General features: G+C 42.1%; 6 protein-coding genes across 20 annotated transcripts in view; 4 read left to right on the top strand and 2 right to left on the bottom strand.

The window, feature by feature from the left end:
* otofa (otoferlin a) overlaps positions 1-522 on the bottom strand; it is a 62,792-nt gene extending 62,270 nt beyond the window's left edge. For all 11 annotated transcript variants that reach the window (XR_013133360.1, XR_013133359.1, XM_077017961.1 and 8 more), the window contains exon 1: positions 209-522. Coding sequence is in view for 9 of the 11 variants with exons in the window: in XM_077017961.1 (XP_076874076.1) it covers positions 209-287 (79 nt within the window). In the remaining 2 variants the exon portion in view is untranslated. The remainder of the gene's footprint in view (positions 1-208) is intronic.
* Positions 523-730: 208 nt separating this feature from the next.
* Positions 731-3,509, top strand: cimip2c (ciliary microtubule inner protein 2C). Its single transcript, XM_077016253.1, has 4 exons — positions 731-1,009; positions 1,143-1,416; positions 1,690-1,799; positions 2,719-3,509. Exons 1-4 carry the CDS (start codon positions 927-929, stop codon positions 2,840-2,842), a joined length of 591 nt encoding a protein of 196 aa, XP_076872368.1. The 5' UTR covers positions 731-926; the 3' UTR covers positions 2,843-3,509.
* A 1,858-nt stretch (positions 3,510-5,367) lies between these two features.
* Positions 5,368-33,016, top strand: fndc1 (fibronectin type III domain containing 1). Of its 3 annotated transcripts, XM_077017967.1 has the most exons (23): positions 5,368-5,845; positions 10,561-10,755; positions 10,985-11,071; positions 12,489-12,557; positions 15,849-16,058; positions 16,394-16,492; positions 16,649-16,769; positions 16,874-17,061; positions 17,505-17,612; positions 17,984-18,172; positions 18,384-20,306; positions 20,406-20,501; positions 20,609-20,724; positions 20,884-20,995; positions 21,108-21,464; positions 23,474-23,599; positions 27,053-27,289; positions 28,195-28,303; positions 31,148-31,227; positions 31,341-31,370; positions 31,600-31,761; positions 32,006-32,128; positions 32,223-33,016. In XM_077017967.1, the coding sequence occupies exons 1-23, from the start codon at positions 5,773-5,775 to the stop codon at positions 32,336-32,338; spliced, it is 4,926 nt and encodes a 1,641-aa protein (XP_076874082.1). In that variant the 5' UTR covers positions 5,368-5,772; the 3' UTR covers positions 32,339-33,016. The 3 variants fall into 3 exon arrangements, with proteins under 3 accessions (XP_076874082.1, XP_076874083.1, XP_076874084.1); XM_077017968.1 differs by lacking the exon at positions 10,985-11,071; XM_077017969.1 differs by having other exon boundaries at positions 5,693-5,845; positions 18,384-20,501.
* Positions 33,017-56,968: 23,952 nt separating this feature from the next.
* Positions 56,969-60,334, bottom strand: sod2 (superoxide dismutase 2, mitochondrial). Of its 2 annotated transcripts, none has more exons than XM_077017974.1 (5): positions 60,197-60,334; positions 58,491-58,693; positions 58,167-58,283; positions 57,803-57,982; positions 56,969-57,494 (listed from the first exon to the last, which is right to left on the bottom strand). In XM_077017974.1, the coding sequence occupies exons 2-5, from the start codon at positions 58,576-58,578 to the stop codon at positions 57,349-57,351; spliced, it is 531 nt and encodes a 176-aa protein (XP_076874089.1). In that variant the 5' UTR covers positions 58,579-58,693; positions 60,197-60,334; the 3' UTR covers positions 56,969-57,348. The 2 variants fall into 2 exon arrangements, with proteins under 2 accessions (XP_076874089.1, XP_076874088.1); XM_077017973.1 differs by lacking the exon at positions 60,197-60,334 and adding an exon at positions 59,571-59,788.
* A 15-nt stretch (positions 60,335-60,349) lies between these two features.
* On the top strand, positions 60,350-66,820 carry wtap (WT1 associated protein). 2 transcript variants are annotated; one of them, XM_077017970.1, is made up of 8 exons: positions 60,350-60,564; positions 61,441-61,478; positions 61,567-61,622; positions 61,704-61,762; positions 61,862-61,989; positions 62,786-62,964; positions 65,270-65,424; positions 65,543-66,820. In XM_077017970.1, the coding sequence occupies exons 2-8, from the start codon at positions 61,449-61,451 to the stop codon at positions 66,229-66,231; spliced, it is 1,296 nt and encodes a 431-aa protein (XP_076874085.1). In that variant the 5' UTR covers positions 60,350-60,564; positions 61,441-61,448; the 3' UTR covers positions 66,232-66,820. The 2 variants fall into 2 exon arrangements, with proteins under 2 accessions (XP_076874085.1, XP_076874086.1); XM_077017971.1 differs by lacking the exon at positions 60,350-60,564 and adding an exon at positions 60,613-61,009.
* Positions 66,821-67,195: 375 nt separating this feature from the next.
* Positions 67,196-70,529, top strand: part of acat2 (acetyl-CoA acetyltransferase 2) — a 4,884-nt gene continuing 1,550 nt past the window's right edge. The window contains exons 1-8 of the mRNA XM_077017972.1: positions 67,196-67,354; positions 68,127-68,261; positions 68,535-68,716; positions 68,874-68,991; positions 69,284-69,427; positions 69,579-69,701; positions 69,848-70,002; positions 70,152-70,262. Of these exons, the coding sequence (XP_076874087.1) occupies positions 67,306-67,354; positions 68,127-68,261; positions 68,535-68,716; positions 68,874-68,991; positions 69,284-69,427; positions 69,579-69,701; positions 69,848-70,002; positions 70,152-70,262 (1,017 nt within the window). The 5' untranslated portion in view covers positions 67,196-67,305. The remainder of the gene's footprint in view (positions 67,355-68,126; positions 68,262-68,534; positions 68,717-68,873; positions 68,992-69,283; positions 69,428-69,578; positions 69,702-69,847; positions 70,003-70,151; positions 70,263-70,529) is intronic.

Here is a 70,529-nt window from a genome sequence, read left to right on the forward strand (position 1 = left end):
GTCATTATTCGATAGAGGCACGCGCTGAAGAGAGAAAGGGGATTCCCCAACTTCAGTGGGTCCCCGAGAGACGCACCAAACCTCCGCAAACACAAACAGGCTATAGGCTGGGCTCATCGTAAACACTACACACATGTCAACATAAGATAATTAACATTTTAATACATACACACCAACAGATGAAAAATCATTTAAAGAGTAGCAGTACCTCGAAATGACACTTTGGCGATTCGGTCTCCTTTCCCGCGAAGCTCCGTGACCGTTTTTAGATACACTACTAAAGCCATGACAAATAAATGAAATAAAGAAAAGTCTGTGCATAAATGTATCCTAAAGCGCACAAAGCTGGCTGCTGCTAAAACATCTGTTTTATTTTATTTTCTTTGTGTCGGGGGAAAAATCCTTCCATTTTGCAGACAACACCCGATGTACCCTTTGACTTTAAAAACAGACATAAATAATTAAAGTGCTTTCGTTTTCTGTGGTTTACGCCGTGCAGGGGTAGTGCATCTGTGCTCCGTCCTCCAGTTCTTACTTCTGCTGTGCGCTGCGCTGTCGTGCAGTGGCGTAAGACGGTGAGACACATGACCAACAGGGGGCAGTATTTCAAACCTGGTACAAGCAGATGTCAGTACCAATGCCGTATTAGAAATAGATTTTAATGCATTTTCCACATCCACAACGTGCAAACACATCCTGATCGACCGCGGACACAGATGCATGTATTTGCTGCACATGCTATTCAAGAACATGCACAAAAACTATATACTGTAATGAAGTGAATTGGCGCCAATATTGTCAATGAGTGCGTAACAATACAGCGCTCACTGGATCAGGTGGAAACTGAGAGGTTGCCAAGCAACTCTGTGTTGTCCCTCTAAGTGCGGCGCTGGGTCCGATCGAGCTTCTGTGGTCCGATCTGAGGAATGTCGGATATGACTTTCAGAGGAAACGGCACACTTATCACGCACAACAACGCGACCTACCTCCCGTCGCCCCTGATGCCTGGGTAAAAGTGAAGAATTAATTACATAACATAAAATGGCATGTTACTACTTATGGTGGACCAACAACCACTAGTTACTGTTTTGCATATAGTTTACAACTATGTGTCTGTTGGTAAAACATGCTGAATTATTTAGGTACTGTGGGCATGTGCCAAACGCCAAGTTCCTGTACGGGGAAACGTTTGGGAATTCGACCATCAAGTACTTCCAGGAGGTCCGGCGTGCAGCCATGGCCTCCAGCGCTAGTGCGTACACTACAGGCGGCATGTTCCCTTCGATCCACACCAGCCCTGGTGCGTTGGTCGCTGCGCGGCGCTCCCAGTGCAGAGACCGTGCGCTCAGCGCCCCCTACTGGCCGCGTTACAATGTAGACTTCAAACGCCAACGTGAGATCGCGCAATTTGCTGAGGTGAGGAGTGTGGTATCTGCTGAGCCACTTACATAATAAAGACGCTCTGTGCGCTTATGTCTTCCACAGAACGACAGTCTATGCCACTGAAGAAACGAGCATCTCTCAGTTAACATAGTTTTAAGTAAGAAAGTGTAACATGGAAGATCAAATACGAGAGAGAGAGAGAGAGAGAGAGAGAGAGAGAGAGAGATTGTGTGTTTGTAAGAGACCCCATGAGACACAGTGAAACGTGCACATATCAGGTCGTGCTCATTGGCTCATGTTCTTCAGTTGGCACAGAAACACAGAGGGAGCTACAAAGACCGGACGGGCACCCTGCAGCCAGTGCCTTTCTTCAGCCTGCCGCAGAAGGACCCCAAGCAGCACACCCAGTGGCCCGTGTAAGAGCCAGAGCTCATCTAAGCAGGCCATGACACCGCATAGGAACGATGCTACCGTATCCTGGGTTGGCTGGCAGCTTTCACACTGCACAGCAGGGTTGTCCTTTCGTGCTAACTGCGGTTCATACTGCATTAACCCACACAGTATAGATTTCTCGCACTTTAATCCTGCTTTCACTTTCCAGTACTGACTGGTAGTTTAAGAAGTTTGGCATCTAGAACAATACTAGTTTGTTACTGGTGTTTTACTGCTTTTGTTCTATCAAACTGTACATAACGCTCCAATTCTAGCTACTGAATATTGTAAAACTATATAAATTCAAAACAGATCATACAGTTATTAAAATGTTTCTTAGATATTAGCTGCAACAAACACCATGCAGCTGAGGCTTTAAAATTGGGTGTAGGAAAAATAAATAAATAGAAGAAAGGAACATGTAATGCCACAAAAGCAACAGAGCTATCTTGGTGTCAGCTGGAAAGAACGAAGAATGTCTGGAATGTTGAACAATTAGCATAGCATTTGTCATAACAGGACAAGGACTACACACCCCCCCCCCCCCCCCCCCACCCACCCACCCCCAGATTTAATTGGCTCTCAGAGGTTTCTTGGAGCAGTTTGAGACTGCTGGGTGATCATTTGTGATGCAGTCTTATCTGCTGACACAGTGCTTTGGTTTATTTGTGGCAAAATGCTCTTCTGTCTCTGGAAACATTGATAGATCTGCATACAATACCACCAGTTTTCACTGGCAAAGAAATGATCCAAATAGAAACCATAGGGATTATAAAGTAATAAGAAGTAGAGTCTATTGTTCAGTAGTTTTGCTTCCAACTATTGTTACTTGCATTAAACCACAAAGAAAAACACTAATGTATATTTTAATTGTGCCTCTCTACCTGGTTGATATGACTTCAGTTGCCTACCCCACATGAAGAGCGTGAGGTCCGAGGGTGTCCGCCGCTACCAGACCCTGCCATCAGGAATCAGAACTACACTGAATGACCGCATCATGCGGAATATTTTCTTCGAGCGCAGGTGACCAGCATTGCCAACAGGGGGCGATGTTCACAAAGCTCTGAATATATAGCTGAGAAAAAGAATTGCATGAGTTACTGGTGTGGTGGTATATCTGAACATCATGAAACATTCATGAGATTTTGTTTATTCTCCAAGCAGAATTCTAAAAGACACTTTGCTATCTTTTGAGTAAAATAAAATAACTTTCAGTAAGAGACGGAGAGAAGGAGAGAAAGGGAAAGATTGTGAACATGTGAGGAGTGCAAATAAAGAAGCGATCACGTCAGTCACGCCAGGAGATGGATGAAGTGCACAAACACAAAACCTGTGACATATTCCAAATGAAGGAAACAATAACCAGCAGTCAACTGGTACAAATACAAGCCATATATAAACAGACAACAACCCTCAGGTGTTGGGTTGCATAATGAGCTCCGCCCACCCGAGGAACGAACACAACTCAACAAGACAACATGTAGTCCTGCTACTAGATCAGCTTAAACTAGTCTGACCGTTGTCCTCTGACCTCTAGCATTTCGGACCATTCTCTGCAAACCCTAGAGAGTTGTGCTTGAAAATCCCAGTAGATCAGCAGTTTCTGAAATATTCAGACCAGCCCGTCTGGCACCAACAACCATGTCACGTTCAAAGTCACTTAAATCACCTTTCATCTCCATTCTGATGCTCGGTTTGAACTACAGCAGATCGTCTTGACAATGTATATATGTCTACATGTGTTGAGTTGCTGCCATGTGATTGGCTGATTTGTGTTAATGAGCAGTTGGACAGGTGTACCTAATAAAGTGGCCTGTGAGTGTAAATGTATGAATCACCTAGAGTTATATATTTAGCTTTTCTTAAAAATAAATCAGAAAAACTACATGCTTGTAGTCACATATAAATGTTATCTTCTATCACAAATACATATATGAATGACATAAATCTTCTATAAATGTGATCTTGTATATAATGTATACTTAAAACCCAATAAGCATCAAGAACAAAAGATGGTGTCATTATCTGACATCACAGAGTCGTCACGAACCAGATGTCTGAACTGAGTTCAACAAGAAACATATGGTGAAACCAAGGATTCTTATCAAATCCTGCTCATCCCATTCCAATGGAGTGAGCACTGGAGACCACGCTCATCCAGTGGGCATCTAACCAGAATTATGCAACACAGTAGTGTCACTAGTATCTACTCTTATTAGTTGCTGAATTGCTCTTTCCCTTTATCAGTGGCCAGTTTCTGACCTTAGGACTACTGTTAGTTGGATGTTTTTCAGTGAGCATTTCTTTTTCCTTCAAGCTTAAGGTCTCTACTAGAGGCCTGGGAGCTTGAGGGCTCTGTGCGGTATCTTAGCTGTTCTCAGGACTGCACTCTTCAGGACATTTTGCGCCTGTTGTTATGTGCTGAATTGTCTCAAAGGCATATTTGAACAGCCTTCATCTGGGGTCCTGCCTAGTGTCCCACCCTCTAGTCATCTTGTGTTCAACCGATTCCAAGTTTCAAAACCAAAATGATGGGGGAAAAGGTGCCACAAATTTAGCTATAAATAATATCTTCATTACTATAATTTAACATTATTATTATCTTCATTAGGCTATTATCTCCTTGAAAAAAACATCAACTCATAAAGCTAAGTAATACTAAAGAAAACTAAAGAATGGTCACTCGACAACTGAGAAAGACTTCAGCCCTTTAACTACAAATGTCATCATCGCTATCTGCCACTTTTCGACATTTTCCCTGGTTAGTTTTCCCCTCGCGTAAAGTGTAAAGTGGGTTGATACGAACCGATAAGACGAAACGTAATTCAATTTTTTTTTATTAGCCAATTCTTGGTATTTTGGAACCGTAACCGGGTTTCGATACACAAACCTTCTTGTAGGTGTCCCCAGCGTATATTTATCAATCTGACTTCCCATACAATTTCATATACAGTATATAGTCCATATATGTCTCATAACATTTTATTTTCGTAAAATCTTTGTCAAATTGTGTAGGTCTGCATGTATAAACATACAAGTTGTACATAGGTGACATAGTTCTATAGGTAAAATTGTGAAGATAAAATTATATTTGATTTGATATTACAATTTGAATAACACTCTTGAATAACACATAAATGTAGGCTACACAAAGGTAATAAGAATTATCTTTCTAATTTGATTTTGAACAATCAAAATATCACAATATGGTTCTAAACCATATTGTGCACATCAGTCTCAGCAGATATCACTGTCCTTCAGGGCTGAAATAACAACATCACTTACAGAGTCTAAAAACTGTCGCTTTGACGTAGGAATAAAGCAAGCTTTCTAGAAATTTAGACAGACGAGGGAAAATCTTATAGATCAAGGATTCACAATAGAGAACATACAGTGCGCAAGTATGCTCTATATGAATCGTTGAAGCTGTCGCAAAAAAAATGCCGCAAAACGACTATGGATTACTCAAGGCTCCCCGGCGGGCGGGAGTGGGTGTTCACACAAGATCATTTCTAACACCTACAAGGTCAGTGGGATGGCAAGTCTACTTCAGTCGCCTGAAGTGTTCGTGTTTAAATAGAAAGAAAATAAGCTACGCCCTAGGGGACAGCAAGAACAGTCTCCCAGAACTAGCACCGTTCGTTTTAGACTTAAACATTTTGTGTTTGTTTAAATGCTTTTTTCCGTTTTACTTTTATTTAACTTTCTTAGATGATTCATTATGTAATAACAAAATGAAGGACGTGATGGAAGAGAAGCTAATTAGGGCACGTTGAAGAAAGCCAACGCGATTTCTGCGCGCACTTGAGAAAGGCAAGTTTAAAGTCCCGCGCATCCCCGAAAGAGGGAGACATAAGGTAGGCAGCCCAAGCCGTGAGTGAGGGTGTCCGACCTCGAGCATCCCAGCTCTCTGTCCCCTCTGTGGAGCGGCGCAGTAGCGCTCGAGCACTATTCGCTATGTCTCCTACGGCAGCACGAGCTCTCCTCGCGCTTCTGGTCACGCTCAGCGCCCAGAACCCACTATTAACAGGTAGGCATGCCTGCAGGATGTTTATTCTGTTTATAAGTGTTGGTTTTGAACATATGCATTGTCGTTGTAGATTTTAATTGACATTACAGTCAATTTGGCGTTAATTTGGCGCGTGTCGCTAATTGTTTTGGTAGCTGATGAACAGTTTCGAAAAGTATTTCCACTTGAGTAATTAACAGGATGTCTAACTTTATGAGGGGCGAATTTTGGAAATATGCTTTTGTTAAGCCTCCTAGCTGTAAATGGATTGCCAACATATATTATTCTGAGGGTAAAAGACAAACTATTTGTCGGGTTCATCTTATTGGATGATTGAATGTAAAATGCAAATAAATAAATAAATTTCATTCACACACTAGTTGTAAGTAAACATTTACAAGGAAGTGATCAATTATATATTTACATTAAACATTACTTTTCAGATATTACTGAATATGACTTTAAGCAATGGAAGAAAACTCAGTGACTTCACCATTATTACTACAATCCCTTTAAGATGAGAAATATTAGGTCATAAATCATTTGGCTGAAATCAGACACACACATGACAGTCAACGTGACAGGGGTCTGATCTAATCTGTCTGAAGAACCAAATCCTCAATGGCCCAGCTCATGACCCGAGTGGGGTGTGAAGGAGAGGCGGAGAGTAGGAAAGTTAGGAGGAGAGTTATGTCTGTGGATTCCACATTGGACTAACAAGTAAAATGAAGAGTGTTTGGAGGGATTGTTTGTTTGTTTGTTTGTTTGTTTGTCTGTTTGTTGCCTGGTCACAGTTGTCATGCTAAAGTATTGTGCATGCACTATTAAATATGCAACAAAATAAATATTTCTGTAACCACCCCACCACAGTGACATGATGCCCTTCATATGTTCTCTCAAATGCATTATTCAGACTTAAGGGCAGTAAGGTTCATAATAAACTTAATAAAGTGAGCTACAGTTTATGGACATTACCAACTTAAAGATTAGAATTGAATACCACTCACACACTTTCAATGCAACTCAAGAACACTCTAATGGGAAGCACTCTTGAAGAGAGAGCTGTATACCAAAACAACAAAATATAACGGAGTGACCTCACTAAATGCACAGCTAACACAGTTCAGCCCCAGTACAGCACATTTTCCACAATCCAGAGAATGGATTCATGTGGATTGGCTACATAGGTGTCTGTTCAGTGACTGTGGTGGAGTTCAGGAGTCAGTGCTTTGATCAGCACGTGTCTTAACACATTCGACCCATCCATACCCGTGGAGTTACCAGGGAGGATACGGGTCGTGCTGCAGATGTCCTGGACAGTTTGTCAAATCAGTTTTTTTGTCTATGATCTTCTTCCTTCCTCCCCCCCCCCCCCCCCCCTTTCACTTTCCCGCTCTCTCTCCTTCTCTCTCTTGTCCGCTCCACAGTGGAGATGGTGCAGAGGAATCTTGGAAGTGGCTATATCCCACTAAGCACAGTTAGCTGCCACGTTACAATAAAGTTCTTTCTTTCTCTCTCTGTCTCTCACTCTCTCTCCATCTGCCTCAGTCACTCTCTCTCTTCCTTTTTCTCTCTTTTTCTTGTTGCTCTTTTACTGTCCCCTCCATTTCTCATTCGTCCTTTCTCTGTTTTGGAATGGTCCTGTTCATGAGGTCATTCGGGGCAGCCTGGGACTGCCGTCAGCAGCTGTGGGCTGCAGTCTTTTCCTCCCAGCTGGTTGTATGTCCTCACCGATCTGCCTCTACTTCGTGTTATTCTTCCATCTGCTCCTTCATCCCATCATCATTTTCATCACCCATCCAGTCCTGTATACAAGCTAAACATCTGATGTTGCTGGTGTTGTTATGACCATGGTTTCTGCATTAGGAAGGGCGACAAAATGCTCTACAACAGCTTGACAAGGATTACATCCATCTACAAGGATGGAGTTTAATCCCATGCCCCACTGCAGGGCTCAACGGCCTTGCAACAGCGACGGCCTCGAAGCAAAGATCTTGGGGCCTGACCTACGTCAGCCAAATCATTATAGATATCTGACAGAAGAAAGATGCATTGGAAAGAATGGCTCAAAGGTTTTTCCACAACTTAGCGATCATAGCATGTCAACGGTTGTTCTGGTGGTTGGACCCGTTCCCTGTGTCATCAGGTGCATGTTCTGCCAAATCAACACTAGAGGACCCTGGGGGAGGAGGTTGGGTGGGGTGTGTGTGTGTGTGTGTGTGAGTGTGTATGTGGGGGGGGGGGGGGGGGAGACAGGGGATGAGAGAGAGTGATGTTTGTGTATGGGTGGGTGAAAAGAAAAAAGAAAAGTCATGCCATAACCAGCTACTGGAATTTAGAACCTTTGCTTCTATTTGCAGAGTGGAATTTCTAGAAAGTTCGTGACTGGCACAACTGCAATTTAAAGTTCAAAGAAGATGCCCATTTCAGAGCCTTAATCTTTTGCAAAGAAAATGTGTCAAGAATAATGGGGAAGAGAACATCTAAGCTGCAGTCATATGCTCTCACTTGACTTTTGACTTAGCACCTTGTCAAGTAAATGTGATAATGTGGTTCCAGGGCGCAGTAGTTGCCTTCAGGTTAACACACACACACACACACACACACACACACGTGTTTTTAATATATATATATATATGTATATATATATATATATATATATATATATATATATATATATATACACACCATCCTATAAGTGCACTGTACAGATTACAGTTACAGATTGTAGCAATGCACGTTGTGTGACCAGTAATTAACTAGTCTTGATGTATAAAGCATGGGGTTTTCAGCACTTTGTGTTGTGTCTTGTAGAATACAGTGATTGCTACAGCAACAGCAATTAGGTAATTGAGGATGCCTGTCTTCTGTGTGTGAGGGTGGAGTACAGCGTTGTAGTTGTGTGTAATTGCGCCTTGTCGACACTCCTGTGTGGGGCTGGCAGCTGCTTCGCCTGCGGCACTTTCCAGGAGCCCTGAATTAAAAAAACAAACAAAAAAAACCATAGATATTCCTGACACGATGAAGGCAGACACGTGTGTGAGCACACATTCACATGCACGTGTACACATATGTGCTCATATTCATACCTGTGATTAAAATAAATAATCTACACCCTGAAACTATTACCTGTTAGAGTGAATGTGTATACATTGACCATTCCTCATGACCTAAGAAATCCTTGTCATCTTCCTCTCATCCCACCAAGAAATCAGATTTTGTGGACGTGTTATGTGGGCCAATTTATAAGTCATAGTCCACTTTAATATAATGATGTAATCTAGGTTGGACACGGAGAAATAGGCTAACAGAATTATCCAGGCTTCTGAACAGTAGGTGAAGGTATGAGGGTGTGTAGTTTTAAACTGGAACCAACTTGCCCAACTTCATAGCCCATCTGTACCAAGCAGACCTTAAGTCTACCGATCAACACCATGCTGACCAAATCGTATGTAAATGTTTATAAATGCAATCAGGGCATTGCTTAAAAAAAAGCACCTGAATATCACATAATACTACAACACATATAAACAATCATACAGGAATTACAGCAGAAAATTACAGGGCTCATTTAGCAAGCTTCATGTGGGCTTACATGCAAAATATGGATGGGGGGTGGTTTGGGGGTGACAAAGGGCATACATGACCCAGACTGAAGTGGCACCATAAATACAAGTTGTGCTTGCTTTATAGCAGCATTTTCTAAGTTTTCTTAAATTAGATGATGATAAACGACACCACAAAACACCATGTTTGGTTACTGGACCGACTTTGCATAAAAAATGTAACAATGGAAACATATTCGATGTGGTATGGCGTATGGAAAATCACTCCACTCACCTCAGACAGACAATGTCTTCCAGGCTGCTTTTACTTTGGCCACAACAACAAAACACCAGGGCTTTCAAAGAGAGAAGATTTTAATGGGATTTAAAGTATTTTCCAACGAGACGTGTCCAGAACCACAACACAACACAACATAAACAGCGACCAACCAGGACGGCATCTCCACACGTGGGATTTTTCCGTTTGTCTTTTTTCCCTTTTTAGGTCTGAGCAGGTGGCTTTGATAATCCACTGGCCATCACCTGGCTCAGTAGCACAGCACTGCACCTCCATAGAAACGTACCCGGTTGCTCATTCACAGCCTAAACAGCTGCACAGAGGAGTTAGGCTTTCACTTTGACTTCATGCCTTTATATCACTGCACCATTTAATCCCAGTGATCAAGTTTACTCAGCTGGTTTTAGGAAGTGTATTGAATTGATGGATTATAAATGAGTTCATCAAGCTGTGCAGTGTAGAAATTATTTTAGCTAGGTAGTCATTATCACAAGTTGTACAAATTGGAGACTATTAAAAGGGAATAAAATTTGTTATAGAAATTGCCTGAGTAAACTCGGTAACTGAATAAAAAATGTAGATAACATGGGGTTTCGATTGCTGGGATTGAAAGCACTGCATTCTGTCTACCCACATTACTGTGTGAAAATGTGTGCACCATATGTGATAGAAAAGCTATTGTTTAGATAAAAACAATTAGCCAAATGACAAATGTATCTGTATCTGCCTATTGGCCGTGGTGCCTTGTGTACATTTCGCATGCTTTCACTGACACTGATGTGGAATATAAAGCCGGAGGTACTACTGTGGCCTGCTGGCAGTGTCCTGTGAGCGAGCCGTTGCTTTGACGGGCGGTTTCATTTGGCTGCCGTTCCCTTCCACTTCCCCCTCAGCCTTCAAGCCGCTGCATCCGCGCAACGTGAAGCTAACGTCGGTGGAAAAGGGTTTGAAGGTGACCTGGGAGCCTCCCAGCGAGCTGGACGGCCGGCCGGTGGAGCGCTACAACATCGGCTACGGCAAGTCCATGCGGTCCCTGCGATTCATCACGGTGGACAAGGACCGGCGCTCCGAGGTACTAGAGGACGTAGGTAAGGGGGAGACGTGTCACCCGCGTCCACCAGCAGGGCGGCGCACCCTGCACACCGGCGCTCATGGGGTGGGACTGCAAACAGCAAATGCTGTATTACTGCAGGCCGGTAGCATGCAGTAGTTAACTGTCTAATGTGCATGGCATGTGTGTGTGTGTGTGTGTGTGTGTGTGTGTGTGTGTGTGTGTGTGTGTGTGTGTGTGTGTGTATGTGTGTGTGTGCGTGTTAGAGCCTGGAGTCCTGCACTTTCTCAAAATGAGTGCTGAGAATGAGGAGGGAATGAGTAAACCAGTCTACAGGGCAGAAACTCCAGGAGGTACGCTTTTCGGGCTGTGTGTGTGTGTGTGTGTGTGTGTGTGTGCGTGTGTGTGTCTGAGTTTGATTGTGCGAGTGTGTGTGTTTGATTGTGCGTGTGTGTGTGTGTATATGTGTGTCTGTGAGTTTGATTGTGTGTGTGTGCGCGTGTGTGTGTGTGTGTGTGTGTGTGAGTTTGATTATGTGTGTGTGTGTGAGTTTGATTGTGCGAGTGTGTGTGTTTGATTGTGCGTGTGTGTGTGTGTATATGTGTGTCTGTGAGTTTGATTGTGTGTGTGTGTGCGCGTGTGTGTGTGTGTGCGCGCGCGCGTGTGTGTGTGTGTTCATGAGTTCGTGTGTGTGTGTGTGTGTGTGTAGGCATGTATGCATTTGTGCACATGTGAGAGAACTTTCTGATTTTACTTTTCATATGATTTGGGTGGTTTTGGCATGTTTAAGCATCTGCAACAACAACCCCACTAAAATAAACATTCCTGGTCAATGTACAGCATATACAACAGCCACGCACACCCGAGCGTCTTAGCAACACAGTAATATTTCAGTATCACTGTCTTTTTAACATTGTTTACATCATTATAAAACAATAACAAACTATTACCGGACAGCTGTATGCTTCATTGCAGTCCACAGTCATATACACAAATTAACATATAGACAACTATAGACACAGTTGGTAAGGCACAATATAGGCAATGTTACGAAACGGAGAGGTTATGGTGACCGGAAGGAGATGCCTCCCCCTTAATTTGTTTTATTAACATGACTTATGCTTTGTTAAATAAGAGATTACTAGTAATCAGAAGATGAACACAAACTAAGTTGAATATTATTTCTGAGCTTATACGTGGAATTTATTACCAACTTTATAGCCTCTCCTGCTTATTCTTAATCTTGCCATACAAAACAAGGCTAACAGGACGACACGCACATCAGCGCAGCGCTGGATTTAATCCATGCTGTCTGTTTTTATAATTACTCCTTTTCCATCCGCCGTTCGGCGGCCCCGAGATTCCCACTCCGTTACGAAGAGCCCGAGACCAGACACGGTTTCGGGGTCCAGGCCGGGGCCCTCTGCAGGAACGCAGGGCTTGCACCGCGGCAGGCTGCCGCTGGCCCAGTTCGGCCCGCATAAATCTCTGCGCCGTTTCCTCTCCGGTCCCTGACAAACAAGATCTGCGCTCAGCGGCCCCTTTGCAGCACGCTCGTGTTACACCAGTCACAGTAAATGAGCCCAGACGCATTCGCTGAGCACGGACTATAAATTTGTCCGACTGGAGGTTCACAAGCTTGACTTCATGGGAGGAAAATGAATGGCGGGGGAGGGGAGGGGGTGCTATGTGTATTCTCACAGTGTTGTCCTACAGAACACTGTGAGAAGGTATCACGCGTGACACAAACGGTCCTGTCTCTTCCTACAGGAGGCGAGTTGGTAAAACTGGACGGCTTTGCTGTTGAAGGCCGAACCTCTTTCAATGGCTCCACACCAGGTAGTCCCCTACACATATATTACTTTGTGGCGTTATTTGTGTCACCTTAACCAAGCACAAGGATTTTTAAAGGCAGGGTTTAGTGTGCTCTGTGTCGTGAAGCAATCTTGACCGCAATGCATAATGGCCCGAAAATGTCGGCAGCTTCGCCCCAGTCGACGTACGCACCTGTAGCAGTGCCAGGAAGGGTGAAGACAAGCGTATTCTAGTGCTACGTCAACGCTCTGGCAACATCCCAGGCTCTTAAATAGCATAGGACACAGATAATGCTGGAGCTTTCATCTCAGCAGTAGCGCTGTACATTCAGCGGTGTGAAGCCCTCCCTACCTGGTGCGTCACTCAGGACGGGGCAGCAAATGCTTCAAGGCAGAGAGTTCCTGCCTAAGCACGGGTGTTGTGCTGGGATTCGAGACAGGAGGGACGCCAGGTCACCTGATGTCTGGGAAAGACTGGCGGTTATACGTCTGTAAAATCAAAGGTTTTACTTTTTCAGCAGGCTTGTCTGAGAGCAGCCTGTGAGAGTGTCGCCTCTTCAAGGACAAAGGGAGGGAAAACCCCACTCTCCTATACTCTCAGGATTAAACGAGGTGAAACAGTGCCAGGATGGATAGTTGAAGCGGTTCTTTGGGTGTTCCTGCAGAGTTTCAGCTTTTATCAGTCTCCAAAATACCTTGGTAATTACACGGAGATGGCAGTAGGTAACTGAACTGTTTAGTCTGGTCCTTAGGCACTCACACACTGCACATTATTGCTCCATTATTGTGATGGTAAGTATACCACAGTGGATACAGCTGTCATTTTGTCCACGATATCCCATTATGTCAGTGTGCAGGTATTTGAAGATAAAGAGAGACAGACTGATGGATCTGCATCAGATCCAAATCCGTAGCATGCATGAAGCTGGCGTTACCTCAATGCTGGAATCACATTCTTGCTGAGCGTTAGCACTCACAGGAAATGCATGCTAATGTGGGAACGTTCACAGTGAGGTCACTGTATTGGCAAAATGTATTTCATTATTTCATTATAGTGCAGTTAATTATTTCATATTCATAGTCAACACTACATTGCTGCTTCTGCATTATTTTTCCTTTTCTCCAAAGAAAAAGGTACTAGATAAATTTGTGTGAGCTGTGCACTCTCCAGAAATCCACTAGGCCTGACTTAAGGGTTTGGGATGGTGTCACATTTTCTTATGTGTCAGTGAGTGCAATTTTCTTTTTTTTTTCTTTTTTTTTAATGTTTTAGGGTTGATGCCAGAGTGGAAGTCAGTACTTGATACTGAATCAAGAATATGCCAGAATCAACCTAGAAAACTCTAGAAAACAATAAATGTACATTTGAAAAGTGCTCTAAAAGACTGTGTACATTTGGCCTTTATTCACTGTCAGCTTATAAAACTGAAATAAATCAAATAAAATCAAAAACAAACTCGTTATTGCAAACCAATAACAAAGCATTTCTGAACCTTCGTTCTGAGCGAATGTAAGAACTGCTAATGCGCTTTCACAGTTTCGGCCAGGTGTGGAGGCTCGTTGGGAGCCAAGCAGTGTAAAAGCCAGCTGAGTGCACACGGAGATCCTCCAGCCTCTGGATCCGTCTGCTGCGTCCAGAACCTGCCAGGAAGGAAGACGGAGTGCAGGGAGACAGACCATAAAGCCCCAGGACAGACAGAAGGGAGCGAAAAAGGCAGAAAGAAACAGATGGAGAGAGGAAGACAGTGAGACAGAGAGGGAGAAAGAGAGGGAGAAATTCATCGTCTGCTACTAAGGCCAGTGATATGTGAGCCTGAGCTAGGCTCTCCTGAAGGGGAGGCCCGGTTACAGGGTCTGTGTGCAGAAAGGGAAGGGAGTTGCTGTTTCTGTCATTTCGGTTTGATTCAAGGCCTCTGCGATCTGATTCGCTGGTGTGGTCCTCACTCCTTTGATGACGTCGCTGTACCTTGAACAGCTGTGCCAGAGCACGCGCTTTAAAAACTGCCTCATAGAATGTGAGAGAGAGTGGAAAAAAAGAGAAAGCCCAGAACTCTGGCTAGGAAGAAGGGATGATTCCTGTGCTCTCTCTTTTTCTCTCGCTCTCTCTCACACACACACACACACACACACGTTCTTTTTCCTTCCTCTTCTCTCACTCCATCTTCTTCTCCAAGAACTCGTTCACCCTGGTCACATTTAACAGTGACGCATAAATGCATGTTTAACTTGACTGTGTACTTTATCGACTCAGCTTTTGACATAGCAGATCCTTGGAACTTTTCAGCCCTTTCCCACAAGGCCCAGCTCCCTTCCCAGAGAGACAAAGCCTTGTGGAGGACATCATAGTCGTAACAAGAAATCACTAACAAGGCAGACAAACCTTTCCCAGATTTGCCCTGTACGAGAGGTGTCCAAGAGCAGTCCTGAGCCAACAGCCCTGTGTGGTTGATCGTCCTCCATTAAGACCCTTTGATTTCAGTCATCGCCCGTTTGTCTTGATACCACGCACCCTTCTTTTACAGCCCAAGTGATTAGCATGGTGCTCCAGGAAGCCCTGGTTAACTAGCAGTTAAGGGCATTATTTTTGATCTTCTACAATTAAAGTAAGGTGACTCGTCCAGCGAGGATGTCTGACTGTGCTCTATCATCTGAGAGTGATTACTGTGGGAGAAAGGGAGAGGGAGAGAGAGAGAGAGAGAGGGAGAATGGTTTTCATTACACTGTCAGTAATATTAGGCTGCGCAGCACAGAACTCAATGCAGAGATGGGGAATGAAATGAGTGCAAGACAGTTGAAGAGAGACGGAAGCAGCGTCTGATCTATTAGCCAAGTGCACTCAGATAGGGAATTGTACTTAAGCAGTGGGAGGAAGTGGGAGACCAGATGACTGTGTGGTCCTGAATGGATATAGGCTCAGACAAAATGATCTCCACAGGGAGATCTCCAGTTACTAAATCTTTAACACATGCTACACGTCTTCCTTCTCTCTCAATCAGTCTGTCCTCAGAAATTCATATCTGAAGTCTAACATCACATGGAGGGAGGGGGTTTGGCCTTGTTAGGATGAGTGATCTACATATTAAGCCAGAGAATAACATTGTATGGTAAAGCTATATTAAAAATTAAAGTCTTGAACGAGGCTAGAAAGTCTCACTGTGGTCTAATAATAAATATCATTACTTGTAATCCAGTATCATTATAAATTATACAGCATTGCCATAGTTAGTTTTCACCCTGTGATAGCTGGAGCCCATTTCATGAATAAGACAACAGAAATATATATTTTAATGAGATATTTTGCTGTCTTTTTCATTAGGGAGGAAGTTGTCAGAAATCCCTGCTGGGACAAACCCTCGCGCTTCAGTGCAGAGAGCACCGCTGTTGCAGCAGAGAGCTCCACAGTCTTCATCAGGCCCTGAGGCTCCGCGCACAGGTGGATACCTCCCCATCCGCCCCCACACCAAACCCAGGATGGACCTCAGTCAGCCCCAGGCTGACCAGCGCAACGCACACAAGCCCAAGCTCGGTGAGGTCATCAGCCTTAGAAGGACACTGACACAAGACCTGAATGTACAACTGAACACCTGATATTTAAGTGCTGCTAGCATGAAGCAGCAGGTGTTGTTCACGTAAGGTTATCATCCTGTCTGATTTGTGTATTGCTTCTTATGGTTAAAATAAGTCTCTTATAGCCTTAAGTGCTGCATATTGTGTTGAGATGTGTGTGTTGTGTGTGTGTGTGTGTGTGTGTGTGTGTGTGTGTGTGTGTGTGTGTGTATGTATGTGTGTGTGTTCAGTATGTGAATAGCATGGTATATGTAATGATACGTGGACGTATCTGGTATCCTCTTCTGTTTGTAGCATCTGAGTCCGTCTATGTGGTATCACTGCAGGCACAGAAAGCCCTACAGGGGAGTGGACCAGTCAACAAGGTCCCTTTGACCAAAGTCCCTCCTCCAGGTATGGATACCCAAACACTGTTTATTTCTCCTTCTCAACTTATTAAAAATGTCATTGACTTATGATAATCATCACTGCTCGGCCATTCAAAGTGGGCCTACAAGAAGGAGTGTTTTGGGGAAAGTTAAAGGTTAAAGTGTGAACCCTGTTTATCAGAACCCGAGGTGGTTGAAGAGGTGGAGGACGTCACAGTGAGAGTTCTGTCCCCCAAATCTGTGCTCATCACATGGGTGGATCCACTGGTCGAGAAGCAGAAGAGCATTCCCGAAGGCTCCAGGTGAAAAACTGCATCAGAGTTTGAGCAAGCTCTTTTTTAAAAGCACATTTCATGTCTTTTTATGACTTGGCGAAAGCAATTAAAAGCAATTAATTCCCGTGCAGGTCTTACACAGTTAGATACAGAGAGAAGGGCGAGTCTGCTCGATGGGAGTATGAGGAGACCAGTCAGAGGAGACTCATGATCGAGACCCTCACTGCAGATGGAATGTACGAGTTTGCAGTTCGAATCTCCCAAGGGCACCACCAGGGAAAATGGAGCGTGTCTGTATTCCAGAGGACGCCTGAATCCGGTATCTTTGAATTTGGGATTTAAATCAGTTTAGATGCTTTCTGCTGCAGTTGTGACGTTGAAACATTGTTTCAATGTTGTTTCTTATAGATATTACACACCATGATAGTGCAAAACAAAGAGGTTCGATAATGTGATTTGTAATTTGACAGACGTTAAAGAGTGAAAATGTATGAATGAGGAAAGCACACAAACACCCTCCCACATGCACACAAACTTAAGAAACCCTTGTTCAGAATTGTCTCATTCATGCAAGCTGTCATTCACTGAGGTGACATATATGTTTTTATGTGCTTTGCTTCCATCTGAAAATCCTCTGGTAGGAGAAGCACTAACGTTGTAGAGCCCGGGCCCTCTAGGTCTGCTTCAAACCTCCTTCTGTTTGGCAGTGCATGTTGTCTCTTGTCAGTCCTGACCTTCTCTGTGGTTTCTATAACTCTGGAGCTCCCTCTGGTCCTCCTGAGAACTTCCAGGTGAAATCACTTAGAGGGAAAGGCACTGCCGTAACAGCAACATGGGATCCACCTGAAGAGCCCAATGGTAAAATTAGAGGTGAGACTTTTTATGCGTTACTGTATATTATGCATTTTTTTTCCTTTAATGTTTAGTGGCAGTGTGTAATATAGTGTACAGACCATAGCCAACTGTATTCTGAAGAGACTGGTCCTGGAATTGCACCTTTGGAGAGAATGAGTCTCTACTGCACTGTCATATGATCACAAATCAAACATATTTTCTGCTTTTGCATGCTACACACCTTGTATCAAAGTGCTACTGCCAAGTACTTTGCATTGTGCTTTTCAGTGTGTGTTATATTGTGCTTGGCATTCTCCTATGTAGTCTATGTCTGAATCTGGAATTTTTACTGCAAATAGTCCTGTCCAAACTAAACTGACCAAGCATACTGTGCATTTTCCTTCCAGAATATATCCTGTCCTATGCTCCAGCCATGAAACCTTTTGGAGCAAAATCAGTCACATACCGAGGTACTGTCACCACAGCAACCATAGACGGACTGACACCAGGGGATCGCTACATCTTTAAAATCCGTGCGGTCAACAGGAAAGGGCAGGGACCTCAATCTAAAGCCTTCAGTGTTGCAATGCCTGAGAGTAAGTAAATAATGTCTCAAATGTCTTAAGTTTATTAAAACAGTTGTTTTCGTTCAAATTCTTCTTTGGTTTAAGGAATGAAACCACTTTTCATTCAATTCAATACTTTCAATGAATACTCTTACTGTGATTATGGTGTTAAACCCAAAGAAAGTAATTAATAAAAAAAAATGAATAAAGGTTAAAACCAGCATGCTTTCTTTGTCGCCAGCCAGCACTACAAATTCAAGGCCTTCCACATACTCCAGGACACCCTCCAGAACATCAGTGTATGATGATTCAGAACACAAGGATGGAGAGGAGATGGAAGAACCTGTTCCCCAAACCACTATTGCTTCACCCATGTCCAAGAAAACTCGACCCCTGTCTCAGACACGGTCTTATCACAGTATCTTCTCTGCTGTGAGGGGATCTGTTAGAAACTCAGGATCCAACTCGGGGACATCATCAAGATTAACACATGGTGAAAGCATAAATACAGAAAGAGACGAGGAAGAAGTAGCAACAGACACTCCTGTAAAAAATGAGAAAAAAACAAACGAAGCTGGTGAGGATACACAACCAAGTACCAGCAATGTTCCATCAACATCTGGGGAAGCAGGACAAAAATCTCCTGGAGCTAAGGAATCAGGCTCCATTCTCAAAAGTTCATTGCTAAAGACAGAAATTTCTCCTCCAAAGACTTCTTCATCCCTTCCTAGACCATCAGAGAGCCACCGCAATAGCCAGTCTATGTCTCCACGCACATCTTCTGTTGGTAATGTCAGTAGGAATAGACGGCCGAACACCCGCATCGTTGGGCCACAGTTAAGGACTCAAAACGTGATGCCTTCAAGCTCACCCAACAGCCAGGAATCTGCAGCTACAAGAAAAGACTACACAGCCAGCTCTGATTCTGAAGAAAAGGTTTTGTACAATAAGATTGGTGTTACACAATCAAAATCACCCACCCCATCTCAGGAAACTAGAACTGAAATAAACAAAGAATCATCGTCACCCATTTCTGCTACTGACTCATCTTCCTCCTCCTCTTCCTCAATATCCTCTTTGTCACCATCATCATCTGAAACAAGTAGAGTTTCTTCCCCAACAAGCCGTGGCAGTGGTTCAGGTATAAGCAGAAGGGTAGGAATTTCAATAAGGGGTCAAAGACAGCATCTAGCACAGAGGAAACCTACTTCATCCTTAACTGCTTCCTCAAAATCCACAACTCCAACAAGATCCAGGACTTCTGACAATAGTGTTAGTTCCTCTAAAAATATTCAGGATACAAAAGCTGACAAAATTAATTATCATCATCAGATTAAGCAGACAGAGACTGAAAATAATTCATCCCCACCTTCCTTTTATCTGCCTACTACTACTCTTTCTCCCTCAACCAAAGAAAACACAGAGGAAACAGAGAATGATACTTATGAAGACAAAGAGATTACATCTCAAGTTCCTTCTCGAACAAATTCCTCTCTTACAGGACGGACTACTTCTCTGGCAAACAGAAATTCCAGGATAGTGTTGGGCAACCGAAGGCAAGATGGCAGAATCCCGTGGAGCAGGACTGCTTCTTCTGTAGGTGCAGGGAGGCCGATCCTGAGAGGAAATCCAACTCGTTCTGCTGTTTCAGGACCTCAGGACATTAGTGATAAAAATAAAGCTTCCCTCCCAGGTTACCTCTCAAAACTAAGGGTGGAACCTACACCTGCCAAACCCACTGTGATCAGTAAACAAAGAGTTTCAAACAATGGACTGACAAACTCAAATAATCCCAGTACAAATATAGATTCAAAGACCAGCAATGATCATGAAGACGATTATGTCTATGAGGACAACAAAGAGACCTATGACATTATCAATAAAAATGTTGTCCCAACTGCATCTCCTAAAACTACTGCTTCTACTGTTCCTCGAAGCCCTGTTTTGAGATCAAATGGAAGGTTCCGTTCTCCCGTCCTAGCAAGTAGATTAAATGGGTCACGGTTCCCTGTTAAGTTACAGTCTGTACAACATGCACAGTCTAGCTCCCCTGCTAAACAGGACACCTCCATTTCAACTTCTTCATCCTCGTCTACTCCCCAGACCTTGCAACAGCCAACAGATACTTCAAATCGAGGATCAGATGTTAGCAGTAATGCTAATGGTAGGTCAACTGTGTCACACTCACCCCTTAGGCAATCCCTCACCGATGATATTTTAAATGGTGATACGATAACTGATTCCAAGATCTCCTCAACTGTAGCCCGAAATCCTGTGAAGGGATCAAGGCTAAGCAAGTCCGACTCTATTTTAAGAGGGAAAACCCCAGTCGGTGGTTACAAACCCAGTAATGGGCAAGGTAAACTATATTCTCGAAAAATTAGGCAAAAATCTTTTCTAATATTCTTCAGTTTGTGGTATATATGATAATACAAAGACATACCATTTTCCCCTCTACACGTATAGGAAAAAATGGACGACCTAATCTTACAGCTACAAATGGAAAAATTTTATCTACGTCAGGTGAAAAAGCGAAAGCAAATCGAGTCAAATATATCACAGCCCCCGATGGAACCAAATGGGTGTGTTCACTTAAATGAGTGCTACGTTAACCTTGTTCTGTGCAAAAACCTTAGCAAAAACATGCAGTTAAGGGAAATCTATATTATGTATGTGTTAGATATATACTGTATTTTGGTTAATGTTTCTCATGTATTTACAGTGAATGTACCCTCCCTTAGGTTGTAGATCTGGATAAAGGGGTCTTAATGAATGAAGATGGGAAGGTTTTGCAGGATTCTAGGGGCCGGCCCAGGAAGGTAGTTCTTGGAGAAGATGGACAAACAATTTTTGGTGTGTCTCCAGTGTTCATAGTTTTTTGACCACAACTTAAAATGAAAAGTTGAACATTGAACTGAACATTTGCCATATTTACTGGCATTTGACCCATTATCTCATCCAACAGATGAGCAGGGCACTCCACTGGTGAACCAGGAAGGTGTGGCTCTGTTTGGTCATGGAAGGGACAGCCGACCTGTGGTTAATCCCAAAGACAAGTACCTAACTGTGGGAGGGAAGCCAGTGGTGGGCCTGGATCGCCCTAAACCCAGTACTACAACTACCACCACAGCAACCACGACTACAACAACCATAACAACTACTACGACAACCACTCCTGAACCCACCACAACAGATAGGACAACTCTGGAGCCAACCTCCTCAATTTACTTTCCAACTTGTCCCCCTGGGACATTTGCAAGGCTGGATAAGAATGGCTTTCCTACGATGGATAGTGATGGAATTCTGGACTGCTACCCATATGGTGAGTTTTTCAAAAGCACAATTGTCCCACACTAGCCATGTCGTTTTAACATATGTCCAAAACAGCTAAATGCTATGCATACAAAGCAATGCTTTTTCAACACATTAACCCTTATGTACATCCCTCGGATGGTTTGAAAGCCATGACCTCACACTGTAGCCTACTTAATCAGTCGATCCCATTCCTCTCTTGCATTCCTCGAGCTTAAACAAAATGCTATAACAAAAGCAAAAAATCGTAAATTATCATGTTATTTTTTTTGTTGTTGTGAGTAAAATGGTTTTTCTGTTGTACACTATTGTAGCAGTTGTTAAATGTTAGAAGAAATTGTGTTAAATATAAATGCAGATCCACTAAGAACATGAGGTATGTACAAAGTGTTGGCAACACACTCATGCCTTTAGGGCTTAAAATTGTCTTGTAATCTCATGGGTTAAGAGTAAAAATGTGTTAGCTAACTATTAATGCTACAATCCTTCACTTGATTTATCACTGGTATCCACAAATTCTGAACCTCTCATTTAGGAAATCTCTAAAACCAGTTGTCATCTGAGCGTTTGTAATTTTGGAAATCTCCAAAACCAAATATGAATTTGCATAAGGATATTACATGTTTCCATCATTCTTGACTAACAGTGCTTGACTGGCTGTGGTCAGGAAGGCCTCTGATTAGCCTAGTTCCCTGTAGTCATACTAGAGGAGATGTGCCCAAAATGTTCCACATGGTGGGTAATTCAAGAAGTGATCCAAAAGAAGTCAAGCAAGAAACCAAACACGAAACAAAACCACAAAATCCATGCAGAATGGAAATATTTAACTAAATATTGACATGCTGTCATAAGTATATCTTGTCTGGTTAAAAAAAAAAGCTACTGGCATGTATGCATGTGAACACCTGATGTCCCTACAATTTAATGCTTTTTACATACATAGCTGCTTGGACACCATGGAATGTGTCACAGAGCATGGGATCTGATTTAATACTATAGGTCATTGCTCACTGAACCGATGGTTTATGTTACACCCCCAACAGCACATTTCTATTGCTACAGGTTTAACTTTTCTATATTTCACTCATCCTCATTTACAATTTGTATTCTCCTTTAAGCAGCACTGAAGCAATTTGACAACTGCAAGAGTTAACAGCTGAAGCAAGAGTTGACAGCTGCTGTGTACGAAACACAGTGCTTCACAGTGCTGCTCAACTAAAACATTATGCTGCAAACGCAATATGAGGCAATTCTGATGCACGTTGTGCACCAAAGCTTGAGCGGCTGCATTGTGGGTAATGGTGAAAGGTGCGCTGTGCATTCAAACAACCTGCTCCAGTCTCTCCTGCTTCACCTACAGAGGTTGGCTCAGGGATGAGACTGGAATCCATGGTTACAGTCACTATGGTGCCCGCTGATGCTTTCGCAATAGAGGAAGGTATTGGCTGAGTCTGGCTTTGACTGGCTGATAAGGCTTTGTTGAGTGATTGTTCATTGTTCGTCTTTCATTTCTCTTGTGCATTTGTGTCTTTGTGTTTGTAGACGGTACTCTGTAGCTATTATCTCTTCATTGTTTTACTGATGCAGTTTAACGTTTTTTTTTTCTTAAGCAAATTCTCGCTTGGTGCTGCATGACGAAATTAATTCGAATGTCTAAATAGTTGAGTGCTGGGTATGAGTCAGGGAATGAGAGCTTGTTGTTTATAGCAATTGGATCTCGTTGTCTAATTCACCGTGTAGTTGTTCGTTTGAACCTAATAAGTTTGATCACAGTCTGATCACATAATTTTGCTGCTTGTGTGATGGCCTCCACAGACAAATTGATGGTACAGTTCTTCTGAAAGGTTTATGTAAAATTTTCGGCTTTAAAAAGGATTTACATAATCCAAACATCCTAAAGAGTTTTAAAGTAATTAGAATGGGTCATACACATGCAAAAAGACTATAGCTTAGACTACAGGAGAAATACATAGAGCTGAAGCTTTTTACTGATTTTTAGAATATGTCTTTGCCTTACAGATAACTTTTTTACGGAGACTACACTACCCCCCACTACCACCCAGATGCCCACCACTCCTGACACCCCCCTCCTCAACAACGGTCCTTCCTCTGAACTTGATGCGTCTGGAAAGAAGCGCTTTACAGGTAATGTATCTCTGGGGGCAGCTATTGAAAACATTGGCTTTTTTTCCTCAGCACTGATTCAAAAACAGTTTGGGCTGATGTTACTTCACAGTATCACTTTAAATGGAAAAGCGAATGCTCTGCTTCTCACCAGTATGGCTTCCAGAAGGATGAAATTTCTCATATGTTTGGGTCTTGGGTTGTGTTTCATCTTGTTCCATTAGACGAGACCACTTGAGAAAGCTATTGACTTTATAGCCTCTAAAGGCTCACGTTTTTTTTTTTTTTTTTTATGTGGGCAGCTTCTGTAGGAAATATCTCTGAATGCCTGAGTGAAACTATTTAAACTCAACATTACAAAATAATCAGAAGGTTTGTGGGATATGGCTTCCTGCCCAATGGAGCAAGACAGGAAGAGAGAGATATGTTTTGCTCCAGGTAAAACAGAAAATGTAAAAGTGGGTTCCAATCAGCTTCGATGGCCAAAGCTTTGAGTTCAGTCCCTTCCTGCCTTGTTCTTGGGTGAAAAGAAGAAGGATCTTAATCTCACTCTACAGTTTATCTTGGCTCATCATAAAGGCATATAAAAATGGATTTTACCAAGGAGCACATACTAATTACTACTTGGAAAATGTTAGATATTCACATTACAAGTTGATAACGAGTGTTTCTGTGTCCCATCATAATAATACAGAGTATATCAGACATCCATTTCCCAAATAACGGCTACAGATGTTGTTTTCAAGGCTTTCCTAGACAGGATCTCTGGAAATAAATGCATACTTCAAAGAGCAACCGGATAACTTGTCAAAATGTTTGTTTATTTGGGTTCAGCCTTTTTCAAATCACTTTCACTTTTGCATATATGGATATGTCAGTGGTTCCCTGCCCTCCTCCTGAACCTCAGCATTCCTGCACAGTTAACTTCGAATCCAAGCCAAACACACCCAGTTCTGCTAATTGTCTCCTGGAATATGGACGGTCTGTGTTAAATTAGGGTAAAAACAATAATTGTTGGAGGACTGGTGGCCCTTATGTAGCTCCTGGGTTTGCTCCAAGGATGCAATATGATAAAAAATGAAGAATGAAAAATTATTTGATCAAAAATTCCAGTTCACAGTATGATATAAACACGTCCTCATAAACATGTTATGATGTATTATTCCATTACGGTGCCTTTATTCATCTCCAAACGCATTTTGCTCTCTGTGTCGCGTTGTTTGATTTGGTGTTTTGTATATAGTGCAGATGTTGATAGTATTTCACAGATGGTGGTGCAGGGCTGGGAATTGGGAAGGTGGTCTGAGGTGACTGTAAACATTATTCTACCCGTTATTTGCTCTCCATCACAGCCTGACTGATATACTTTTCCATTATCATAAAGGCACCACATCTGATCTGCTCATGTAACACTGCCCCGCCCAGGCCTCTGATCTATGGCCAGCTCAAGGCGTGTAACAGGAAGTGGAGCCAACACGCACCTACTGCTCAGATGTTTTGACCAACTCCGGTTTAATGCTGCTATATGTAAAACTTGTCAGAAAAACAGGAGCCACGCTGATTTTCAGATTCTGTTCCTGATCATCAATCAGTGCTCTTGAGAGCTCACGTTGTCTTGCACATCCTCTAATGTGCTTTTCTTGGCCAAAAACCTGACATCAACTGCTCTGGCTGGAAAAACACACAAAAAACACCTAAGAATGAGATTAATGTAGCAAGCCAGCTCGTCATTGTTATATGAAGGAGTCCCTTGATGGCCCTCAGGAGTGCTCCGATGCTCTGGTGCCAAAGGGAAGGGAGATCTGCTAGGCCTGAAAAGCAACAGATGTTAGCACCACAGAGACACTGGAGCGAGCAGCACCACAGAGACACTGGAGCGAGCAGCACCACAGAGACACTGGAGCGAGCAGCACCACAGAGACACTGGAGCGAGCAGCACCACAGAGACACTGGAGCGAGCAGCACCACAGAGACACTGGAGCGAGCAGCACCACAGAGACACTGGAGCGAGCAGCACCACAGCAGTTCCAGAGCTAAAATGAACTCTGCAAAAGTTTTATTAATTGCAGTTAACACTGTTGTACACCATCCTTCAATATACAAACAGTAAATATACTTGTCTGAGCAAGTATACTGAGGTAGCTGTTTTGACCTCTGATCTCCAGTGGTACGGTACTGTGATTAAAGTCAACAGAACCACCTCCAATAGTACCCGTAACAAGCAGCAGCAACAGTAGTGTTCATGTACATTCACCCATAGGTCAATAAATCCCAAACCACCAGAGTCAGGGCTGAGCTGCAGTACATGTTCCCACATCTGAAATGCATTACTGTAAAAAATACACACACACACACACACACACACACACACACACACACACACACACACACACACACACACATATATATATATATATATATATATATATATATATATATATATATATATATATATATATATATATATATATAAGAAAAAGCTGATATCAGCGCCTGAGCATTTGAGAGTTTAATAGCCTGAATACTCCAGTACTTCCCAGACTTCCAATACATCCGCAGTTTTTCACCTTGCCACTGTTTTTTCTCTACTCTGATGATTACATTTGGTTGTAATAACCGCAGCAATGTGATCTATGCCTGCACTGTGCTCTAATCATTTGATTATTATTGAATGAAAATATACCTTTCACTCACCTTTCCACTGAAAACTGAAAATACTGTAAGTTAGTAGCTCATAACTCAATATTTGTGAGAGAGAGAAAGAGAAAGAGAGAGAGAGAGAGACAGACTGAGACTGAGAGAGAGACAGAGAAAGAGAGAGGGTGAGAGAGAGAGAGAGAGAGAGAGAGAGAGAGAGAGAGAGAGAGAGAGAGAGAGAGAGAGAGAGTGAGGGTGGGAGTCAGAGTGCTGCACATATTTGTTGATTGTGTAAGCCAGGGGAATGACAGCATCTCAAGGGGCATTTGATTTGCTCCAGGTGTGTGTTGTGGACCAATTTCTGGACATTTTCCTGGTTGTCAGACTAAAAAAATAGAACTTCAGCGAGCCAGCAGACAGAGCTAAAGTCCAACAAACCGCCATGGGACTGGCAGTGAATAAGGCTAAGGTTAGATAATCTACCAGATAAACAAAATACTTTCATATAAATCAAAAAGCAAAAAAAAAAAAACATTAGAATGAGACAATCCTAGTTTATACAGGTAATTTTCCTAGTTACTGCACAGATGCTCCATCACACATAGAATTCAACGAAAGAGACTGATCAGTCAGTGAGGGAGAGAGTGAAAATTGCACAGTTGGACGGTTATGGTCATATGAACTACATATGGCACGCCATATGCACATATCCAATTGTTTGTCTGTTTGTCACAGAACATGGAGCATATTTGGCATGAACGTCTAATAACGGGTGGACAGAATAACTCAAAACATTTGATTTTAGCCCGTAAGGCCATGTTCCTCTCTTTCTCTCAGCTCCATATGTGAACTACATCCAGAAGGATCCTGGAGCTCCATGTTCCCTGACAGAAGCCCTGGAGTACTTGCAGGTTGATGTCCTAGCAGATCTTATGGAGAAGGACAGCACAAGGTCCAGTCCAAAACAGCCTCCCAAAAGCAAACCCGGTAACATCACAGTGGTTGCCATGGAAGGTTGTCACTCTTTTGTTATTCTGGATTGGGCCCGCCCACTTAAGGATGACATGGTGTCAGGTAAGCGCTTTATATGTATTTTATGTTTTATATTTAGCATGGTGTCCAGGCCAAGCCTGGTCTACACACACCCTTTTTTAGTTCTTCCAAAATAATCCCAACAAAAACATGAATAATCTTAGGTTCATTTGGAATGTTGCCCCGGTGTTCAGTTCTGTTGATTCACCCGATTTAAGCTTTTTCTCTCAAATTTGTTATCCCATATCCACTAAAAAAACAAATGTCATATGCTTAGCGGAGAGACTCTAATAAAAGGAGACTATAATTCAGATTGATCCTTAAACTGAAATCTCTAAGATTATTGGATTATCTTGGTGAGGTCTATGTGTATTTTCCATTGCTAATGACCTAAAGATGCCGAATCTAAATCAGGCCCCAAGATCGTGATATAATAGAGATTATTTTCTCCTCATTTCCCACTCAAATCCCCATGTCATCATTTTCCTCCACTCCTCTTACTGTAACTTAGTCATTCATCTGCAACTTGTGCAGGTGTCCTACTATCTTGAATACACATTATAACATTATATCTTGAATATACATTATATATATAAATCTATGTTATAATTAACATGAAGCGAGTGTGGAGATTTTATATGTGTAAACTGTGGACATTTAAATATGAAATGACCCATACTGATATCCCTAGCCAATGTCCCAACCCGTGCAGAAGTATTTGGTGATACTCCTTTCGTGGCACTTTGTAACTTATATTAATAGATCCAGTATCTATTATCTATCACAGCAGAACTAACAGAGTCAGTATTCACCTGTACGTCATAGGACAGTTGGGATTCTGATATGGTTCGGGCCTTTGTTAGTTTACATTATGATATTATGCTTTTCAGTGTGTTCCCATGATAGCGAGAGATGAAGTTCTTCTAACCCTCATGGCCCTCTTACAGGCTACATGGTGCATAGTGCTTCCTATGACGACGTGCTGAACAACAGATGGTCGTCTCGCCTCTCGTCTGGCACCCACCTAGCAGTGGAGAACCTCAAGCCCAACGCCAGGCAAGCTATATTTACTTATGTAAACACACATGGAGCTTTGGGCAGTGGTTTTAGTTTTTTTTTTTTACCCTTATCAAATGACTAGAGTTAAAATTTATATATGTGTTCCATAATGTTAAGGGAGTCGTGGGAGAAGGTCCCAGACCAGATTTCTGTAAAGTTTTATACTGTGAATATAAGAACACAGGCGAGCTCATAAAATGGAGCGTACATTTTAATTTTGGTTACTCGATGAAGTGATGCAGAGTGCACTTGTGAAAGCACATGATTTCTGCTGCTTGGAAACCATTGCAAACAAAATAATTTGATCACTTTCTGGAAAACTCTTGCAACAAGTCGGAGAGTCATTAAAAAGCCAGAATAACAGACAGAATCAGCTAACCAGGATACGGTGCGGATGAAATGGCTTTAGGGTGCTTTCATTAGAGGTGCTTACGTTCACTGTTTGGTCGTTCACTAACTAGGATCGTTTTGTTCTGCTGGAATTTCTGCTGTTATCGTCCGCTGAGGAGATCAGTACCACACAGCGTGAGGATCGTGGAACAGTACTTTTCTACCAGACTCCATGTGCAATGAGTGCAGCCTTTAGCAAATAAAATGTTTAGACCACGCCGAGGAAATAAACAATCACAGAGGGCTTGACCATGGAGTGTGTTATCCACCGTTAGCCGTAGAGCATGACGGAGTGGGGTTGACGTCCAACTCTGAGGCCTTGCAGAGCTCACTCATATCAACACAGAGGAAGAGCTGATGTCATCACATGGCAAAACCTTAAAGTTCACCATCTCCTGCATTAAACCTCAATCTAAACATCCTATCTCATTCTATCCAAATATCCTGTAGCACACCCACATAAAAAAAACGTGAACTATTTTATGGAGAGGAAATCAAGAAATCTGCTTTGATTTGTGCCCATGGTGGTATGTGTTTGTTTGTGTTTGATTAAGCTCAGTCTGGCCACAGCAGGACCACGCATGGGCAAACTGGACTGCCAGATGTAAAAACTTCTTGCATCTCTAAGTTTGCATAACCGTCTGCACTGTAGGTTAGGTCGCCCCTTAGCTGTATCCATCATGTATGATCATGCTGATTACATCTCAGCATCATGTCCTGCTATGAAAAATGTTTAATCACATAACAACTGTAATCTACAGGCTAGCATCCCTGCTTAGATTTATGTAGCACGGCTTTCTAAAGCCTTATTACGTAATGCATAAAATTGCATCCATTCTAACAACACCCACTCCACTATTTCTCTCTTAATCTATCTCTCTTTATCTGATCGATAAAGCCACACCAGTGAGTTATTTTCTGAATATGTCAGGAGGAGCGAGATTAAATGTGCGACTGGCATTTCACGTTGCTGAAAGTTGCTAATGTGGAGCATATGTTTCAACGGCTGGGGTAGTGCTTTTGGAATAAGGCATGACTGGCTCGCTCTGATGCAACTCTGCTCACACTCACTGAGCTGTGTTATGACTCGTACCTCTCCTGTGAACCCTGTGATCACACAGCAACGCAGCGCACTGCTGCCAAGCGACCCCAGTCCTGTCAAAACTCTGGTTCCCAAGGTTACCCACACCGGCTCTTTGTAGCCCCAGTTGCAGATGATCTGAAATACGATTATGGGCTGTCAGGACATATCCCACAGATGTGGAGCGACAGTCGGCTACCAGATCTAACCGTGCAGGCCTCGTTCATTCAGAACAAATGCATGCACTCTGCATTCCAACATGTGTGCTGCCCCCGAGCTTCTTATGTAGATAATCTACTCTCAAGTTGATCGATAGCTGTCTGGAAGAGCCTCATAAATTAGGTACAAGCAGAGCCATTCCACTGCTAATTTTAAAATGATGTGCTTGCACACACGGTGACTAAAGATGTCAGCGTGTGGAGAGTTCATAGGGTCATGAGCAATGCAGGGATGGATAATGCTTGTCCTAGCCAATGCTTGTATATATATATATATATATATATATATATATATATATATATATATATATATATATATATAATTATTATAATGTTCTTTGTTGATGTTTTTTTTTTTTTTTTACAGTTTTTTGTTCTCTCAGTCTGGTTTCTCAAAATGTGTGTTTATATTGTGTTTGACAATAGAGAAACCACTGCCTTTTAAAAAACTTATCCCTGTATTTGATCACCTTCACAGCTGAAATGTCTGACCACACTACTCACTACAATACACAAGAAAAAGTCATAATAAATCTTTCACTTTCCCCTCTGATTTGTTATTCGGGGAAAGAGTAAAATCGAGGCACACACATGCCTGCCCAGCTCCATGGTGGTGGTGTGAATGGCCTTGTCTTTGGACTTCTTGTTATTTTGGCTTCTATAATTCAATGAATATATGCAGATTTTATGACATTAGATAGGTCTAAAACAAAACAATAAGTGTGAAGGTACTACTAACTTCCCCCATACACAGAGACACCCCCAGTGGAGCAGTTTGATCCCTCTAACTCACCCCTCACTGGACGTGGTTTAAGCCTCAACAGATTTCTCATTTCTTGTTTTAATGTCTTTAAAGTTGTTGTCCTGATGTCCATTGTCCTGATCACATAAGCCAGAACAGGAAGCCCCTCCCTCTTGGTTGTCCCGCCCACGCCTCACTGTCTCTCTCCCACACCAGAACTCTTCTGATGTTGATGTGACTACATCTGTGCATCTTGCTGACACTCCACATCTTGTATTTTTGTTGAATGTGTATTTATTTTCAGCCATCTGAATTTGTTAGAAATTAAAACCCCTTCCAGACCCCTTGAAATGTCATAATATTTTGTGACTTTAAGTGAGACTTTATTTCATTGTTTTCTCTCCATCTAGGTACTATTTCAGAGTTCAAGCAAAGAACACCTTTGGTCTAGGACCAGTCAGTGACACATTAACGTACATTACAGAATCAGGTCAGTATCCTGCCCAATTTGGAGCTGTACTGGTTTGTTAGTTTACCTGTCCATCTGTCAGTCAGACTGTTTTTGTAATTACTTATTTCTGTATTTAATTGTCCTCTTTACAGATGACCCCCTTCTTATAGAGAGACCACCGGGTAAGAAATGCCCAACTGCTTTCTGTATTTTTTATGAGTGCTATTATATAAACATACTGTACCTTCAGTCTTAGAAATGTTCAAATACATTTCATGAACAATTTTTTTTCTTTTGCAACAGTAATGTAAGTGTTCTTCAACACAAAATAAGTGTATCACACTCTGTTCTGGAACTAATCAATTTCCATGCCACGCCCCCCCCCCCCCCCCCCCCCCCAACGACCTGCAGGTGGCGAGCCAATCTGGATTCCGTTCACCTTTAAGTACAACCATGCCCACAGTTCCTGTAAAGGGAGCCAATTTGTGAAGCGCACTTGGTACCGGAAGTTTGTCGGTGTGGTCCTCTGCAACTCCCTGCGCTACAAGATCTTCATGGGAGACGGCCTCAAAGGTATCACCTGTACTCGCTGGGTATTCTATGTCTTCTAAACGGGGAACAAAATTCACGTTCCACTGAGTTGTCAGTATTGTTACTGGTATTATTGATGTTGCTGGAACTTTCGGCATGCTCTTATACTGTACCAGCGTCTATATTAATACCTACTATGTAAATATAGTAATTACACATTAAACATTAGTTCATTTTAGGTGAACCTTCAGATATGGGGTATTACACTAGTTATTTTTCATTTCAGAAACATTCTACAGTGTTGCTGATTCGTTTGGCCATGGTGAAGACCACTGTCAGTTTGTAGATTCCTATCTAGAGGGCAGGACAGGACCACACAACCTCTCCGTGTATCTACCCACAGCACAAGGTACCACAAACACCAGCATGTCCTCACAAACCACTGCACTTGGCTGAACTTCTCAAGCAGGACCCTAACAACGTCTCCCTTTCGTGTATTTCAGGTTACTATCGCTCGTATAGGCAAGAGCCTGTAAATTTTGGGCCCATAGGCAAGCGTACGCCTCACACCTTCGTGGGCTGGTACGAGTGTGGCGTGCCAATCCCGGGGAAGTGGTAACCAAGGGGTTTCTGAAAGTCGGTCGCCGCTGGCAACGGCATTCCATCCTACTGCATCCTTCTTCCCTGACTGGTTGCCAGTTCCATACATGAACTTTTGCTCACCATAGCCACTGAACCACAGACATACTGTTACAGAGAGAATATAGTACTTAAATCAACATGTTGCTATATAATTATTCAAATATAAAGCACTTTTTCAAAGCAGTCTGTATATAAGGAAATACAAGCATGTGTGCTCAAACGATTAATAACACTTTCAGGGAATATCCTCAATAATTCCTAAAGATTGATAGCGGCTTCTGATTTTATTTCTGTCTGGAGTAATTTATCTTATTATGACTCATATGTAGCTTCAGTAAGAATTGTAACGCCAATCACAAACCCAACAAAGCAATGACTGGGGATTGCTGAAACCCTACCAATACAATGATATATATATATATAATAATGATGTAACAAATTTTCATGATGTTGTCTTTGTAGTTTTTAATAACTTTGCTCATTTTTGTATTTGTGTTTTTGTACCATCTTACTTTCAACAATAGCTGGCTTGGAAGTATTGCCCGTATTAGGGCAGATAAAAAGCTCAGGAAAGGATGAAACTGAATAAAGGTGCTATGGAAAACATGAAAAAGCACTAAGGCTTTATCTTACAATGACACCATTGCATTAGCATACCGAAAACATGGCAGTCTGATGAAAGATCAACCCTGTCTGAGTCTACCCTGACAGTCAGCAGTGGGCATGTATGGATAGTCTGAGTAGACCGAAGCACCTGCCCTGTCAGAAAGTAGCGCACCGAGATTAAACACTTTCACTGTCAGACTCTTTTGGTTAAAATTTTTAACATTATGAATGCAGATTATCAGATCCTTGTCTCCCATATTCTAAAGAGTTATTTTTACATAATATGTATGCTGGTAAATTTGACATTATCTGTGTAAGCAAAAAAATGACATCTACCAAATTTTGAAAACGTGATTTTTATTTTTATTTTTTAGTAACTGCCATGTGGTCACATTTGTTGTTTTGGGTGGGTTGGTCTCCGTATCATTTCTTCTATTTTGGTATTGATCCGATTCAAGTTTAGCATACAACCCGCTGAAATTTCTCTTATCTCTAGCGACAGCAGTTCTTTATTGATTTAAATCAAATTAAATGTACCCGGTATTACTTTCAATGGTGAATGAGGAGGCTCTGCCTAGCTGGGTCGTCATTAGTTTGAATAACTATTTTCCTCCCAAGTTTGGGGATGGCGATTGTTATTTTTCATGGATAAACAAAGCTGAGAATAACAAAGTTAAAAGCATTTACTTCAATTCCAAAATAAACACATGCTACATAAGCTTTCTCATGGTTGTCTGAGATCAGGTTCACACTACCGAGCACAGCAAGGGTCAGGCTGGTTTATGACTTGAATTTTAAGATATCATGCATGTGCTCTTCGCCACAGTCATAACCTCCAGGCCTCTGAATGTTACTGTTCCTTAGCTGTCTGCAGCATGGTCCTTGTGAGCACGTTTGATGCAAGAAAAGTGGATCTGATTCAAACTGATTAGAATGACCATGAAATTGCCGAAACAAACACAGCAGATCAAGAGACCTGGCTTGACCAAAATGAGTAAATGGCTGAATTGTGGCTTTTGTTTCTTAATGCTTTCCTCATTTGCCACTCACCTGTTTACTATGAAGTACTGGATTGGAGCCAGAAAAATAATTTACCCCCATTGTATGATTAAATAAAAATATTTAATGAAATCTATCATAGCATCTGCAAAAACAAACCATATACAGTTATAATTTAAAAACTAAAATATCCATCCATCCATCCATCCATTCGCATCTGCTTATCCAGGTCCAGGTCCCAGGGGCAGTAGCTTAAGCAAAGTGGTCCAGGTTTCCCTCTCCCCAGCCACCTCTTCCTGCTCTTCTGGGGGAATCCAAGGTGTTCCCTGAACAGCCAAGAGAGATAATCTCTCCAGCGAGTCCTGGGTTTTCCCCGGGGTCTCCTCCCAGTTGGACGTGCCCAGACTGACTCACCTGGGAGGCGCCCAGGGGGTATCCGGACCAGATGCCCAAACCACCTCAGCTGGCTCCTCTCTACATGGAGGAGCAGCAACTCTACTCCAAGTCTCTCCCAGATGCCCGAACTCCTCATTCTACCTCTAAGGGAGAGCCTGGACACCCTGCGGTGTCGTCTGCAGTGTTGCGGACACTGTACCGGACTGTTGAAGCGAGCTAAAAGGCAAAGCTCTCAATTTACTGGTCAATCTACGTTCCGAATCACACCTATGATCACAAGCTTGGGGTAGTGAACAAAAGAATGAGATCAGGGATACAAGTGGATGAAAAGCTAAAATATTTCAGCAAAAATGCTCATAGATTATCATCATCTTCATATCTGTAATGCCAGATGCCAAGTTCCAAGGTAGTCTCAACATTCAATCAGTGATCCTTGAAGCCTCTGCTACCTAAAGGTAAAATCTAAAATCTTATGTGAGTACGTCTACAGGATGAACATGAAAATGGCCATTAATTGTTTGTGAAACAATCCCGCTGAATAAGACTGAAGTGGCGTGAGGAAGCTGGTTGGCCCGTGAGGAAGGGCGGCTTCTAAACAGATCTGAAAGGGTCACACACGGAAATATTTGACCAAGATCAAAGGTGTAAGAGTTCAAGAAGGGGGAAATCTCGCCATGATTTTTATTTGCGCAGTTGGTTTCACTAAATAATTCGACCTGGTGGCTTCAGCTAAATAGCAAGTCCAGATGCCTGGAAGAAAACACTGGGAAGGAGTTATGCTTTGTGAACCTGAAATATTTGCCTCTGATTAAGACCATCTCGCATGTTCAAACGCCTCGTGTGAGGGAGTGTGAGAAAAAAGCATTTATTCACTTTTGTTATTGACTCACTCAGAGGTGATGATGAGAGAATATTTATTTTCTCCTCTGAGCAGTAAGTATTTTGTTTCGTTTTGAGACCAAGACACACAGTGAGCCCAACATCTGAATGGAGCACTAATTGCTCCCAGACAAGGGATGTCAATCCAAATATGGACCATTCATTTGGAGATGTTTCTGTGACCCCATCTCATTTGTCTGTAACCTGTAAACTTGTCAAGCTGGTATATAAATTATCATTAATAACAAGCTAATCGCAAGTCTTGAACAGATGAATACAAAGGAGCTCTTAAGGTACCCCAGGCATCTTATAATGGATGACAGGGAAAGATGATCTTGGGAAGTGGAGGGATGCATGCCCTATAGTGATCAAGTTCGACATGAAAGTTGATTTCTGTCCAAATTAACTGAAGAGCTCAGTCATGGCCTGGTGGTTAGGGAACTGGTCTTGTGACCGGAGGGTCGTGGGTTCGATTCCCAGACCTGAGGCCATGACTGAGGTGCCCCTGAGCAAGGCCCTTAACCCTCAATTGCTCACTTGTATAAAAATTAGATAAAAATGTAAGTCGCTCTGGATAAGGGCGTCTGCCAAATCCCATAAATGTAAATGTAAAGAGCTAAATGACCCACTATCTGACCAATCACAAGCCAGCAATATCCAGGTTCCAAAAAGCCAGGCTACTCATTACTTCTGTACATCATTAAGACAAAGAATCATTCTAACCAAACGGAGAGCACAGAACACACTCACTCTGCATTCAGAAGACTGATGATTTCTGTAACCAAAATGTTTCTTTATAATGGACAGAAATAAACATCGAAATTACCCCATTTTATCATATTAACTTGTGGGACATAATTATGCATAATAGAAAACATATTAAAAGGGCTCCATGCCATAGTGAATTGAAGCTGGATCATAACTGTTTTCCACATGTGTGTGCTACTTATGTGTGTCTTCTAAAAGTAGGTCATGCACCACTTGGGCTGGAAAATGTTACCATTCATTCTAAGAAGATTAAATCATAGAGAGAAAGTTTCAGGTCATAAGTGAGAGAGGAAACTAGTGTGAGAGAGAGAGAGAGAGAGAGAGAGAGAGAGAGAGAGAGAGAGAGAGAGAGAGAGAGAGCAAATGAGAGAGAGAGAGAGAGAGAGAACTGATTTTATTATTTGTGCTGCATGTTAATGTTTTAACCCTTCATTACTATTTGTTACATATTCATGATTTGTAGCTTATAAAAATACCCAGCATGCCCTGGACAGCTAACCAGGCTTCTTTATCTATGTACAGACAAATTTGCTGATTACCATTTAATAAGCTAAAGCTAAGTGGCTGATGTAGAAAAATGTACCAAATGTCATATTATTTCTTCCCTTCTAACAGTGGAAAAAGTCATAAATGTCTTGAGAACCTAACCAGGGAAACTGGTCTTCTGTATGTACCTGTATGGCCAGCCTCCCAGTAGCAGACCAGTAATAGAAGATCAGCATGGATGAGCAACATGAGACCCAACAAGGGACCCGAGCAATAAACGAAGTATTTCATAATGTCCAATAAAAAGGTACATTGTCGCTCTTGTAACACCATTAACAGATGCTTGTCAACACTAGCTAGCATGCTAGCTTGAAGCTTGATGTGTACAGATTTATGCCTCTTTTAGAGATTATGTTCAGGAATAGATGTTCAGTTCCCTGGGCTCCCATAACTAGATGGAGAGAAACTCACAGCTCATAGAGACCAGATGAAATTCAAGGTTTTTAAATCATATTTATGGCATGTCACATTTATTTAAGTGTAAGTCCATTAGCCAAAATGTAAGAGACTACAAAGGAGCTTCACCCATCCTATTACAATAAATAAAATATATAAAACAGCATCCAGTATACTGATTACATATTTTTCTTAACATTATTTTTGAAACAGCTTTATAACAGCAAATGTATGTTTTAAAACATCTCTCTTTAAAACTTCTCAAACATCTCGTTATACCTAACATCTTGCATGTATGCTAGTCTGCAAAATCAGGAGTCCATGCCAAACATCGTGTGCTGGAACATCAGGGAGTCTCATGGCAGGACCCAGGCACCCATCCACAATGAATACACACATCTCAGCCTTGGAGGGACAGCTAGTCACTGGCAATAATTATTAGACATGACATCTTAATCAACCTTCTCCAAATAATTCAGAACACTGCTTTTGCCATGATTCTAAATGCACAGCACTCCAAATGAACTATTTATTATAAAATTGTCAAAATGTGCCTGTGAGGATTTGTTATTTAATACAGGATCTTGGCATTTGGAATAAATTATTTTATTACCCTAAATTAATGAAATACAGAGAGTGACAATATCCAAATGGAAGACAACGTCTGTAACATAAGCTTTCATACTTTCTTTTGTAAACTCCCACCTTTAATTATGGAGTCTGGACTATTGTGAGTGTCTCACTATAAGACTCTGAACTATACACTGGTTTGATAATTGGAAGCCATGCATGTGTTATGATTTAAAAATGAATGGCATGAACCATTTTTCTAAACCAATGTAAAATTATACATAAATTAAGGTATATCTGCAGGACCAAGATAAAGGGACATTACTGAAACTGGTCCTCAGGAGGTTGACAGCCCAGTAAATACATTCATAAAAGTACATTTATAAATGGTGTCCTATGAATGCTGTTTAACTAAACATTTATACAACTAATATCTCTTGCAAAACATGCAAGTAGTGTTATACCATGGAGCAGCCATTAGACTACGGAAGTAAGAGACAAAGTTTCACTTAACCACTTTCTAAATTACAACTTTGGATGAACCTTTAAAGTTGCGACATACAGTTAATTTAGTGGGAACAAATGCAGCTGTGTTAGCATTTTGAAAAATAAAATAGCCTTTCTCATTATGTGAGGAGGTAATGGCATTGATAAGACTAATTACATTTCTGTGCAGCCCTTCACAATTTTATGTTTCCTTATATCCAGAATGTTAAACACTATGGCCAGTCTTAAAACCTACCAGCAACTGAAATGTCACGGTAGGCCGGCCCAGCCCCACAGGGGAGCCGCCCACTTCACATTCCACAACACAACCACTCCCCCTTTCCAATTCACCTACCTACACCCTCATCACCGGCACCGGTCTCACCCCCTACCTCAGCCCACAGGTCCAACATGCCATTGCTGTGCACAGAGGTGGGCATTCCAGGTTCAGAAATTAAAAGTCCTCACCAAGATTTTGCTCAGGCTTCCTGGATTGTGTTGATTCCACTAATTTTACCTGCCTTGCACTAATTCAAAAATCCAGCAAGTAAAATCCTGGGAAGGACTTTTACTTTCTGAACCTGGAATGCCCACCTCTAGAGGAGCGAGCCTGCCTGGGTCGTCTTCCGCTGCCTTCCTCCTGGCTGCCGAGTTACAGACTTTGCGCCTTAAGCACCTCTGTCTCTTGACTAACGCTGTGTGCGTGTGGCGTTACTTCACTTGAGTGTGATTGTTATTGCTGTGCTACGGACATTAATGTCTGCACGGCACCGTACTCCATGTCTGCTGCTTCTGTCACCCTGTTACATGAAACAATATATACAATACGATGAGAAACATTCTGGGGCCAGTTTAACAAGACAAAAAAAAAAAACATTCATATACATTTGCTGTATCTGAAATATTTTCCTAATGCACCACTCCATACCGCAGTGGAGAAACTGATTCACTTGTTGAAGGCGCTAAATCACTGCCAAGCAGAAGCACAAGGTGGAAAAGTCGATTTGGCAATAGGATGTAAAGTTTATTCTGGCAGCGACGACCTATTAATCAGACTAGAACTCCCAGAAACCTGACAGTTTGAGCCCCTAGATTCTGATACTGACATCAATTTGAAACTTCTCAGTGAAACAAACTGTAGTGCCAAACATACCAATAAAAATGTGAATATTGGTTGGACTGTAAAGAGAATGTAGTGTCTAATGAGTATAAAGAACACATTTTCTATTTTTTAACCCATACTCCCATATTGTATGTCTGAGTTGTCATTTGTTAAAGCCTCATGTGAATTGTATGTGTAATCCTTCACCATCTAAGTAAGAGTTTTTTTTATATAAGCTTCCCTCTTACGAACAGGCAAAGGGGTACGTACATTTATTTTCTAGTTATACATTTCAGATGTTTTTGTGTAAATGAAAATGTTCTGGTAGTCTGTCCTCCTTGTGCTTCTTTTTAGTTATACGATGCAACAATGTTGGTGTAATGATGCCGTGAAAGTGCAAAAATGTCTGTTTACTGAAGCCCAGAATTAAATATCAGTGAAAGGAGCCAGAGCCTTCCGTGTGGTGACTAAAGGAGGCACATGTTGTTGGTTTCCATCATTTACAGGCATGTACAGCCCAAAATACATCTGTGTACCACAACTCTTTCAAGCTACTTACACTGGAACAAGTCACCACATGATGCCACCTCTGATGACCAACCTTGACCAAGATTAAAAGAAAACAAAAAAAGAAGAATCACCTTCATTTCAAACTGTTGACATTAACTGTTCAATTTTATTTCCTAGAGGGAAAGTTCTAGATCGAGACAGACACCACTCCAGAGGTCCAGGATGACACTTCCAGGGCTTTCTGACTGCCAGAAGCATCAGACCCACCTCAACATCTTAATCTTTTATACGCACCCATTCGTCCTTCATTCACACGTTTTGTCTTCTTTCAGATGTACATTTATGAGTGGAAAACACTTACAGCTCAATTTCTCCTCAGGTAAACAGAGCAGTGGTTCACTTGGTTCACTTGGTGTTTGTACTCTTCAGCACTGTTGTTATTTCCTAGATAGTTTTTCTCCAGAAGTGAATGAATTTTCCAAACGATGGTTCACCTCAGCCACACACAGAAAACCTGTCAAAATTCACCAGATGAGACATAATTTACAATTTTAAAAGTTCACTCCAGGGGCCTTCGCTAAGCCAAGTCTCCATTAAACAGCAGAGCATCTGTGCTTCCCAAATCACACAAATAAAAAAATCTGACAGAGAAACTCAGCACAAATTAAAACAAAGTATTTTCATGCCATTCTTATGTAATATGTTTGCTCTTTCCATGCATACACATCGTGATAATAAGCACTGATATCAGGTAACACATTCTTCCAACCGTTCTCCCACTAACACGTCTTCCAAACACACGATAAGACCCGTCCACGCAGATCTGACAGACGCCAGGTAATTATTATGTGCTTAGGCAAGACAAGATCTGCATGGATACAACAAAGGAACATGCCAAAAAAGGGGGCTTTTGCCACTTTTTTACGTTATATAAAACAATTATTGGGGGAGGGGGACATGTGAGGACAACTTTAACAGTCTATTTATGTCTTAAGCTCCTTCTGAGTTTCTTGCACTAAGCCGTAACATGAGACACAAGGGCCTGTGGGGCCTGTGCTGCTTCTTTACGGGGCAATAAAACGAGGTATAAAACAAACATTTTATAAAACAAACGTGTCCTGCTGTGGCTTCATCTGTGTGCTGCTCCTTGTTTTCCACCAGATTATCACCCTGTTCCATCTACATTCACAAAATAAAGACTTTGCAAGAATAGAATAATATAACCTGAGTATGGAGCTAAAGAACGGTGATTTATGAACTGGTGCACAAGGGACAATGAAAGAGAGCAGTTAAACGGGTCATCTTTTTATGTACGATACACTGTGATAGCTTATTCTAACTTCCTTTACATAGGAAAATACCTCTCGCCATAACCACTTCTCCTGATTTCCTCTTGCATTAACTCTTCCTAATGGCTACTATGAATCAACAGGAAGAAATGACAGTTGTACACTAATGAGGCCTAACCCAGTCCAGAAATGTTATAGTACCTGTCCTTAACCTCACACAAGTAGATGTAAGCTGAACCCTCCAAACGTCCCTTTTTGAAATGGATTATTTCAATAATGTATTTTGGCTTTATTTTTACTTTATTTTTTCAGTTTTTCATTTTCTCCCCTGCGCTCAGCGCTTCTGACAGAAGCTTGGGAGTCTGAGGGTGGGCACTGGTATTTTTTGATGCTCTTTGGACCGCTCTCTTCTGAACCGAGATTGATGTTGTCGTTCCTGAGATCTTACGGAGCCACTCCTGCATTTTAGGGGTCATAACCCCCCAAGTGCCTCATTACCACTGGGATAACTTACGTGTCAGCTTTACATTCTCTCTTTCCTCTTTCAGTCCTTGGTATTTCTCCAACTTTTTAGCTTTCCTTCCTTTTGATGTTTCCCCTCGACTTGAAATTGCCAGATTTATTACCACTGCTGTTTTCTGCATATCTTATATCACAGTGTCTGGTTGGCTGGCCATTGTTTGCTTGTCTGTCTAGATCTGGAGGATCTAGAGGATCTTAGCCTTGTTATTTTCCACCACTCTCTGTAGCTCCTCCCCTTTGGACTTAGTGTGTCTAGCCCATATGCCCTGCATATGGTCCGGTGTAACTCGGTTATGATCCCTGCAACTCGGTTGCGTCTCTCTGTGTTTATCCTTGTGTCCTAATGATTAACTCCCCTTCGCCATTCTTCAGTCCTGCCCTCTCCAGCCACTGGTGGCGCTGTCTTACATTATCCTGTCTCACTGCATTCCATATACCACCTATCCTGCTGTGGTCTCTCCCTCATCAGCGTCTCCTTGGGGCCCACTGCTCGCACATATTCATGGATTCTTGGACACCCATATTCTTGCTGGCGTACGTGGAGAAGGACTGGTGCCATAATAAAGGTCAAGTTAATGTGGCTTTTGAAAAGTACAAGATATGCAGCCACTAGCATCTTGGATCTTGGATCCCCATCCAGTCAACACGTTTGATCTGTTCCAGCTCCCACACACACCTGAGCCTGAGGTAATCAAGTTCTTTACCTGGTTGAGGCATGTTGAGAGCTTGAATAAATCACAAATCTGGATTGGGGTCTCAAAGTTCTCATGACCGAGAACTTCTGCTTTAGATTAATCTCGCTGATGGCTGATATCTGTCAACATTAATCCAACATGCTATTCACAGTCAATTTTAACTTACTTAAACAAGATTTGATGATTACTGTTTCTTTTTTGTCCTTTTTCACAACTTTGTGTGGGTATTCTTTTACACTTAATAAAACACATGTGACATTTTACATGTGTATAGTTTGTCATCACCCCCCTCTACTGAACCAATTCCTTTCTTGCATTTGACTTAAAACAGTGCTATTCCACTTCAAAACATAGTGCTCTCACACTTTTGCTACCTAAACAGATATGTAATTCCAGACTCAGCTAATTCATCTATTGTAGTTTTTCTCCTGCAGCGCTCTACCCATTTATACAAATTTGGTCTGGCTGATCTAGCAGTATATGAGGTTTCAAATAATGAAACTTTTTTGGGTCTTTGTAAGGGGAGATGAAGGAATAATCCCCAGGCTGCCTGCTTTCTGCCGCGCTCTCGGTAGATGAAGAAATGGGGTTGACGGACGTCCGGCCACGGCTCAAATGCACTGCAGGTGGAATATCAGCGTTAGTGCTGAGGAATTCAGGCCACCCCTCACTCCTGCAACCCCTCACTCCTGCATACCAGTGTGGAGCGTGAGTGGAGCTCCACACACCCTGTAGAGCTGCTCCTCTGTTTCATGCAGGACGTGAACTCACAGATGTTAGAACATGAGTGAGCCTGATGAGGTTTTGAGGTGTTAGACGGTGAATTAATTTAAAATTACAGACATGTTTAAAATCTGCTCTTGAAGTAACTAATGAAGTAATATCTAGTATTATAATCCAACATATTTGCTACAACAATTATTGCGAAATTAATTTTGCAAGCTGCTGAGTTTATATATGCATGAAATGAGCATGATTATAACATTTTTTCACAGACATATTTGATTTCACTGGCCTCCAGTGATTCTCAAGGATAAGATTTTAGAATGTTTTAATTTAGCTGCTGTGCCCTTGAGATGCTGAACAGAACATGGTGTTTGCAGACACTGGTGTGTCACAAATGTGTAATAGCCTGGAACCTGGAAAACATTTAATAACCAGTGAGGAACAGGTACTGGCAGCCTATCTGAGAGGAGGGTGTAATAAATGGTGTAATAGATGGAGAAGGGTGTGATAGAGGGGAGGAGGGTGCAATAGAGGGTATAATGGAGGAGGGTGTAATAGATGAAGGAGGGTGTAATAGAGGGTATAATAGAGGGGAGGAGGGTGTAATAGATGGAGGAGGGTGTAATAGAGGGTGTAATAGAGGGGAGGAGGGTGTAATAGAGGGTGTAATAGATGGAGGAGGGTGTAATAGAGGGTGTAATAGATGGAGGAGGGTGTAATAGATGGGGGGAGAGTGTAATAGAGGGTGTAATATATGGAGGAGGGTGTAATAAAGGGTGTAATAGACAGAGAAGGGTGATATAGGGTGTAATAGATAGAGAAGGGTGTAATAGAGGGTGTAATAGAGAGTGTAATAGATGGAGGAGGGTGTAATAGATGGTGTAATAGATGGAGGAGGGTGTAATAGAGGGTGTAATAGATGGAGGAGGGTGTAATAGATGGTGTAATAGATGGAGGAGGGTGTAATAGAGGAGGAGGGTGTGAGAGAAAACATGCCCCACTGCACTAGGGAAACTAATGCTTCAGATGAAGCTAACTGAAAAAAAAAAACATTTGTTTATTAAAAATAAACTAAAATGTGATAAATCATTCAGAGACAAAACTGGTAGAAAATATGATAGGTTAACAACGTATTTATTTCTCTTGCATCACCTAATGAAAAAAACATTGTGTTCTCTAGATACACATGCTAAATGATACTGCTAATCCCGATCCGTCAACAACAGAGGAAACCAGATGCCGGAGCAGACGTAGAGAAAGAGAAAACATCTGGACAGACAGGCGCAGTGTAGCGCAGACATTAGTCTTATCTGCATGACTGCACAGTCATCAGACACCATGAATTATATTTTAATGTTTTCCTTTGGGATTTGCTTCTGTGCCAGGATTACCAGCACATGCTTAGAGACAGATAGACCAAGACAGACAACACCAAGGAGTAACTTGGAAGGAGAACGCAGATGAGGAGGGTGACTAAATGACAGACAGGTCAACAGACAGAAGTGACTAAATGACAGACAGGTCAACAGACAGAAGTGACTAAATGACAGACAGGTCAACAGACAGAAGTGACTAAATGACAGACAGGTCAACAGACAGAAGTGACTAAATGACAGACAGGTCAACAGACAGAAGTGACTAAATGACAGACAGGTCAACAGACAGAAGTGACTAAATGACAGACAGGTCAACAGACAGAAGTGACTAAATGACAGACAGGTCAACAGACAGAAGTGACTAAATGATAGACAGGTCATCAGACAGAAGTGACTAAATGATAGACAGGTCATCAGACAGAAGTGACTAAATGACAGACAGGTCAACAGACAGAAGTGACTAAATGACAGACAGGTCAACAGACAGAAGTGACTAAATGACAGACAGGTCAACAGACAGAAGTGACTAAATGACAGACAGGTCAACAGACAGAAGTGACTAAATGATAGACAGGTCATCAGACAGAAGTGACTAAATGATAGACAGGTCATCAGACAGCAGTGACTAAATGATAGACAGGTCATCAGACAGAAGTGACTAAATGATAGACAGGTCATCAGACAGAAGTGACTAAATGACAGACAGGTCAACAGACAGAAGTGACTAAATGACAGACAGGTCAACAGACAGAAGTGACTAAATGACAGACAGGTCAACAGACAGAAGTGACTAAATGACAGACAGGTCAACAGACAGAAGTGACTAAATGACAGACAGGTCAACAGACAGAAGTGACTAAATGATAGACAGGTCATCAGACAGAAGTGACTAAATGATAGACAGGTCATCAGACAGCAGTGACTAAATGATAGACAGGTCATCAGACAGAAGTGACTAAATGATAGACAGGTCATCAGACAGAAGTGACTAAATGATAGACAGGTTAACAGACAGAAATGAGGGATGTCTCGTGTGCTCAGACAATTGGCTCTCACCTGGTGAGCCTACCACTTGTTTGAAGGCAGGTGAAGACTGAATCGACCTTGGTAACATCGGCCAACGTAATAGTGTTTCAAAAATAGAAGTGTCACAGAGCCTAAGTTAAACAGGCACATATGAAACTGTGTTGTTTAATGACTTGAGCTTTCATTAATGTATCAGAACAATATAATCGCTAAACATACAAGAAGAGCAAAGTTCTTTTTCCTCTTTCTCTTGGCTATAGTTTAATGTCATTAAATTTGAAAAATTCCTTTCAGAAATAATACATCTTGAGAAGTCATTATGTGTCAGAGACGTCATAGGCTACATGGAAAAATATAAAAGTGTCTCATATTCATTTAGTTTCTCTGCAACAGGCTTTCCAAGGTAATATATATAGTCTAGTAACTGTTAGCCACACATTAAAAACCATCCTGAGGTGATGGCGGAGAATGTGGCGTGACTGAGCAGGTCTTGCTCCCGCTGGCCAGCCACAACACCATAGGGCAGAACAATGACGTCACGAGTAACTAGAAGCGATGGTGCACACGAGGAGCAGCTGAAGTTACAGGAGCAGAAGTGAAGAAAGACCTACTGCTTAAAATCAGATGAAGAGGCTAGAACTTCTTGCTGAAAACACATGTCCATTTGGTCCTCCTGCCAGTCGCTTAAATAGTTCAGTACTTCACAGTACTTCACATACACTTGATATTGTATTACACTTTTTTAATAAATTGTTGTGATTACAAGGTCATTTGGACCTCTACATCCTGGTACTTAGGAAGTCAATTTGGGTGTCAGCGTCAATAATGTAAAGGCTCCCGTCAGTGCAGTCTTTAGTGTCTCTGGTTGTCTATGCAATAACCGTTGTTTGACACCACCAACTTGTGTATATGGTCAATCAGGAAAACTAAAACGACAACACTGGTGAGACAACTACAAGGTGTTTTGTTTAACTGGTCTCAGAACAGCCTGAGATTAACAGCTGCACATGTCATGGGTGTAGGTCAGACTGAAATTAACCTGCAGACATGGCTGTTGGAAAATCACCTGCACTGGGGCCTGCACTGGGGACCTGCACTGGGGGCCTGCACTGGGGCCTGCACTGGGGACCTGCACTGGGGGCCTGCACTGGGTAACTGGATGAAAAACCAGCGCCAAGTGCTCACATTAAAACCACACAGTTCTTCGTCCAACAGCTTTGGAAATTGATCTATATTATGATCTATATTATATCTGAAATTGGATGAATTGAATACAGGCAATAATGTTGGGGAGCTGCAGAGTAGTAACATTACTACTAAAGCCACACTATCCACTAAAGCCACAGTGTAAAAGATAATGCTGATATATATATATATATATATATATATATATATATATATATATATATATAAAATTGTCCCACAGGTGTGATTTCAACTTAACATAGAGCTTTGTGAGAGCTGACAAGCAGCACACACTGAAATTAAACATGGGGCCCAAGACCTGTAATGAGTCATTTAGCAGGTGGAGCTGTGAAGTATTTTTCTCCAACACATCTGGCTTCCCCTCATGCTACAGCTCAAACTGTGTGCTGGATGGTTTGCACAACCAAAACTGGAAAACTGGTAATATTAACTTATAGACATATAGATATAATGCAAACCCAAAACAGAAATTCTCACAGATAGGAAGGACGTTGTGCTCCACAGGACAGAGATTACAAGAGCAAATTGTAGTGGATCAAGTAGACAATAGACAACTCAAATAGACAATGAGTGTAACCAAAATGAAATGAAGAAAAAGAGGGAGATTTAGGAATGCGTTAAAAAGTTATTTTGATGCTCTACTCTAGTCTCCTGGCTTTGAGGCCAGTGAAGCATCTGTTTCTGTCTAAATCTCTGCTGATGGAAAATCCCCTGGCAGTGGAGAAGAATCTCTAACACTTGTGCGCACACACACACGCACACACACACACACACACGCACACACTCATACACAAGTAGACAAACACACAAAGTTATAACAAACGAGAAGCACAAACCTGATAATAAATCAGCCTAAGGTCTGTGATCTGAACCTTGACCCCAAATTTCTTAAGGCCTGTGAACTGAACTTTGACCCTAACATTCTAAGCTGAAGAGTAAGTGTGAGGACATCAACAGTAACTGTTAATGTCCTCACACACTGGCATTGTTGTGAGTGAAATTTGAATGTTGCTCTGTGGACAAGTTTTTCCTTGGGGAGTATGACTTTTTTAAGTGTTGGATTCAACCTGCCATCTGTGTCTCTAAACCTAGAGTTGGAGCTATAGCGACTCGCACAGACCAATTTCACGTCTAAATCAGTCCAATTCTTTCACCCAAGGAATGATCTCTCTGAATCTTTGTTTGATTTGGGAGAATCGTTACCCCTTCAACAACCAAGGTCCTGGCTCTACCCTAATTGTTTCTCTGAATCTTTACCAAAAAGACAGTACACAGATAAAGCAAATGAAATCATGATAAAGTATGTTTTGCTCAGTCTATGACTGTATGGTTTCAATTTACCAGGCAGTTTTATTCTCATCACCCAATACATTAATGTGTGACTCTTTCCTTGGCTCCTCTCTAATATTACACATATACAGAAAGAGAGAAAGAGAGAGAGAGAGAGAGAGAGAGAGAGAGACACTAACATAACAGGTAAATGTATTTGGGAGATCAGACTGTTTTCCCACCGTGTGAACACTCCTGAGGGCCATCTGAACTAATTCCAGAAGGTCTTTGGAAAAAGTACATTTTTTAATCTGGACTGACAGTAAAATTTATAGCCACTGTCAAATTCAGTGGAAAAGAAGGGGGGGCATAGTGGTTGGTGGGCAGCTCTGCAAACAGGCTGTCTGGTTCTGGTGACAATAAAGGACAAATAGACATGAATGACTTCAGCTGTTTATTCACATTGGGATCATTCTGAACATTTTCATGAGCTATCGCCATCGTTCTTCCATCGACAGGCTCTGCTGCTTCTTGACAAGGTCACTGATGTTACAGAGATCAGCAACTGACGTTCAGCTGACATTCTTATATATAAAGCTCTTCTCACTCTAACATGCTTTTCATGAAGCTGACCTGCAAACTCCAGTGTTGTTATTTTTTTCCCCCCTTCAGGCTGAGGTTCCTTTTTCCACTTCAATTCATCTGAAGGAAAACTTGGCCCGGCGTCTCATGTACCTTGAAGGAAAATGGAATCATGTGTAACAAGTGATTGTGAAAGGCTGGCTGCGTGTGCTGGAAGCCTGGCTGAAGGCTGAGTCCGAAGACACTCCAGGTTAATGTCCAAACCGGTTATTATAAACATATCAGAGGAGCAAAGGTGAATGGGGCAAAGGTCAGTACATAGGCTAATGAGGCGATTTGAGATCAGCATATACAATAAAAATGGTCGCACACCAGGGATCAATTCAGGAACAAGCCGAACAGATCATGGAGAAACTTGACTGGAAAGGTGACAACGAGTCAAGGCTCAGAAATTCTATGTGTGGCAAACACCAGTGACAAACTGGTGGCAAACAAGCCCTTATTAGTGTGATTTCATCAAAACTCATTAGAAGTGGCACAAATGTCAGCCCTCATGGCAGGATTGTATAATAAGAGATAACATTTATTATAGAATTTTAGTCTGTTTATTTTATTTGTGTTTTATTCTTCCTTACTTTAATGTTTTATTTTATCTTGAATGCTGTAAGTAGTTTGTGGATGTTTCTGATATGTTTAGTTTGACATATACTGTATCTGTCAGGCTTTGTGGTCATAGGTAAAGTTGCACACAGGTAAAACTCATTAGGTTTAATATATAAGCGCAAAGCCCAGTCTAAACCCAGTCTAAACCAGACAATGCTCGACCTCAGAACAGGCAAACTAACCTAGAGGTATGCAAAAAGGGACCCAGGGCTGGAACAAGCAGGGGAACATAAGGGCAGTTAGAAGGGCAAAATGATTTAGACAACCAAGTCAGGGCTTCAGGAGACATCGCAAAGACAAACAGGAACAGGAAGACATTTATAGACAGAGACATGGGGATCAACTAAACACAGATTAAACTAATAATCGCTGGAATGGGAATGGATAGCAGGGTTCTGGTGGATGTAGTATTCACTGAAATGTGTTTGGAGGCTAATGGCATGGCTACCATACAGAAATATTCTTTATATATGCACTTTATTTTAAAAATATTTTATTAATCAATGTTAACGATACAATGATGACGACATGACTTTAAAATGCATCAGAATACAAGAAATGTTCTTGAGCATTTCTGATGGTAGTGACAAATGATTGAATTTGTAGTGATTGCAAAAACAACACCTAAAATTGAAAAACATGTTATGATGCATGTCTTTCCAAGATCATCACTATTCACAAAGGTCAATAAAAAAGGTTGTTGAAGACTACTGGATTAGAGATCTTCGCACTCACTGAAGGCATCTTTATGTATCTGCTACTTAGTGATCTAGCACGTAAGGCACTCAAATCATGTTCATAATCTAAGACTTGGAAAATATGAACCTATGTTTTTATAGAGGATGTCCAACACAATTAATGTGCTCTAAATGTACCTATAGTTGTGATATGATGTTTTCATATGTCCACTGACTGTTGAGTTAACGCCCATGCTTGGATCACTTCACACATGAGGGATTTTCTAGGCTAGTAAGCGTAGTAGCATACATGGGGAAAAAATGTACTGTTAGTGGTTCCACTCTTCTTTTTATTTATCTGACTGTTGGGTGTGTCTTGTTAAATTCTGGGATTGATTTAACATCCTTTTTTTGTGGAAAACTGGATCTTGGCCTGTCACAAAACAACAAACCTAACGACAACAACAACCAGAAACCTCAGCAGTGATGTGTCTTCATAAATCAAGCAACGACATGGGACATGTAATCGCCTGAAGACAACAAAGATGGAGGAGATATGTGCCCAGCAATGAGCTCATTCCACATTCACAGACAAGTGGGGAAAACAGCTCTCGTTAGACTATAAATAACAGTCACAATTCTCTAGCCAAGCTACATATGTGAAAGCTAAAATCGGTGATCTATACTAGTATAGTCTATACTTCCTCCCTCATCCACTAAACATCCATCCTCCCTCAGCCTGCTGACGAGGACCACCACTTAGTCACCACCCCATTATCAGTGGCCCCGCCTTGTTACAACCCCCATTCATCAGCCCCGTGTTGTCACCACCCCCATTATCAGCAGCTCTGCCTTGTCACCACCCCCATTATCATCAGCCCTGCGTTGTCACCACACCCAGTGCTCTAACATTTGTTTCTTAAGAACCACTGGCCTTGGGACTGGTGTGGCACACAGTTCCCTAAAGAAAAAACCTTTGAATCAGCTACTGACTTGTGTGTGTGTGTGTATATATATATATATATATAATTACCACACCAGTGTGTGGTAAATTATTCCAGTTCTTTCTCATTCACATTCACTTTGGGTTGTGTGTGAGGTACTAACTAATCACTTCATCACTTAGGGACATCTTGGACCTATTTAGTGGTCTTCTCACTCTCACTCTATATATATACATTTAATATGAGAACAACTGCTGCCTTCACCTTCCACATCTGTTATAGCTCTTCTCTCAGCCTTTGGTGTTTCTCAAGCTTTTGTGTTCCTTTTGTGTTGCTATCACTTGGGATTGCTACATCTTTCACTGTTTTTGTGCTGTTTATCCATCACTACTATGTCCGGTTGGTTAGCCATTACCAGCCATTGTCGGTCTGCATCTGGAAATCCCACAGGATCTTAGCTCTGCCTTTCTCTACCAGCTTTCGGGGGTTTGTCCCACATTAACCTCAGAACTTCCAGCCCATACACGGCACAGATGTTTCTGTATACTATGCCGGTCACTTGTTTATGATGTTCCATGTATTCTCTGCCTGCCGGCATTTGCACCCTGCTGTCATGTGCTCTCAGGAACATCTTTGAAGAGCCTCCATCTGGAGTTCTACCTGGTGTTGGGTTGTGTGTGGTACTCACTAATCACTTAGGTCCATCTCTGGCATATTCCTGGTTTAGAGGTCCTCTCACTGGTCCTCATCCCCCTTTTTCCCCCCACTTAGTGTGTAGCCACCGTGTGTTGGAATTGAGATAGAACCCCCCATGCATTGTGAGGATTTCCTTGTCAGTGGCCTCTTCCTCTTCCTTTGGAAAGCTTATTATGCCGGTGGGGTATGTGATGACTGGTAGAGCATGGGTGATATCCCAGATCTCTTCCCAATCATCTGGCTTCTCAGGACTTGCCTCACTGTATATACATATCTGGTTGTAGCTGCTCGCTTTGTGGCCTTTTCATGATTCCCATGTGCCTATGGGATTCCAAGTTACTCGTAGGTGCCCTCAGCATCTGCTATGTTACCTTCAGGTAGCACAATCCCCTCCTTCCTTGTAATCATCCAACCACAATGTCCAATGTCATTGCTGTATATCCTAGTGAGACCTGATGTCATCCACGTACAGGAAGTGGCTGATGGCCACTCCATTCCGTAGCTGGTATCCATGGCCAATCTTGAAGATGATTTCACTGCGGGTACAGAGTATCTCCTTGGTAAATCCTACACTTGATGCCGTGACTTGTGCCGTTGGTCTGAAGTTGGCCTCTAGGGTCGATTTCCACAGCACCATTGGAGATCTTCATGAAGGCACTTTGAGTCCTGTTGATGTTATACAGCCTCAAGCACTCCAGGAAACATTCAATTGAAGGCTCCTCTCGTGTGGTGATTCCAGGTAGTTAACAGGTTGGTTAGTTTGTATTATGGTCTCAAGTCACCAACAGCTACTGCTTAGCTCCTCTTACTATCTTACCCATTGGCTACTCATCTTAGCCACAATGATGCCTGGTAGGAGGCATTGCAGAAGCAGGTTACCTGGAAGGAAAAAGAAGTACCTTCATTACTACCCTTAGGGAAATTCCACTCTGCATTTAACCCCTTCGGAGTGAACACACACATACCTGGAGCACTGGGCAGTCACCTGCAACCTGCATTGTCCTTAATGGTCCTTAATGACCACGACTGTCTAGCCTTCAGAGACAAGACCATTTGGAGTGGGTTCCATCCATCAGCAGATGGTTCATCCATTAGCATCAGAAGTGCAGTTAGCTGCTATCTTGGACAGCCAGTGATGGTTACCGGATCCTAATCAGAGAGGTTACTGCTGTCAGGTTCAACAGCAATGTAACCTGGCTTCTACTTCTACTACTCATATACCTCTCCAAGCACTCCAGTATGGACAGCTTGTTGAACTTCTCTAGTACCACAAGCTTGATCACCTTCACGTCATTCTGGCCGTGTCACCTTTACCTTGACCACTAGCTTCTTTCTCCATGGTGCGCATCTCAAGTATCACTGCTGCTGAGGCTTTTATATGACGGTCACAGTAGATTGTGACCGTCATATAAAAAATTAGTAAATAATAAAAAAGTAAAAATTAAACATAATAAAAAAAATAAGTAAAAATTTAAACATCTCCATAGCGTAGTCGTTTGTATATGTACATGTGGTGCAATTTGTCAGAGCATATTATTCTCAGAGTATTAATTTTTTCAATGTTGCATTGCTTTTTGTCTGACTTCTCAAGAAGCAGTGTGCAGTAAATATTATTACTGAAAAATAAAAGCATTTCTGATTAAATTAGTTTTACCTGTCAACTACCTGTCATTTTACATAGAAAGAATTGTCCGTATGATCAGCAATTTATGTAATCACAGCATTAAGTCTTACATCACTGAAATCTGTTTTTGTATGTATACTGATTAAGAATCTAAGGAAGTCTAATGAACTAATCCTTGTGATAGACACACCCATAATGAAAAATATCATAAATATTTCTTTGGCAGTCATGTCACGTGCATGTGGCATCCTGAGAGCTGTGATATCCTGTTCAGAGATCTTCACTGTGTGTTTTTGCAAATGATTTTCCTCCACTTGTTTCCCTGCCTTCACCCTGTGGATTCGTTCTGGGCAACACTCCTAACTTGTACTGCTGTATTTGAACGAGTAGCCAAACACCTCATCTTTCTGATTAAATCGAGTGGGATTATCTGTCAGGATGATTGCAGCTCTAATTCCCAGGATTAAAAAAAATGTAAGATTGGTCCAAGAATGTGAGACAAAGGGCTTCTGTGGTTGTTGAACCTCAGCTGTGGAGACTCCCAAACACACTGACATGCGTCCCAAGTGCCAAGAGTCCCAAAACAAGACATAAGCATGCCAATGTAGTCACTTCACATTTATAGCCTAAGGTGCTTTCACTATGAAGTATATAAAAATATCCCAGCAAACATTTTAGAATCAACAATCAAATAGTATTTTAACATTATAGTTTACAGTCTCAGATTGGTTTATCCTACTGGACGTTCCAATGTGCAGACAATCCAAAATCAACCAGAGCTCATTTGTTTAGATTTAAATTGAAATGTTTACATTTGTATCAGCAGCAGCTATATTACACGATTTAATGGTTTAGTTGTATTAGGAAACCTTAGTCCCAATCAAAAAATGTTTTAGAAACGCACAAAGAGAATGACATCTATTATAACACTTTCTTTCCACTATCTCAGACAGTCCAAGAATGACTTAATTCCTTGAAAAACAAAGAAAACATGTTTATGCATTTAAATTTAAAGCAACCATAACAGCACATCTGGTTGTGTAAATATGTCTCGTTTTAAGATGCGAAAATTAACTTACATGTAAGACACAACGCAGACACACCCATACCGCCAATCCCCCCCAACACAACACTCTGGGGAAATACTCAGTGTGCAAGTAGCTCGTCGCTATATTGGTATCATGTGCTGGAACTTTAGTTTACGGCAGTACTTTCTACAGTACAAGACATGCTTACACAAATGCGTTATCGCTACTGTTATGTTTTGACTCAACATCATACTGGGGTTTTGGTTTGTTTTCATCTTTAGGAACTGGAGTCAGACCCATTTCCTTACCAGAGCAATTCAGGAGCAGTCTGGAAAAAGAGGCTGAAATCAAAATATGACCTATATTCAAAACAGCCCTTTTTCCATTGGTTTCCTAAATGAAAGAACATTTCCAGTCACTGAAATGTTGTGCATTCCAGCCTCCTCCTGGCTCCTTCCTTTATTATAAACGAATGTGAACGATTAGTAGCAAGTAATAATGACAACGGTAAAATACACTAATAAAGAATATAGCATTGCACAAGAACATAAGCGGCGGCTCTAACGTCAACACAAAGTTCGTGTATTCATCACAAAGGACAGAGGGAAGGTGGAGGTGTAACAGGCCTGTGAAATGAAACAACGTACACGTACACTTCTCCCCATCTTCACGGTTGTGGGCCTTCATGTCATCGTCAGTGTTTCTCAGCACAGCTGTTTTAGTCACTGTACTCAGGTGCTGTAATGCATGCAGCAGGTGAGCAAGATCCCTTCTCAGACCATTTCTACTGTGATTTCTTTCTGGCCTTTTGTGCCATGAAAGGATGAAGCTGCTCTCATATCCAGGACAGATGTTTCCTTTGGTCTGCTGGAGGGGTGAGAGAAAAGGAGAAGAGAAGCGAGGGACAGACTGAGGGACAAAAGAGAAATCCAGTACAGAATGGTAAGCAGATGGATAGTAGACACTCAACAGCAATTAAAACGGTGATGCTGTGGGTGCACAGAGCTGTAGAGATTTTTACATACTAAACATGCAAAACACGCTTGTATAAAATGGTGCAAAGTGGCATAGAAAGGGAACCACTCCAGGAAAAAGTATTGTGAAAGGAAGAATCAAAGTAGCACAGACTGGTACAGAAACGGAGGACTTAGCTTGGGGAATAGACGCTGGTATTTTCCTTCTCCTTTTCCAGAAGATGAAGAAACGCTGCTCTGAATGCTAGCCCCTCTCTAGTTTATGAGCTGTGGTGGAAGGAAGCAAATTCTGGCACACTGAATTTAGAGGGAATGACTAGGCCACATCGAGACATGCCATTGGTTTGAACAGGAAAAGGCTACTGTTAAGCGCTTTCTTTCCCCTAAGAGTCAGGCAAAATCAAGAACAAAATCTATGACATTAGTCTTGTATCCAAATCCCACGTTCTATTTGTAAAGCATATGGAAACCACAGAATTCAGTGTGTCTTGTGGAGATTCGATTATGTGAGAGAAGTATCCCAGCATCCATCTGCTGTCAGCCTTGTATCAGCTGCTGATGGATCAGGTCTTATACAGAAGTATGAAGTGGTGTTCTCTTTCCATTTGGAAATGGTTATTGAATAACCCTGGTCAGGACATTGTTTGCTCCAGTATAATAGTGTTTGCAGAGCTTATAAAAGTTAAAAATATACTTATTTTGCAGAGCACTGCAAATGATCAAAAAGTACAAAAACATTTAAGTATCATAAATCTCTTCATGTGCTAATTCACCACAGGGTCAACTTATAACACATAATTCCAAAACAACAACACTTACCAGTCAAGCCAGAATAAAAAACACATAAATAACTAGAGGAAGAGTATGGTATGTGTGTTGGGATGGTCTTTGAAGAAGCCTGCTTTGACCAAACCCTGTTCTGCATTTAGAACTGGCTTTTTCATTCACAAGTCCACAAAATAAACATTTCTTGAAAAGCAGCACCAAGATCTTATCCCATACAAATAAGTCAAATGTCCAAGTCAATCAGTGGAGCTCCTGCAAGAAGCTTTTGGTGAGAGAGGGTTATGGATTTTTGTGAGACAGTAAATGGATCTTTTTGGCTATGCGCAACCCATGTGGCATACCACACTAGAAAAATATAAGAAAGATCATACTGAATATGGGCCAGTGAATAAGATGTGATTTCTCTTGTATACCATAATTGTCAATGGGGTGACTTGGCTATGTATTGAGCATCTGTTTGTAGTTTGCCCATTTTTAAACATTGTCCAATAAAAAAAATCTAGTTTTTTAGCAATTAAGCAGTAGTTGATGGGTAATTATACGTCTGCCAGGCATTCCTTCTCTCTGACTTCAGTGGAAGGAACCTGTGCTGGGACCATAATTGCTATTCTAATGAAGTAAATAAAGAGCAATAAATGTAAAAACTAAATTAACAGGAATATCACCATTTATAAATGCTACTTGGGAGTGTGATAACATTGAAAACCCACAAACTAACCAAATTAAATTGTGTCTTTGCATCCTGAGTGTAATCCATTGTCTTGATTAGTAATTGTATTTTTATGTCATTATTTACTAGAAGTATAATGTACATGGATATTGAATCCACATGCTGAACCTGGAGCATCAAGCTATCCAGAATGCCATGGAAAGGTGTACTTACAGGTAAAAGAAAAAGGAAACAGCACCCTCTAGTGGGATATTACTACTTCTTCCGTGACACTGAAGTCTAAATATGAGAAATTAGTAATCGCTTCAGTTATTAGCAGGTCAAGTCCTTTTTATAAGAACATTGAGTCTTTAACCAGTATATCAAAGCAGAAGGCAGCAGGGAGTAGAAGAGGCAATGACTAATTACACAACTGTCCACATAACTGAGATCAAATCCCTTGCAGCAATTCAAAGTTCATAATCATCCCTTATCTGCCAATAAATATGAATCCCAGAAGCCAAGTCCCATAAGAAAAATTGTAAGTGGATCCACAATAGGTGTCTGATTAATATTAGCAAGCTTTGGACACAGAGCATAACAAGGGAGGCATGAGATCATGTTTTGAATGTGGTTTATTTTCCAACTCTCTCCCCCCAAATGATAGTGGGTCTAAGGCATGCAATGATGAAGTCCAAATGTTGAGTTTCTCTACACACAACCCATGAAAGCTCATCATAACACTGGTCCAAAACTACATTTCAGCTCATCTGCTTTTAAGTAAGTAAAATCCATCACAATTGTGTCAGTTCAAATAACAGTTTAATGTCATACACTGAAAACACAAACTTGCGTCATCTTGGGAACTCCATGACATCCACTTCTGACAAACTCCCCTGATCTGGACAAAAGCGCCCCCTGCACTATAACAGCAATTATGGGACTTCATAGTACCAACACGGTTGTACATTTTGAAGGCATAAAGGAGTTATAATGTTTACTTTGAGGCAGCTTTAAATCGCTCACTAACATTCTCCCAGTTCACAATGTTCCAGATGGCCTTAACATAATCCGGTCTGACATTTTTGTACTGAAGATAGTATGCATGTTCCCAGACATCAATGCCCAGAAGTGGGATGAGCCCTAAAAATGTAAAGAAAAATTTTTTTTAAGGGTACAAGACAAAAATTACACCTAGAGGGTTGATTTAATTCAAAAGAGTTGAAGCATTCCTAACTCCAGCCTACGGCATTGTACAGTTCCTGCTACTTGAGAAGATGGTCGGACTTAAACCACTACCACAAACGCACTGATCTGTCCCATTTACAAGCAGGACACGAAGGACAAAGGTGCACCCTGAAAAATGCTCTTTGCAACTTAATTCTAACAAATTGTGCATACTACTAAAAGTAGTTGCATCACATCCCTTATTATGCTTTTGAACCTCTTACCAGTGGTTCCTTGCAAAGGATCTTGATTTGCACATGCTGCGATTCTTAGTCTTCCGTTCTCCTTATCGAACCCCAACCAGCCCCACCCAGATCCCTGAACTGCTACGGTGGCAGCAGACATCCTGTCCTTCAGCTTTTGAAATGAACCAAAGTCACGCTTGATGGCTTCCATAAGATCACCTAGCAGGAAACAAAACATCTACTAAATATTTGGGTGAAGTTTAAATGAGTCATTCTGAAGTCAAATGACAGCAACAAGATGGCTTGAGCAAACATTCTATAATACTATAGATTCTACAATTTCATAATACCACTGCACATATGTCTAGAATGGAGAGCAAAGGCCACGCGCTGAAACACTTACCCTGTGGTTCTCCCCCACCGTGTGGGGACAAGTTTGTCCAGAAAATGGTGTGATTGATGTGGCCTCCACCATTGAACCTTAATGCGGCCTGAAGGGCCACTTGCCCAGTCACGTCACCTGTAGAGGCAGAAGTGTTATTACCAAGAGCAGACAAGGAGGGGAATCAACCAAAACTAATCCGAGGGTATGCAAAATCAAAAATAGTGGCCACATTTTATACTTTTGTACTGGTTGTGAACTCAAAGAAAACACAAATTAAGCTAATTTGTGATCTTTCTTTAAATTCCGCATAGAACATCAACACTTCAAAAATGGATCGCTCACCTTTAGCCAAGGCTTCCTGATACTTTTCTTCAGTAACGTTCAGATTGTTGACGTATGTTGCGTGGTGCTTGCTGTGGTGAAGCTGCATGATTTCTGCAGAGACGTGGGGCTCAAGTGCACCATAGTCATAAGGAAGGTCAGGAAGTGCATGTTTCTGTCTTGAGGCCAAAATACCCAGGAAAGGGTTCAGGGTCACTGCACATCTAATGTGAGTGGTGGTTTAAAACCAAGAAGGGAGAGAAAAAGTGATTAACCTCAAAAAGTGAAATAAGGGAAACCAAGAGGCTTAGGATAGGATCTGTACCCACCTTTACTTTATTAGAAAGGGACATTGGTATAACAATACTACAGAACCACCTGGCCAGTGACACTTTTGCATTGTAATGGGCCACCATACAAATGATAACAAAGGCTGCATGTCCAGAAACTAACTAGCAATTAGCTAGATAGGACAAACAGTCAGTTTGTAATTCACTGGGCCAATTACACGGGTGTACCAAGCAATTTGGCCAGTGAGTGTTGGTGCAAAGCAGCTAGCTAGCAGCTAGCATTATGTACGTCCTCCCCAAATTGTCACAGCTACGAAACCTCATTATTGGTTATGTGCAGATTGTTAAAATGTGATTTTAATGCCACTGGGAGTTTAGGTTTATCTAGTGTGCGTCAGTTTAACCCTGTTAACTAAGGCAGCCACCTGTGTAACATTACCAGCACATTTGGAAGCTAGCTTTGCTAGCCAATACTGAAGTGTGGCTACTAAAACAGCTGTTAGAGACCAACACTACATTTAAAACAGAGACCAACACTAAACAATCTAGCGGATGTGTAGTGAATCATAGTGTCGTAGCTGCTAGCATCCATGTTGAAAGCTAGCTAATCTGCTAGCATCTTGGCTCGTAGCTAACTAGTTACTAATGTCATGGAGCTAAACGGATATTTAAGGTTCAGATAACTAGTTCAACTCTCCTTGCTAAATCTGGTAGGCTAACCTCTCCCTCTGTCGTAGTACAAATATTAAACGCTAAAGGTGCTGAAATACTTCACTTTTGCTGTAGCTCTTAGCTAAATATCTCATTTTACCTGCGAACATGCCCAACTCTGGCCAACATGGTCTTGTGTAGTTTCGACCCTCAAACTTGATACGCAGCTGCCCCTCGGCTCAGTTGAACCTGCCCTTGAAACGTGAACTTGAACTCGGGATTGGGACGAACCACTACTGCACATGTGACGATAGGAGGGAGTGGGGGCGTTTATTCTACGCCTCTTGCGCCAAAACAAACGTTACAAACGTGCAAAAATCACATGTTCACCTTTAAAAGTACGTATTGGGGTATTACTAGGTCTAATCGATACAGGTGATAATACCCCCTCCCCGCATATCAGTTCACATAATCCACAACACTTGACACTCTGGGTTGCTGTTGTTTTTTTTAAACCAACAAGGTTTTCATGACGTTGTACGGTGATCTGCAGATTAAATTCGAAATAATGTGTGAAAAATATGTTTGGCATCTGCGTAACTATCTAACGGAGCTCATTGAGACCGTGCCAGAAACGAAATGTGATGTTTAATTGGTGTACCATTTAATTAATGCATTGTGATTTCAACCGACAGACACATACCGTCTCTTTTTGGACCACTTAAAATGAGCTAGTAAATTAGACAGTCGGTTAGTTGACTTTATCAAAGCTGAAAACCTACCTACCTCTTCGTCGTGTTTCTAGGTTATTGTCGCTAGCCAACAAATGTGTTTTGACAAAATGTATTTGGAAGAGCGTTTAATAGTTTTTAAGTAATATTTTTAAATAAACAACCTAGAGCTGTCTAACCAACTACGCTCGGCGCAACGCGTAGTCCGCGCCGCCCCTCCGGCCGCCAGCAGGGGGCGCCGCTGTGGCGCGTTGCGGCGGAACGTCGTTCGCGCGGTGATGGCGGCTACGCTGTGTTCGCTTTAAGATCGAGCTTCTCTTGTTTTTGAAAAAGAAAAATACGCAAATAAAAATTATCCGATTGTTGACTTACAACACATTAGAAGGAAATTGAGGTCATCTTGGTCTAACTATTTCAGGGCTTGTAAGTATTCCGCGCGGACTCGTGTGGGTTGTTTGTGGCGAAGAGGGCAAGGATAGCAGCGTTCTCGTCGTGGGGAGAGTCTCTTCCTTTTTTCCGCCATTTTGTGACAATAAACTGATAACACACGGAGCCGGCAGGCAGTTAGCTAGTCACCAGTGTAAATACACGCGGACGGCGCGACTCTGGTCGAATTTAGCTACGCTGTTTACAGGAAACATGGCCAAAGACGCTGTTCCGTAACCGTATTTGGAGCACCATGTTCTGCTGCGCGCTGGCCCTCTAAAACTGCCTTGGACGGTGTTGCAGTACCCACACAGCGAGGCAGCTAGCTAGCTAACGTTAGCATTGGCTAAATCACCGCGAATATCAATCTATCTTGGGGGGGGATGAACGAAACGTATACGTATTGCCAGTAACCAGCACGCCATAACAAAATAATAAAAAGGTAGCTAACGCTGTAGTATTGTTACATACTCTTAAGGTGAATGGTAGAGTACAGCTAAGCCTGCTAGCTAGCGGGAAGCCGAGCGTAAGTAGCCGGCCCGCTCTCACAGGGCAGCGAGGAGGGGAAAGTCGCTAGCGACGGTGTTTCTGTTCAACTGGTTAACTAGAATTAGCTAACGCACCACCAGCTGTCCTCACAAACAATTCTTGTAGCAAAAAACATTTTATTCTTAAAAAGGTAGCTTTATTATTATTATTAGGAGCTAAACACGTGTGGTAGGGGACTAGGATACCACGCATATTTTGTACTGTGGCCATTTTATACATGTAGAATGGCAAATTAATATATGTGTGTATATATGTGTGTGTTGGTGGTTTGAGTTGAATAAAATTAGACGAGTATGTGCTTATGTGCTATTTTTCATTTTCCAGAGATCAGGATGACAAATGAAGAACCTCTCCCGAAGAAGGTGAGCACGGTGTCGCAGTTCTGGTAATTACACAATGTTAAGAGTATCGCCGCCGTCTGTGTTTATTGATGCTGTCGGTCCCGTTCAGGTTCGCCTTAGTGAATCTGACATGAAGACCCTGACACGAGAGGAGCTCTGTACGAGGTAGGGCTTCGTTTACCGTTTTGCTGTGTTATTTTTCCTGATATCTCCCGAAATTAATGTTTTTCCCTCAACCTATTGTAGGTGGAAACAACACGAAGCCTATGTCCAGGTGCTGGAGGCAAAATACGCTGATTTAAATTGTAAGTAATGCCCAATAGTTCATATATCTGCAGTTATTAATTTGTGTGTGTGTGGGAGAAGCATCTCTAATTGTTTTTGTTGTTTGTTTGTTTTTACAGCCAATGACGTGACTGGTCTTAAAGAATCTGAGGAGAAGCTGAAGCAGCAGCAGCAGGAGTCTGCACGCAGGGAGAACATTCTGGTGATGAGGCTAGCCACTAAGGAACAAGAAATGCAGGAATGTACAGTAAGTGTTTCACCATGTTGTCCCTACATCACCTCAGCATCACCATCACTGGGGTTCACTCAGGCCAATGGGTTAAGTGGGGAAATAGGTTAAGTGTAATGGATGCTTCGGATGTGGTTTGTAATGAGATGTTTGCTTTACACGTGGCAACTATAGTAAAGGGAAATGAATATATTTTACGTATGAATGTTTTCTTTAAGTAGAAAATGTTTCTCTTCCACCGTGCTTAATAAATGGTTTACCATAAGGATATGAGTTTTTTGTACAGTTAGGGAGAATGGAATATTTAGATTTCTCAGTGTCTTACATTCCAGAGTATTCACTGTGTACGAATTAAGGTCTTCTGCATTTGTGCATTTAGAAACAATGGTTTTTGGATGTATTGCCAGATTGGGTTAGGACAATGTAGCTTGCTGTTGGGTGTCCTGATGTACAAGGCTATTGGCAGCACAAGTTGGTGTAATGCTTGATTTATGGGCAGTGTCCCATCAATGGAGGACTGATCTTGGGTGTCATGCACGGCTCTTATTGGTAAGCCTGTGGAGTAGTCCTCCCCAAATTACTTCCATTGTTCCTGCAAGAGCAAAGATTAAACGCTTAACATTCTTCAACACACACTTTCTTTAACCTTTTTTTTTTTTTAATCATTTACCGTTTGTTTAATGAATGTTAGGAAGGCAGGTTAAACTCCTAGTTTCATTATTCAGAGATTTGGCCATATTGCTACTCTCAGAATGTAGCAGTGACATTCGTTCTTTCATACAGTCGGGTTCTAACATCATTTCCTGTCTTGCAGACCCAGATCCAGTATCTGAAGCAAGTCCAGCAACCCAGTGCGGCTCAACTCAGATCCTCCATGGTGGACCCAGCCATCAACTTATTTTTCCTCAAAATGAAGGCTGAACTGGAACAGACTAAAGACAAACTGGAGCAAGCCCAAAATGAACTGAGTGCCTGGAAATTTACACCTGATAGGTAAACTAAAATAACTCCCCCCTCCAAACAAAAGTCAAGACTTTCCTGACTCACCCCCTCACTTTCTCCACTGCAGGAGTGCAGATAATGGTGGGGAAGACCGAAATGCATTGTTCACAACGAGGCTCAGACTTAAAAGCCAAACGCGAAAGACATTTTTTTTTCTCTTGTACTGTGCTGCTATTATCATACCGTAATGTAAAAGAGAACAGACCCTGAAAAGACAGTTTTGGTCAGGTGACACTGTTGTTTCAGCTTTCTCTCCCCCCCACACCCCCCTCATGGTACAGAGGCCTGAAGGAATCGGGACCGTTCCTGAAGAGGTGGTCACGGCGGAACCAACCCCTCCTTCCAGCCCAAACAACCCATGTTAGACAGTTTGCTGTAATAAATGTTGGCTGCCTTTGAGAAAGACTGGAGCTGATTGAACTTTAGTTTAAAAATCACTGATTTGAACATTTTAAACACGACCCCATATAAAAAAAAGGGTTGCACAGGAATATCTTCCCTCTTTTACCCCCCCCCATCACCTGTAGAACTCTTAAGACTGGTAAGACTTTAGACCCATCGTGGGGGAGGGGGACGGTAGTGTGATGTATTGCAATGAGAGGAGTTAACAACCCTAAGACTCTGGGGGAAGGAGCATTTGTAATAATGTGCTATTTTGAGGAGAGAGTAAGACCCCCATGGTCTTCAGAGACTTTGGTCAATGTCCATCTCACCGGTGCAAGAGACGGTACAGTGTTTTAACTTTCCTTTTCTCTTTTTTATTTGTGTTCGTAATTATTTTTTGATATTTTTTGCTTTGTTTTTGTTGTTTGTTCTTGGAAATGCTCTTTGCACTTACAGCAGTGTGGTTAAAAACAAAACATCGATTGGCCATCTAAACCCACGAGGTTAAATCCTGAGGAATGTGTGATACACTGCTGCAGATGCAATGTTTTTTATTTCAATGTGAATGCTCATGTGTCTTAGAGATTAACTAAAAAGCTGTTACATGTATGTCTATGCTGTTGTGTCCTTTGATGGCAAGTTAGGGATCCAACAGTTAAAAAGATGCAAGCACATCTTGGATTTAGGTTGTTCAATAAGGACTTTCACACATTTTTATTAGCAAGTGTTTTCCTTGTGAAACATTTTGGTTACATGGATGTTCACTGTCGGTTATTAATTTCCCCACATTTAGACGAAGATGTTGTGCATGGCTACAGTTTTAGAACACAGCCACAGTTACCACAGCCAATACATAATCTCTTCATGTTCATTAATTAAGCATCTGATTTCCCTTTGGTAATTGGATGTACTACACTAAAGATCACAGGTTTTGTAATTCATCATAAGCTGCTACCCTTAAGGCCACCAGTGTGTTATAATGTTTAGCAGGTAGTACCCACTGGAGTTTGGGCATAGTTGTTTAGTTTTTTTTTTCTGAGAAGCAGCTATTTGAGTTGTTTGTTTTATTATACTTCATAAACATTCAAAAACGGTAATGAATTGGTTCTCAGTAACTTGTACATACTAACAGTAGTTGTATTCAAACTCAACATTTGATTCATTGTCTCAGAGTTTGTACATAACTGCATATGAAAGACCTAGAAGCAGACTGCTCATCACCATGCAAGGATTAATCTCCTTTCATCTCATTTGTTTATTTAAAACTGACTTTGAACTTAATGTGGAAATTAATGGTCCCCTAATGTTCCTGGAATTCTAGCCTTACCGGTTATCAGGATGTTTTATTGTGGGCTATGGAAACGCTGGCATGGGACATGATTGTGTGGCCAATAACGTCCCAATGCCATTTCATGCCTAATCATATGAGAACAGATGCTTCAAAAGAGTTTTGCCACAAGCTTGTTTACGATAACCTGATTTGAAGATGGTACAAGCTATATATAATTCTCTGATTACCGATTTGGTACTGAAGTTTGGGAAATATCTCTATTTGGAGTCTGTTTTTAATTGGTGGTGTCACTTGACTAATAGATTTGCTGAATGTTACCTTGTCAGAGGTTTCTTGCTTTCCAATTCATCTGTAGATTAGTTAGTGTTGCTTTTTGTTAGTTTAACTCAATCGATGACTGATATGGTATTTTATAATTGGAACAACTGTCACTGTTAGTTTCTTATTGTTCATTGCACATATTTCACTGGGAATGTTCTAGGTCCTCATTTGACCAACAGCCAGTGTGGTCTTAGGGGACAGGCCCCTGCAGCACTGCCCGCGGTTGGCAGGAGCTGTTGGCATCCATTTTGTGCCCGTGGCTGTGTTCACCATGTGATGTCAGACTTGTCTCCCTTGCAGCCAGACCGGTAAAAAGCTGATGGCGAAGTGTCGTATGCTGATCCAGGAGAACCAGGAGCTGGGCAGGCAGCTGTCCCAGGGTCGCATCGCCCAGCTGGAGGCTGAGCTGGCCCTGCAGAAGAAGTACAGCGAAGAGCTAAAGAGCAGTCAGGACGGTAAGGGGCGGCTCTGGCATCATTACCACACACGCGTTACAGTGTCACGACCGTTTATAGCTCGACATGCTCGCTGATGGTCCGTCTAACTAATTAGTTTTTGTTTTGTGTTGGTTAGAGCTGAATGACTTTATCATTCAGCTGGATGAGGAGGTGGAGGGCATGCAAAGCACCATACTGGTTCTGCAGCAGCAGCTGAAGGAGACCAGGCAGCAGCTGTCTCAGCAAGCCCAGTCCCAGGGCACCTCCGGTGGAGCTGGTCCCAGCAGGACTTCCCCCTGTCCCCCCTCCACCTCAGAGCCACCTGCTCAGACTGATGCAGCCCCCACCACGAGCTCCACTGGGGGGAAAGACTGCGGCAGGGTGTCCAACGGACCTTCCAACGGAAACTCGTCTCAGAGAGGCGCGTCTGGGTCCAGTCTGTACCGGGAAACGGTGAGCAGCGCGGACGAGGATTACCCTCCATCCCCCTCCATCTCCAGCCCCGCCCACGGGGCCGTGTCGAAACTCTCCAACCACTCGGAGGACGCGGGGAGCCAGGGGGGGGTCGAGGGCTACGTGACTCAGCTGAGTGCAGGTTATGAGAGCGTGGACTCCCCGACAGGCAGCGAGACGTCAGTGACTCAGCATTCAAACGACACGGACTCCAACGCCGACTCCCACGAGGCTGCTTCGGTCTCCAAGGGCAACAGAACGATGGGAATGCGCCACGGCACCCAGAACGGGCTGGACTCAACAGCAGCGGCCGCTACGGCTACCACCAACTCTTCGGTAGCCTCCAATGCCTCTACAGGGTCGGTTTTGTAAAAATAAAATTAAAAACACGAAAAAAAAAAACATTTTTTTAAAACCTGTGACAGACAAAAATAAGCCACACATTTAGGGCCAGTAATTTTTTGCTTGAGAAGAATCATTCAGGTTTTTTTTTTTTCTTTTCTTCCCCAAGTACCACCAAGTCAACTCTTTTGCCACATTTTCAGAAAGCCAGTTACATTGAGCAGCAACATGAAAATGGATGACACTGTAGATCTGATCGATGAAGTCCTCCGAGACTTAGAATGTTCACTCTGTCCTGCCTCAAGGTTATTTGAACACCACTGTGTTTGTACACTTCATTTGCTCACTCACTAAAAACAAGTAATTTATCAGTTTTTGTTGTACCGTAATTCTTGATTCATGAAACTGCAAATTCTTTCTTCACTTGCTATGCTGGTTTCAGAATGTTCTTATTTTCTTGATGTTAAGCCCTTCACGTTTTCTGTTCCTCCCAATGGCAAGAGAAGTTTTGTTTTATTTGTGTGTAGTCATTTTTCTGAGATGTATCTTGTTGGATTCATATTCTGATTTCAATTCATTTCATGTACTGACCAAATATCAATAAAGGCTTTTAATATGACACTAGCTTCATTTCATAATTTTCTTAAAAATCAACATTATTGATTTGAGATTTTATTTTAGAATTAATTATGATAAGGTTTTGCCTACAAAAAGTATGTAAAAGTACATGCCTCAGACATTACCAGATGAATGATGAATTAATTTACATAATTACCATTTATGCATGGTAATGAAGTAAAGGAATGCAAAATGGAACTAGTCTTTGTCCATAAATCTTAATATGCATGTGTGGGGAGGCACTAACATCTATTCAAATAAATTGTGTTCAGTTATTAAATAATAGGGAGAGGTCGTCTGCTCATCCAGACCAGTAGATGGCGCTCAAACAAAGTGGAGTTTGGCTTCTGACGTCTCACCAGATCTTCCAGCAGTGTACGATCTATTGAATGAATGAAGCAGCATGTTAGCATAATTAGTTAGAACCTCATCTGGTGGCCAGTGAACAGGAACTGGATTGACAGCGAGGACTCTCCGCCGTAGAAAATGAACAGCGACCCAGTTGTAATCGTGTCTGCCGCCAGAACTCCTATAGGTAATGTCGGTTAACGCGATTTGTTTCTGTAGCAGATGTTTTGACAGGTTGAACAAGGAAGGAGTTAGGTGCACCTCATATTTATCTAGGTTAGGTAAACAATCTTGACCGTGACAGTTTTGACAATTGCATATTAAACCGAACGTTTTCCTTCTGGACCGCTGTTCTGAAACTTCTTAAGCATATTTTGGTGTTTTAATCAGCTAATAGCCTCATTTTATCATCTAACGTCGTAGCTCCGTGCCCAGAGCTGTAGATGAGCTGTAGAACTGCTGTCATTGGTTGACTTGAGTTCTGCCCAGTTCTCTGATTGGCTGTGGGCACTGTGAGGCCATGCAGGAGCCAATGGCTTTGATTGGCCAGAGACGCGTCACCTCTGCAGACCTGGAGAGAAACATGGGTTGAACTATGGTGAACATATCTGGACGTTGAGATGTTCCTCACCTGTTCATCAGCGTTGAAATAAATGATCCCTCCTCCCATCAACGCGTCCCTGAATAAACTTAAGCCTAAAAAACTCTTAGCTGAACAAACATTCTGATATATGCAAAATTGCCACTTTTCAGAAAGAGTGAGTCAGTGTGTTGTGTGTTGGAAAAATGTTTTAAGATTTAAAAATCATTTAGTGTTGTAAGATTTAAATGAAAGATATGAAGCACTTCGAAATGCTGTAGAAAAGTGCTGTAAAAACGAACTTGCGTTGCCATGCCATTACATTTAAAATACAGCAAAAATCACATTTCTATGCTCAACTACTATTTGTTTCCGCAAGGGTCCTTCAATGGTGCGTTAAGCAGCGTGCCCCTTCATGTGCTGGGTGCTGCTGTCATTAAGGAGGTTTTGAAGAGAGCCAGTGTAAAGCCAGAGGATGTGTCTGAGGTCATCATGGGTCATGTTCTCACTGCAGGTGAGGTACTTCTACTGTTCATTTTACATTGTTTAGCTTTGTAGCTGCTCTAGCTACTAGATTTCACAGTTTGTGCTCAAGTTCGTATTTTACATTTTTTATTTAACGGTCATTTTTTGAGCTCATGAGGCTCACGAAAGCCAAAGGAACACGCCGTGCCACTGTCCACCTCAAAACGTCAGCGCACATGCATCTACGTACAGAAGCGCAGGCAGACTGCATAGCTTTTCTGAGTACTGACCTCTCCGCTTTGATTCTCTGACCTCTGCTCAGGCCAAGGGCAGAACCCCACCAGGCAGGCCAGTGTGGGAGCTGGCATCCCGTTCTCAGTGCCCGCGTGGGGCTGTCAGATGGTGTGTGGCTCCGGTCTGAAAGCACTGTGTCTTGGGGCTCAGGCCATCATGACAGGAGAGTCCACTGTGGTGGTAGCAGGCGGCATGGAGAGTATGAGTCAGGTAGGTCCTGCTCTGAAGGTCGGCTCATGGTGTTTCGCATTTCCTTAACGTACTGGAGAGACATTTTATGGAACCTGTGCTAGGAAATCCGTGTCTCAAAGACGGATTTGGGATGGCACTGGTACAGTGGTGCTCACTGATGCATTCTGGGACTTAGGCACCTCACACCGTACACATGCGCTCAGGGATAAAGATGGGAGACGCTTCTCTGCAGGACTCCGTAGTGGCAGATGGACTCACGGATGTTTTTCACAAATACCACATGGGTATCACTGGTAAGTGGGATCTGGGATCTAGTCTAGTCCGAAGGCATGTTCTGCGCTTTCTGATTGTTTAAACCACTATATAGAAACTTGTATAGTATTTGTATTATATGTATTGTTTGCACTGTGTCTATACTGCTTTTGTACTTACACTTAGCTTTAGTGCACTACACTTAGCTTTAGCGCACTACCCTTAGCTTTAGCGCACTACCCTTAGCTTTAGCGCACTACCCTTAGCTTTTGCGCACTTTGCTCAAACAGGTAATTGATTCTCGTCTGGTATTTTCGTTGTCCTCGCATGTAGCGGAGAATGTCGCTAAGCAATGGGGTGTGACCCGCGAGGCACAGGATCTGTACGCTGTCACATCCCAGAACAGAACGGAGGCGGCGCAGAAGGCCGGCTACTTCAACCAAGAGATTGTGCCAGTTACGGTTCCTTCGAGAAAAGGTAGGGGTTGACTTCGGTCCTCACCTGCGATGGCCGAAAGGAGGCTAATAGTCGTCTGCGTAGCTGTGAAGCCAGGAGTGGCAATGTTGCACACTTTGCGTGTTCTCTTTGAACCTGTTAAAAGTGTGAATATGATTGTGATCTGTGTCAGGGCCGGTGGAAGTGAAGGTTGATGAATTCCCTCGTCATGGCAGTAACGTGGATGCCCTGTCCAAGCTGAAGCCGTGCTTCGTAAAGGACTGCTCTGGCACCGTCACTGCCGGCAACGCATCAGGTAGACCAAAGAATCTGACCAAGAGGTCACTGAGGGCACCTATTACTAATCATTATCCAGCTGGAAGATCACAGAGATACACGGTCAGCCCTGCATCACCCATATGGTGCACTGTGCTGTAGACATGATCCGCTGCCCTCTCACAGGAATCAACGATGGAGCTGCAGCTACTGTTCTCATGAGCCAATCGGAGGCTCAGAGGCGAGGCCTGCGCCCGATGGCACGAATCATCTCGTGGGCCCAGACGGGACTTGACCCATCTGTTATGGGCACAGGGCCAATCACAGCTATCAGGAAGGCAGTGAGTATCACTTAGAATATGGCAATATAATGGCTATTCCTCTAAATGTTTTGTGCCATTGCCATGTTTACTAAGCAGTTGCGTTCTCTCTCTCTCTCTATCTCTCTCTCTCTCTCCCTCTCCCTCTCCCTCCCCCTCACTCCCTTCAGACTGAGAAGGCAGGCTGGCAGCTGGCTGAAGTGGACCTGTTTGAGATCAACGAGGCCTTTGCTGCCCAGTGTGTGGCGGTGGTGCAGGAGCTCGGTCTTGACCCCAGCAAGGTCGCTCCCTTCATTCTGTTTACTTCTGTCGTGACATTAACCAGCATTAGCTGAAATGACTCCGCCTTTTGGCACTGATCAGGTCACTAGTCATAGCACAAATGAGTAAATCACTGGCAGCATTGAAACCTTGTCCGACTATCAGACTGTTCAGAAGAGAGGGTTTTCCTGAATGTACTACTTGAAAGACAGAATAATCTTTTTCCTTCTTTATTTGATCTACCTGTGTACTTGATTACATGAGTTGAGTAAATGTTCTTAATGTAA

The sequence above is a fragment of the Brachyhypopomus gauderio genome, chromosome 9 (genome assembly GCF_052324685.1).
Source record: "Brachyhypopomus gauderio isolate BG-103 chromosome 9, BGAUD_0.2, whole genome shotgun sequence".
NCBI classification, from domain to species: Eukaryota; Metazoa; Chordata; class Actinopteri; order Gymnotiformes; family Hypopomidae; genus Brachyhypopomus; species Brachyhypopomus gauderio.

Coding starts and splice junctions, on each gene's coding strand:
- cimip2c (XM_077016253.1), top strand. CDS start 927: ATGTCGGATATGACTTTCAGAGGAAACGGCACACTTATCACGCACAAC. Junction 1,010..1,142: donor CCGTCGCCCCTGATGCCTGG/GTAAAAGTGAAG, acceptor TGAATTATTTAG/GTACTGTGGGCATGTGCCAA. Junction 1,417..1,689: donor AGATCGCGCAATTTGCTGAG/GTGAGGAGTGTG, acceptor CATGTTCTTCAG/TTGGCACAGAAACACAGAGG.
- sod2 (XM_077017973.1), bottom strand. CDS start 59,599: ATGTTGGCCAGAGTTGGGCATGTTCGCAG. Junction 57,983..58,166: donor CGGTGGGGGAGAACCACAGG/GTAAGTGTTTCA, acceptor GTTTCCTGCTAG/GTGATCTTATGGAAGCCATC. Junction 57,495..57,802: donor TCCTTTGCAAGGAACCACTG/GTAAGAGGTTCA, acceptor TTACATTTTTAG/GGCTCATCCCACTTCTGGGC.
- fndc1 (XM_077017969.1), top strand. CDS start 5,773: ATGTCTCCTACGGCAGCACGAGCTCTCCTCGCGCTTCTGGTCACGCTC. Junction 16,493..16,648: donor GACCAAAGTCCCTCCTCCAG/GTATGGATACCC, acceptor CCTGTTTATCAG/AACCCGAGGTGGTTGAAGAG. Junction 20,725..20,883: donor CCCCCGATGGAACCAAATGG/GTGTGTTCACTT, acceptor ACCCTCCCTTAG/GTTGTAGATCTGGATAAAGG.
- wtap (XM_077017970.1), top strand. CDS start 61,449: ATGACAAATGAAGAACCTCTCCCGAAGAAG. Junction 61,623..61,703: donor CGAGAGGAGCTCTGTACGAG/GTAGGGCTTCGT, acceptor AACCTATTGTAG/GTGGAAACAACACGAAGCCT. Junction 62,965..65,269: donor TGGAAATTTACACCTGATAG/GTAAACTAAAAT, acceptor TCTCCCTTGCAG/CCAGACCGGTAAAAAGCTGA.